The sequence below is a fragment of the Mobula birostris genome, chromosome 5, assembly GCF_030028105.1.
Source record: "Mobula birostris isolate sMobBir1 chromosome 5, sMobBir1.hap1, whole genome shotgun sequence".
NCBI lineage: Eukaryota > Metazoa > Chordata > Chondrichthyes > Myliobatiformes > Myliobatidae > Mobula > Mobula birostris.
In genome coordinates, this window is record NC_092374.1 from 185,562,277 (window position 1) to 185,634,365 (window position 72,089).

At 44.6% G+C, this 72,089-nt stretch overlaps 1 long non-coding RNA gene across 1 annotated transcript; it reads left to right on the forward strand.

Moving 5' to 3' along the window:
- The first annotated feature begins 11,784 nt into the window (after positions 1 to 11,784).
- On the forward strand, positions 11,785 to 38,021 carry LOC140197397 (uncharacterized). The gene is made up of 4 exons (XR_011885947.1): positions 11,785 to 11,962; positions 16,452 to 16,544; positions 31,958 to 32,004; positions 32,507 to 38,021. It is a non-coding gene; the product is annotated as an uncharacterized lncRNA (long non-coding RNA).
- The last annotated feature ends 34,068 nt before the right edge of the window (positions 38,022 to 72,089 follow it).

A 72,089-nucleotide genomic window follows, 5' to 3' on the forward strand; every position in this document is an offset into this window, starting at 1 on the left:
TTGAAGGCCTGCCGCTTACAAAGTTCACCTTTGCCAGGAAACAGCCTGTCCCAATCCACACTTGCTAGATCTTCTCTGATACCATCAAAATTAGCCTTTCTCCAATTTAGAATCTCAACCTGCAGACCAGACCTATCTTTAGTTTTGAACAATAATGAGATTGTGATCATGAGATGTAAAGTGTTCTCCTACACACACCTCTGTCACCTTTCCTATCTTATTCCCTAACAGCAGATCAAGTATCACAGACTCTTTCATTGGGACTTCTAGTACTGATTAAGAAAGTTTGCTGAACACATTAGACAAACTCTAGCCAGTATGATCCTTTGACACTATGGGAGTCCAAGTCAATATATTGAAAGTTAAAATCAGCTACTATAACAACCTTGTATTTCTTGCAACTGTCTGCGATCTCTCTACAAATTTGTTCCTCTAAATCCCGCAGACTTTTGGATGAACTGTGATATAGTCCCATTAACATGTTCATCCATTTCTTATACCTCAGCTCCACCATAACACCTCACTAGTTGAGTTCTCCAGTCTGGCCTACCTGAGGAATGCTGTGATATTTTCCTTGACTAGTAATGCCTCCTATCCTCCTAAAACAACAGAACCCCAGAATATTGAGCTGCCAGTCCTGCAGCTCCTGCAACCAAGTCTCCCTAATAACTACAATACCATATCCCCAGGTGTTGATCCATGCTGTGAGCTCATCTGCCTTTCCTACGATACTTCTTGCATTGAAGTATTCACAGCTCAAGACATTAGTCGCACGATGCTCAACCTTTTGTTTTCCGTCTGTCCCCACAACCTCTCCACTATCTGATCTCACACTCTGGTTCCTATCCAGCTGCAACTCCAGTTTAACACCCCCCCCAACCCCGTGCAGCACTGGCAAACCTTCCCACGAGGATATTAGTCAGCCTTCAGTTCAGGCGCAAACTGTGACTTCTGTACAAATCCTATCTTCAATGTACCAAGAATCTGATGCCCTCCTGTTGTGGTGGAAATGAGACAGATTCTTTGGGTGTCAAGGCAAGGATTCTGGACACGCACAGTTTTAACAATAAGGAGTTTATTCACAAGGGGAGCAGAGCTTGGGGACAACACAAGCGGCTACAATATTCGCACAACCACACTTAGAATAGGCGAGTGTGGGAAAAGTCAGGTCAGCAGTACAATACACTGGAAAACGATGTGGGGCCAGAGTACAGGTACATATACAAGCAAGGGAAATGTAACTACAATACCTGCCCCCTTTGACTATGGGCAGGCATGGCTCTCTGCTACAGGGACAACAATAAACTCTCCCAAAACCCTATCCAATGCACAACTCACCAACAGCAGGGTGGTCTCTCGGAGATAACAAAAGAGAGCGAGCCAAGCACAGGTAGCACCCTTTATAGGTCAGGGGGCTGGAGGGTCCAGCCCAGGTGATTCACCGGGGGGCCAACGGCTTGGTGCTGGACAGGTTAATCCAATTAAGGTGGCCAATGGTTAAGTGTACATTGATTAGTTGGGAGGGGTGAAATGTTGATTGGCATGTCGTGTGCCTTCCAACCAGCTAGAGGGCAGTGCTGAGCCGTGACAGGCACGGCTCTCCGGATACACCTCCCTCCTACGCCAACTCCTTAGCCACATGTTAAACTGTATAATCCTCCTACTTCTGGCCTCACTCGCATGTGGCATGGGTAGCAATCCTGAGATCACAACCCTGGAAGTTCTGCCCTTCAATTTAGCACCTAACTCGCTGAACTCACTTTGCAGAACCCTTTCACTCTACCTACCTACATGGACCACAACTTCTGGTTGTTCACACTGCCACTTAAGAATGCTGAGGACTTAGTCCAAGGTGTCCTGTATCCTGGCAACCAGGAGGCAACATACCATCCGAGAATTTCGTTCTTATCTGTTCCCTAACTAATGAATTCCTTATCACCACAGCTCACCCCTGCTTCTCCCTTCCCTCCTGAGTTACAGAGGCAGACTCAGTGCCAGAGACCTGACCACTGTGACTTTCCTCTGCTAGGTCATCCTCTCCCCCCCAACAGTATCCAAGTGGTGTATCTGTTGTTGATGGGGACGGCCACAGGGGTACTCTGCACTGGCTCCTTAACCCCTTTCCCTGTCCTTAGTGTCACCCAATTTCCTGTGTTCTCCACCTTGGGTGTAACTACTTCTCAATATGTCCTATCTATCGACCCATCAGCCTCCCGAATGATCTAAGTTCTTCCAGTTCCAACTCCAAATCTTTAACAAAGAGTGTTAGAAACTGTAGCTGGAAGCATTTCATCAAAGAGACAGTGGAGGTCTCCCTGCCTTCCCACATCTCGCGAGAGGAGCGTTCCACTATCCAGCCTGGCATCTCTACTGTTTCTAACTGAGAAACCATAAAGAAGGAAAAAAAATAAAATGCGGGGGGGGGGGGAGAAAACTCTACCTACAGCGTTTTTGCTTTCTTTGACTGAAGCCTCTCCTCACTGAAGCCTTGAAGAGCTAAAGCCCTAAAGAGCAAAATCCACTCTAACTCTGACCACTCCAATGATGGCCACTCCAATAACCACTGTCTTACTCTAATTTATTCCTGTCAATCAATCATGAATGCTGGTTGGGTGCTGCCCAAAGCACCAAACTACCAGGAGTCATTGCCTTTTCTGCACAATGGGTGAATGGGAGTGAACTATGTCTTCTCAGGCTTCCAATCTCTCTGATAGGCCACTGCCCAAATGAATATCTAAATGTCATTCTCCCTATTCTGAGAGTGTCTTGGACCTGCAATATTAACTCTGTTTCACCTTCCACATATGCTACCCAAACTGCTGTGTGCCTCCAACATAGTTATTTTTTATTGAACACAGAGCTGATAGGTTCTAAGTAGTAAATATCTAAAAGCACCAGTGATCCATATCCCCGTGGGAGAGCAGAGTTTCTAATTATTGATTAATATAGTGTAATGAACGAATATTGAAATTCGTCAAAACTGGAGGAAAAGCAAGTTCCAATGAGGAAATTTGGACTGTACAGTAGGATATCGATAGATTCAGTGAGTGGGTGACAACTCGGCATATGGAGTTTAATACAGGAAAGTGTGAGGTGAAGCCCTTGAGTAAGAGGAATCAGACTGTAATGTTAATGGAGAGGAATTGTAAATGAGTGAATTGCAGAGGGATCAAGATAAAGGATTCACAAAAGATCTGGTGCAGCAAGTAATTAGGAACTGGAGTGACAAATAAGCCTTAAATTGCAATGGATTTGGAGTTTAGAGATGGGGAAGTATTGTTACAGTTGTGCAGAGTGTTGGAGAGTCCACTTGGTACTGTGCACAGTTCTGGTCCCCTCATTTAAGAACAATTGCACTAACACTGCAGGTAGTCCAAAAGTGATCCATGAGGGTAATTCCTGGGATGAGAGGCTTTTCCCACCACAAGCAGTTCGGAGATATTTACAGAAAAGGTGGATAAATATTTGAATGATTGGGGAATTCTGAATTGTGTGGAACTGGAACAGAAAAGGAGATGGGGCCTGGGACAGATCAGCTCCAATTGTATTGAATGGTGGGGCAGGTTTAAGGAGCTATGTGGCCGACTCCCCTCTTATTTTCTGATTTTTTTATCTTCTTGCAAAAGAACAATGGATTATGGTCCTTAACGCAAGAGATTCTGCAGATACTGGGAATCCAGAGAAGCACACACAAAGTGCTGGAGGAACTCAGCAGGTCTTGCAGTATCTATGCAAAGGAATAAAGAGTCAGTGTTTCAGCTAACCCTTCAGGGCCAGAAAGAAGGAGGAAAGAGCCAGAATAAGAAGACAGGGAGTTAGAAGCTGAAAGGTGAAGCCATGTGAGAGGAAAAGTAGGTGGATTGGGAAGGGAGTGAAATGAGAAGTTGGGAGGTGATAGGTGGAAAAGGCAAATGGCTGACAAATGAATCCAATCGGACAGGAGAGTGGTCCATGAGAGGAATGGATGGAGGAGAGGCAGGGGCTTCTGATAGTGAACTCATCAAGGTTTGGCCATCTCAACACCAGAAGGAGCACCCAGTGCAGAATACAGGCAGCAGGTAACAGGGAAATATTGATTGAGGAAGTGACAGTAAGTCAGTCTATTCTTGGCCGATGTAACGATTCAGTGGCTTGTTAACCCAGCACAGCAGGTAGAGTCAGTTGGTGCAGAGCAGAAGTCACAGGTTGACAAGACTGGGCAGTGATTAGCACATCCCTTCCCTGCAGGAGATAAGGGGAACAAATTGGTTGTGGCAACAATTGGCAGCTCTCCTGCTCATTTTTCTGGGTGTATTGCTGCATGTTTGCTTATCTGAATGTATTTGTAATTTCAGGTTTTTACAGCAAGGACACTGTCACATTTACTGCATCAATCACAATGTTTGTGTTGCTTCTGGTGGTTTTTATTTCATTTGTGATTCTTTGGTGGAAAACAGTTTGGTATGAAGGTAAGTGTAATCATCTACACTTGTGTTTAAACTTCAGGCAGCTCTCCAAGGAAATTGCAGTTAATTTTAAAAGAAAAATCACCCACCACCGCTCTGTGTCCCTGAGACATGAGGGATGAAATTCCCCTGTATTTTTGCCCAGTTGTGGAGTGGTGTTTCACAGTGACACCACTGCTGGGACGATTCCAGACTCACCTCTGACCTGGTATCTGAGATGGTACTTGAGGGTAAAACGTCTCAACTCAATTGTGTTACACACATGATGTTGTCAAAGGTGCTGTGACTGGTGATGTAGAGGTGAGGAGTGAGGGACCACACCTCACTGCACACACGGGGCTCCTCCATTGAGAGAGTTAAGAGCAGCAAGTTTCTGACAGTGCACATAACAGGTGATCTTACCTGGTCCCTCAACACCACATCTTTGATCAAGAAAGCACAGCAGCATCTCCATTCTTTGAGAAGATTGAACCACCCACCCATCCCCCATGATAATCAATTTTTACAGGACCTCAGGTGTATGACCAGGTACATCACCGTCTGGTCCGGGAATTGCAAGGCATCTGACCACAAGTCCCTGCAAAGGATTGTGATGATTATTGAGAGGCTCATTGGGCTCTCTCTTTCACCCATTGGAGGTATTTCTCAGGAGTGTTACGTACGCAAGGCCTTAACATTGTCAGTGATCCCTTCTGTCTGTCTAACAATCTTTTTGATCCCCTACCATCAGGCAGGAAGTACCATAGAATTAGGACAAGAACTGTTAGGATGAGAAACAGTTTCTTCGCCCAGTCCATAAGACTCTTGAACTTCCTGCCACCACCCAGTATAGATACAACACTAGTGGTGCTCCATCATGTCTGGAGCACAAGTAGTGTTATACTGTTTACTGTTTCATTTGAATCATATATGCACCCTGCTGTTTGTTAATTTATTTGTGGTAATATTGCATTATGTGTTATGTACCTGAGTTATATGCACTGTGTTGTGCACCTTAATTTAGTTGAATGACAATAAACTTGGACTTGAACGTTTCCCATTGATCCTGATGAAGGGGAGGTGAGAGAGTGGTGAAGCCCCTCCTCGTGACATAGATTTTAGCAAAGTTTTGTTAAAGTTCCTCATGGCATACTCAAGAAACTAAATGTCCATGGGATCCAGGGAAAGATGGTGTTGGACTAAACATTGGCTCCGCGGGAGGAAGCAAACAGTGAGGATCAATGGGAGTTTCAGTGTCTGGAGGGACACGTGGTGAGTTAAGCAGGGCTCAGTAATAGGCCTCTTGCTTTTTAATGTATGTGTAAATGATTTAAACTTGAATTGAGGAACACGATCAGGAAGTTTCCTGTTGATCACCATATTATCAGTTAGGTTGGCAGTGAAGAAGAAAGGTCTGGGTTTCAGAAAGATATTACTGGTCTCCTTGGATACACAAAAGAGGCAAGTGGAATTAAGTCTGGAAATAATTACAGCAGTGCTTTTGGAGAGGACAAACTAGGCGAAGGAACAAACAGTAAACAGAAAACTAAGGCATGTAGAGGAACTGACAACTCTCAGAGTTCATGTGCACAGATCCCAGAAGGGAGCAAATCAGCTGGAAAAAGTAAAGAAGCCTCACTGTTTACTCTCATTGGCCAGTGTAGAATACAAAAGTATGTTTGTGTAACAGAACTATATGAAGCTTATTAGTTAGGCCACATCTGGAGCAGTGCATTCATTTCTGGTCACCACTCTACAGAATACATCTGATGGTACCAAACAAGGTGCAGAGGAGAGTTATGACAATGTTACCAGGGCTGGAGAACTCCAGGTATGAGGAGAGGCAGTCCAGACTGAGGTTAGCTTTGAAACAAATGAGACTGAAATGTACAAAAGAGTAACAGCTTTTGACAGATTTGGAGTACTGTGTGTAATAATGGTTTCCATGATACTGGAAGGATGTCATTAAAATGGAGAGGGTGCAATAAAGTTTCTGATGATAATATGGGGACTGTGGGGGGGGGGCGCGGGTTGGGATATAAGGAGAGGCTCGATAGGCTAGAATATTTATCCCTGCACTGTAGAGGCTAAAGGATGAGAGCAGTTAGAGATTTATAAATTCACAAGGAGCACAGATAAGTGAATTGCCAAAATATTTTCCTCAGGGTAAGACAGCCCAGAACTAGAGGGCATAGGCTTAAAGTGAGAGGAGAAAGATTTAAGAGTGACCTGAGGGACAACTTGTTTTACACGAACATGGCAATGAACTGCCAGAGGTAAGGGGTTGAGGGAGATACTGAAGTTCCAATATTTAGAAGGCATTTGAACAATTACATGGAGAGCAAATGTTTGGAGAGATGTGGACAGAAATGGTTTCGAGGTAAAGTAATCAGGAATGGACAGCTGAGTGAACTGCCTTAGATGGGCTGAACGGCCTCCTTCCTTGTGGTAAGGGAAGTGGGGTCTTGCCTTTTGTTTTGTGCACAGAGCTGGTGAGGGGAGATGTGAAAGGGTGAGGAACAATACCTGAGGAGAGGGAACTATTCGCAATGGCATTAACATTGGAACCAGGAGAGGAGGTTGGTGATGAACAGGATCTAACAGAAGGAGGGTTGAGCATGAAAAAGAAATGGATAGAATCCAGACTGGATGCAATTTCAACACCAGGACATCGAGGGACATTTGGGAGGGTTGGTCCAGTGGGCAAAGGGAAGTAGGGAAACTACAGGGGCAGATGCACAGTCTAAATCCCAGCCATTCATGGGTTCAGTGCACATTGTTAGAATACTTCAGCATGGTGAATTGTGGAAACAGTGTTGAATTAGGGGTTCTCTTTGCATTTCTGCACAGTCTTTGAATGAACAATTGGTGAAGGAGAGCAGGACCTGATGATGCTGAATAGGGTGCAGCCAGATCTGACGATGGACGGTTAAAGCCATTTTTTATTAAGGACACACCCACACTTGCATCTCTCATTTGAGGAAGAGCAGATGGAGGCTCTACCACAGCAGACACTCAGATGAGGGAGTAACATTGTAATAGGATCAAGAGATTTGCTGATATTGAGGTGTATGTGAGTCAGCATTTTGGTTGCTCTTGAAATATGGATTGTGTGGTTGGAAATTTGAAAATGTAGAGCTAAGACATGTGAGAGAAGATGTTTCATAAGAGGAATTTTCCAGTGCAGCAACATGCCGGTTGACTGCAGTAACTTCACTCAACTTCACTTGCCCCATCATTGGAGTGATCCCACAGCCAATGGACTCTATTTCAAGCACTCTTCATCTTATGTTCTCAATATTTATTGCTTATTTATTTATTATTGTTGTTATTAATTTTTGAATTTGCAGTTTGTTGTCTTCTGTGCACTGGTTGGGTGGGCTTTCATTGATTCTGTTATACTTATTATGCTTTTGATTTATTGAGTATGCTCACAAAAAAATGAATCTCAGGGTTGTATACAGGGACATATATGTACTTTGAGAAAAAAATATGAGCTTTGAACATGGGTGGGAAGCAAAATAAGGGCAGCTTTCTGGAGAGCCAATGAATATAAACAATAATTACTGAACCCATTAGTCTGAATGAACTAAAATATCTGGGTGAAGGAAAAGTGTCCCTTGGATCTTATGGTGGACAATCCCTCAGACATGTATCACTGGTTACCAATGGACTTCCTGGACAACCACTATCCTTATCCATGTTAAATGTCCCAGCATTTGGACAGTTTAGTCTGCGCTCACATTGAGTTCAGTTTTTTTCTTGGACCAGAACACTGTTTGAAGCCTCGAGCATCCGAGTGTGGTGATGGTTCAGTCCTCAACAACAGAACAGGCTTCACAGTGGAACTTCAGTGCTGTAGCTGGGGCTGGGTATTGTCACTATAGGCAGAACCACCTCAGCTGAAACTTCCACCATCTCTAGAATAATACAAAGCTGATTTGCAGTGGATTGTTACCTCATCCACTGGATATGTACACAGGGAGACTGCAGTGTATCTGCCAATTCTGCATGTGCAGACACTCGATAAGGGAATATAGAAGTTATTAAATATGTGTTTGTGTTTTTCTGTTGTTTCCTGGATTCTCTGCTTGCTGTCAGTGTGACAGAGATCCCTGGACTTTCTTCAGTCCGGTGTTCTGATTTCTGCTCCATTTCTGAACCGGTTGGGTTTCCCTGTGTTTAAGAAGCCTGACTGACTCAGGATCCACCTTCATTGTAAATTGATGCCTGTGTTTAATAATTTGTGTAGATCTGTTACTATGACTTTCAAACTGATTAATTTTCATTTACCCAAAGGCTTATCTAGATTTATAGGATGGATGTCTGCCTATAATGTTGGTTTTCTCATTGTCATCATCATTGCTACAACTTTCTGGGTATGTGTTTTAAAGATATGTGCTCAAATATTATTCTGTATTTGCATGTAAATGATGAACTGGGTTCTCTGGAGTTTGGTTGGAATGGAGAGAGTATCTCAGTCAGGATGTTGTGAACTGCTTTACCAGGACCACCAGCACCTGAAGTCCTCAGTCCCACAGCTGAAGTCCCTTCCCACAGGGAGATCTGCTGGAGGTTTAGACTTTAATGGCATTTCACTGATGCTCATGGAACTATTAATTTCTGACCTTCATCCCTCAGGGCTCCCAAACATCCCGACAACAACCATTTATTCTGCCGGTGCTGATTTTCTTTCCCCCTCCCTCCATTCCTTCCCGTGACCCTGCTGATTCTCTCTGTTTTAGTGTTGTCATTTGAGTGAATGTGGTGTAGATTTCTCAGATCTGTATCTGGATCCTGGGGGTTCAGGTCTCAATCCCCGTCCCCACAAAGCCTCCGTAACACTGGCCATGTGGAGCTGGGTCATTTGTCAGCCGTGAACAGTTTGAGGGACTAAATCACCTGCTCCTGGAATTAAAAACCGAATCTGCTGGGAATCCTCAGCAAGTAGCAGGTGAAGCACGGACAAGAAATAGGTTGCAGGGAAATAGCGGGGTGGTTGGGAATGGGGTTGATGAGATTTGCTCTGAGAACTGACAAAGTGTCAGTGACGTCCCTCTGTATCGTGAGGAAATATGAAATCAGCATCACTCATCAGCTTGTCGGTTTCTGTCACACTGCTTTTTGTTCAACCTTGCTCAGTATAAACCACGTTCCACATTCCCTCCAACACTGACTGCACGAGATCATTGGCAGAGATCTGCTCTTGAACAGAGTGTGATGAAAGATTTTTTGCATGGAGGTTGGTGACCAGTGCTATGCCTCAGGGATCTGTTCTGGGACCCTTACTCTTTGTGATTTTTATAAATTACCTGGATGAGGAAGTGGAGGGATGGGTTAGTAAGTTTGCTGATGACACCAAGGTTGGAGGTGTTGTGGATAGTGTGGAGAGCTGCCAGAGATTACAGCAGGGACATTGATAGGATGTAAAACTGGGCTGAGAAGTGACAGATGGAGATCAACACAGGTAAGTGTGAAGTGGTTCATTTTGATAGGTGAAATATGATGGCAGAATATAGTATTAATGGTAAGACTCTTGGCAGTGTGGAGGATTAGAGGGATCTTGGGGTCCGAGTCCATAGGACACTCAAAGCAGCTGCGTAGGTTGACTCTGTGATAAAGAAGGCATACAGCCTTCATCAATCGTAGAATTGAATTTTGGAGCCAAGAGGTAATGTTGCAGCTATATAGGACCTGGTCAGACCCCATTTGGAGTACTGTGCTCAGTTCTGGTCGCCTCACTACAGGAAGGATGTGGAAACCATAGAAAGAGTGCAGAGGAGATTTACAAGGATGTTGCCTGCACTGGGGAGCTTGCCTTATGGAAACAGGTCAAGTGAACTCGGCCTTTTCTCCTTGGAGTGATGGAGGATGAGAGGTGACCTGATAGAGGTGTAAAAGATGATGAGAATCATTGCTCTTGTGGATAGTCAGAGGCTTTTTCCCAGGGCTGAAATGGTTGCCACAAGAGGACAGAGTTTTAAGGTGCTGTGGAGCAGGTACAGAGGAGATGTCAGAGGTAAGCTTTTCACGCAGAGAGTGGTGAGCGCATAGAATGGGTTGCCGGCAATGGTGGTGGAGGCGGATAAAATAGAGCAGCGGTCCCCAACCACAGGGTCGCAGACCGGTACCGGGCTGCAAAGCATGTGCTACCGGGCCGCGTGGAAATGATATGATTTGGCGATATGAGTCAGCTGCACCTTTCCTCATTCCCTGTCACGCCCACTGTTGAGCTTGAACACACGCAGGGTCATTACACATGTGAGGTCATTACCCGCGCATCATCCACGTCAGCGCGGGAAGAAGATCAACTCCTTGAGCTTGCAAATGACAGCAGGCTGAAAAGTATGTTTGACATAACATCTCTGCCAGCATTCCGGATCAAAGTCAAGGCTGAATATCCTGAGATAGCCATGAAAGCACTGAAAACATTTCTTTCATTTCCAACATCATATCTCTGCAAAGTGGGCTTTTCTGCAATGGATGCAATGAAAACTAAATTGCGGAATACACTGGACATAAGGAACCCCCTTCGAGTATCGTTGTCTCCCATCACCCCTCGATGGCACGGTCTTGTTGCAGGGAAACAAGCCCAGGGCTCCCACTGATTCAGCGATATTCTTGTGTTGCAATGATCTTATATGTTCATACGGGGAAAATATGTGCTGTGTGTTTAATATCCAAATGTTACTTAAAATGTTATGATGCTATTGACTTACGTGACTTATCACTATATTCATGCGCTGTATTACATAAAACCTAAAATAACACAAACATATAGTAAAAGCAGGAATGATATGATAAATACACAGCCTATATAAAGTAGAAATAATATATGTATAGTGTAGTTTCACTAAACAGAATCGCCAAAGATGATTTGTAGAAAAAAATCGGCACGTACACACATGCGCATGTCACGCATGCGCACACTGTGCCCGCGCAAGGCTCCATGGTCATGGTAGTCTTTCTCAGGGCAAACACAACGTATTTGACTGCTACTCTTGTCCGTTGGCAACCCTACCCCCGCCCCCACCGGTCGGCAGGTCTGCAAGAATATCGTCAATAATAAACTAGCCCGCGGTGCAAAAAAGGTTGGGGACCCCTGCAATAGGGTCTTTTAAGAGACTTTTGGATAGGTACATGGAGATTAGAAAAATAGAGGGCCATTGGTAAGGCTAGTAATTTCTGAGGGAGGGACATGTTCGGCACAACTTTGTGTGCCGAAGGGCCTGTATTGTGCTGTAGGTTTTTTATGTTTCTATGAAAGGTGCTGTGAAATTGGAGAAGTTCACTGCTGTCCCTCTTCACAGGAAATTAGCTGAGTTTTTCAGTTCATGTGGGCATCAGCCTTCTGTTCAAGAGGCAGCATTCTCTCCTCTTATGACCTTGATCTGGTTACAGATACAGTTATTCAATGTTTTTCATTGCAGGCCTCGGACGAGAGGATGTAGGAGTTGCCGTTACATCGATGGTGGGACTGGTGTTTTCTACAGCATATGCTATTATATTCATGTGCTGGTTAAGGAAAGGATCTCCAGGTACCTGTTATTGTCTAACTTGCATTTCAGCAGAAATACCAAGTGACTCACGTTGACAAAATGAACTCCTCCCACACACCCCACCCCCATCCCCACAGAGTCTCTGGATTCCTGTGGCATCGGGAATGCAATTCTCCTACATGATTGACAGGTTGAGATATGAAGTGGTGACACAGAATGTCTGGAGTCAATTCTGACCCAACTGCAGAGCGGGTTTTCGGAGAAGTGGCCCTGAGGAGGGAGGGTCAATTCCATAATAATTTATATGTCAAATCATAATATAACACCAAATTAGCTTTGAGGTGAGGATGAGGAAAATACACCCCTTCTCCTGAGGACTATGGGATGGAGGATAACAGCCTATTCGAAATCTGCAAAGAGCTGGATATGTGGGGTTCTCTCCCTGACACTTGATTGCAGGTTGGTGAGTGCCTCGCTAACTGATCGGGATTTGAAGGGAATGGCAGCAATATTTAAAATATTTTCTTTTTTTTTTCTTCAGTAACCAACACAAACTGGTGTTGCCAACGCAGACAGTTAACTCATGAGAACACCACCACCTCCCAGTCCTGAACAGGTTATAAAATGACAGTTTCCAGATATTGTTGCTCTTTCCTTGCTAATTAATTCAAGGACTTCCTGGCTTTCTGAGAATAACTTTATCATACAATCTTTCATTGTACAAAAACTGGTAGCAATAGCTACAATTACCAACAATTGTGTAATAAAATGTCCCATGGTACTGACAGACAAAATATCAAATGAAATGTGTCAGCATGTCACAGAAAACAGCAACAGCCCAGGTGACTCCAGTCTTGAACAAGAGCTTGGATTCAGGGAGCGGCATGAATAAGGAGAGGGAGGTGAAGAGTTGGATAAATTTCAAGCTGATGTTTCAAGCCAAGACACTTCATCAGGACTGGAAAAGAAGGGACAAAAGCCAGAATAAGAAGGTGGAGAGAGGGTAAGGAGTAGAAGCCGGCAGATGATAGATGAGATCAGGTCAGGGGGAAGGAGTGGGTATGGGAGGGGGTTGCCCTCCACTTGTGTATTTATATTAAAGAGACCTTGATGGAGTGGATAGTGGTCACCTGTATCACAGTCTGTAGATGAGCTGTGCAGGAGCAGGTTATTTACAGAGATCACACAATAAGTTGTGATCCTGATGTGTTCTGCTTTAGTTCTCTAGTGGGACTCAATATAACAAACCAAAGCCTCAAATTGAGGGGAAGTTGGCCAGGGATTTTGGAGACCTCAAAGTGTTCAGGGATTTGGAGAAGAGTCGTTGTTGATCGGGTCATAATGTCATGGAATTATGGTTTTATTTTTCCAGAGTGGAATACTTTGTGGTGAGAGATTGATAATCAGGAGGAAAATCCCTGAGAGGAACCATGACCAATGTCATTAACATTAGGCACTGGAACTTGGTAATGATCAGGGTCAAGATTCGAGAGTAAGGTGAGATAGGGGAGAGAATGTGTTAAGAGTACAGAGAGAGATGAAGTTTCAATGTCAGGACAGCAAGGAACATTCAGGAAGGATGGTGCAGTGGGCAAAGGGAAGGGAGGGAAGCTACAGAGTCAGATGAACAGGTTCAATGACAACCATCCATGGGTTCTATGCATTTTGTTGGAAAACTTCAAGAGGGTGGATTACGGAAATGTGGTGAATTAAAGATAACTGCAACAGTATAACGTTTGAATGTAACCTATCATCATGAATGGCAATGACGTTTCACTCCCAAACGAGCTCAATGCCTTTTATGCTCGCTTTGAAAGGGAGGAGCTATGAGAATCTTGCAGCACCCAGTGACACTGTGAACTATGTATTGGAGGCCGATGTCAGGCTGTCCTTCCAGAGGGTGAGCCCTCAGAAGGCAATAGGCCCCAAAGGGTACCTGGCAGGGCTCTGAAAATCTGTGCCAACCAATTAGTTGTTCAAAGACATTTTCAATTCCTCATTGGTTACAGACAGAAGATGCCCTGCTTCAAAAAGGCAACAATTATACCAGTGCCCAAGAAGTGCAGTGTGAGTTGCCTTAATGACTATAATCCAGTAGCAGTCACATCTATGATGATGAAATGCTTTAAGAGATTCGTTACGGCTAGAATTAACTTCTGTCTCAGCAAGGACCTGGACCCACTGCAATCTGTCCACAATAGGAGAATGGCTAACATGATCTCATTGGCTTTTCACGAGAGTCTTAGATCACCTGGACAATACAATTGCTGTACCTATGTCAGGATGCTGTTTATTGACTGCAGCTCAGCGTTTAACACAATCATTCCTACAATTCTAATCAAAAAGCTCCAGAACATGGGCTCTGTGCCTCCCTCTGCAAATGGATCCTCAACTTCTTAACTGGAAGAGCACAATCTTTGTCGAATGGAAATAACATCTCGACCTCACTGACAATCAACACTGGCACACCTCAAGGATGTGTGCTTAGTCTACTGACCTACTTTCAATACACCCATGTCTGTGTGACTAGGCATAGCTCAAATGCCATCTATAAATTTGCTGATGATACAACTGTGTTGGCAGAATTTTAAGTAGAGATGAGAGAGTGTGCAGGAGTGGTATATATCAGCTAGCTGAATGGTGTCACAGCAACAACCTTACACTTAGTGTCAGTAAGGCCGAAGAGCTGATTGTGAACTTCAGGAAGGGTAAGACGAGGAAACACATACCAGTGCTCATAGGGGGATCAGAAGTGGAAAGAGTGAGCAGTTTGAAGTGCTGGATGTCAATATTGCTTGAGGATCTAAACTGGGCCCAACATATCGACACAGCTACAAAGAAGACAGTGGTTATATTTCATTAGGAGTTTGAGGAGATTTGGAACGTCACCAGAAACTCTTGTAAATTTCCACAGATGTACCGTGGAGAGCATTCTATCTGCCCACATCACCATCTGGTATGGGTGGGGGCTACTGCATAGTATCGAAATAGGATACTGAGTTATAAACTTAGTCAGCTCCATCATGGGCACCTGCTTCCACAGTATCCCGAACATCTTCAAGGAGCGATGCCTTAAAACATGGTGTCCATCATACTTGGTTCTAATTGCTACCATCAGGAAGGAGGTACAGAAGCGTGAAGGCATGTACTCAGTGATTGAGGAACAGCTAATTCCCCTCTGCCACCTGATTTCTGAATGGACATTGAACCCATGAGCACTACCTCACTACTTTTCTATTTCTATTTTTGCACTACTTATTTAATGTAACGATTTAATATACAGAATATTAATTACAGTAATTCAGTTTTTTTCTATTATTATGTATTGCATTGTATTGTTAATACATTTTATGACATATGCTGGTGATAAACCTGATTCTGCTTCTGATTTTGATTGTACGATGAACAGTCAGACCTCTGGTGGAGCTGGATTTGATAATGTTGGGTTAAATGAGTTTTTCATCAGGGACCTGGGGAATTGGACCTGAAGGAGTTGAGATGGTAGGTGAACCATGCAGAGTGACCGAGGAAGCAGTTAGATTGGGTCAGGAGACTCAGTAATGTTGCAGAAGGTGTGATTCAGGATTTGAGTGACCCCTGAAGTCATTTACATGTTTGGGCATTGAAAATACAGTGGGAAAGAATGTGAGAGGGAATCTGTTCCAAGAGTGGGTTTTAATAGAGTGGCAAGATGTTTAGGAGGCAAAACATTGAGCTACATCACAACTTTGTTGAGAATAATTGAAGATGAACAGTAAAAAGTGTTACCAAGAGCAACAGCCTGGATGAATTGAAATGAAGAAGAAAAGGTATCCCTTTCATCTGGTGATGAACTTCCTGGGCAGCCCCTACATTCATGTACTATTAAATGCCTAATCATTCATGCAGACCTGCCTGTCCCCATGTTGTCATGTTTTCACCTTGAAGCAGAGCATCACCTGTCACCGCCTGACACCTTTGAGCATTGAGGTGCCGTAATGTTCCAATATTCAGCATGGGGCCAGGGTTCACAGACAAACAGTGTAACTCCATTGCTGAAGCTGGGACTGGTTATTATCACCACTGGCAAGACCATGTCAATTGCAGCACTTGACCACTAAGATAATGCGACTGAGCTTAAATACAGTGGGTTGGGTCTTGTCTTATTTGCTCAGTGTGTACACAGAGAGATTGCAGTCTTCCTGCCATTTCCATGTTCATGGTCTGAGGATAATGGCTACCCAGGTTTGAAGATATATTTCCAGAACTAACCACAAGGTCTTTAGTCTCTGCTGGGATCTCCACACACTGACAGTGGAGTGAACTCTCTGAACCTCCCTCACTGCATTGCTCTGACACCTGGTCCTTTTCTACCCTGCTGGAATTGTCTCATTATCACAGCCAACCTGACCAATAATAATCGATTCTGTTATCTGGAACACTTGTCCATTGAAACATATGTAGAACTGTTTGTGTTGATGTTACTTCAGTTTTGAAACAGTTTGAAACAGTTCTAATGTTGTTGTTCATTTCTCCCTGTGGACTCTAGAAGACAAGCAGTGGTGGTGGCGCCTGCATCTTTGTAACATTGTGGCTCTTGTCTTCATCCTCATTACCTTCATTTGCTGGATCGTGTCTAAAGGTATGTGCACAAATGTTCTTAAATTGCATTAAAATAGTCGCTGTGGTACTGTGGCCTACAAACAGAAAAGTCTAGAAAACGTGGTGGATGCAGCCCAGCCCATCACAGACAAAGCCCTCCCCACCATTGAGCACATCTGTGAGCGATTCCACAAGAAAACAGCATCCATCACGGAGAACCCCCACCATTTCACTGCTGCCATCGGGTGGGAGGTACAGGAGCCTTAGATCCCATACCGCCAGCTCAGGAAGAGTTATTACCCCTCAACCATCAGGCTCCTGAACCAGTGTGGATAACTTCACTCACCTCAGTTCCGAACTAATGCCACAAACTACAGACTCACTTTCAAGGCTTCTACAAATCATGCTTAATTTATTTGCACAGTTTGACTTCTTTTGAATTGGCTGTTTGTCTGTCTTTGTTTGTACATACAGTAGAAACATAAAAAACGTAGAAATATTGAAAACCTACAGCACAATACAGCCCCTTTGGCCCATGAAACTGTGCCGAACATATCCTCACCTTAGAAATTACCTAGGGTTTCCCATAGCCCTCTATTTTTCTAAGCTCCATGCGCCTATCCAGAAATCTCTTGAAAGACCTTATTGTACCACCACCTCCACCACCATCGCTGGCAGCCCATTCGTCACACTCACCATCACTGCATAAAAAAACTTACCCTTGACATCTCCTCTGTACCTACTTCAAAGCACCTTAAAACTGTGCCCTCTCGTGCTAGCCATTTCAGCCCTGGGAAAAAGCCACGGTCTATCCAAACGATCAATGCCTCTTACCATCTTGTACACCTCCATCAGGTCACCTCTCATTCTCTGTTGCTCCAAGTAGAAAAGCTGGGTTCTCTCAACCTATTCTCATAAGGCATGCTCCCCAAACCAGTCAACACCCTTGTAAGCCTCCTTGGTACCCTTTCTATGGTTTCCACATTCTTCCTGTAGTGAAGCAACCAGAACTGAGCAGGGTACTCCAAGTAGGGTCTGACCAGGTCTTATATAGCTGCAATATTACCTCTCGGCTCCGAAACTCAATCCCACAATTGATGAAGGCCAATGCACTGTATGGCTTATTAACCACAGAGTCAACATGTGCAGCAGCTTTGAGTGTCCTATGGACTCGGATCCCAAGATCCCTCTGATCCTCCACACTGCCAAGAGTCTTACCATTAATACTATATTCTGCCGTCATTATTTGACCTACCAAAATAAACCACCTCACACTTATCTAGGTTGAACTCCATCTGCCACTTCTCAGCCCGGTTTTGCATCCTATCAGTCTCCTACTGTAACCTTAGACAACCCTTCACACTATCCACAACACTGCAACCTTTGTGTCATCAGCAAACTTACTAAACCATCCCTCCACTTCCTCATCCAGGTCATTTATAAAAATCACAAAGAGTAGGGACCTAGAACAGATCCCTGAGGCACACCACTGGTCACTGACCTGCATGAAGAATATGACCCGTCTACAAACACTCTTTTCCTTATGTGAGCAAGCCAATTCTGGCTGCACAAAGCAATGTCCCCTTGGATCCCATTCCTCCTTACTTTCTCAATAAGCCTTGCGTGAGGTACCTTATCAAATGTCTTGCTGAAATCCCTATACACTACATCTACTGCTCTACCTTCATCAATGTGTTTAGTCACATCCTCAAAAAATTCAATCAGGCTCATAAGGCATGACCTGCCTTTGACAAAGCCATGCTGACTATTTCTAATCACATTATGCCTCTCCAAATGTTCATAAATCCTGCCTCTCAGGATCTTTTCCATCAACTTACCAACCACTGAAGTAAGACTCACTGGTCTATAACTTCCTGGGCTATCTCTATGCAAACCTCCAATCAGGACACAACTGCGCAAGTGCGTGGACATCAGCCAGTGAGAAGAGTTTAAAAGGAGATGGTTATTTCCTCAGTGGTTTGATCAGGACATGACTGCGCAAGCACATGGACGTCAGCCATTGAGAACAGCGAGAAGAGTTTAAAAAGAAGACAGCTTTATAGAATGGGCGAAAGAGTAGAGGGAGACAAAATAGGAAGGCTTTGGCTCAACAAGGCTTCGACGATAATGGGTCGAGGCGAGGTACATTATCTGTGTAGAATATGGGCAGAAGGTGTGTGTGTGTGTGTGTGAGGCCAGTGTTCTGTGCTCGGGGTGAGATGTGGGAAGTCCGGGAGACTCACAGCCTCCCGGAGGGCCACATCTGCGACAGGTGCGTGGAGCTGCAGCTCCTTAGAGGTCGGGTTAGGGAACTGGAGATGCAGCTCGATGACCTTCGTCTGGTCAGGGAGAGTGAGGAGGAGACAGAGAGGAGTTATAGGCAGGTAGTCACACCAGGGCCTCGGGAGACAGATAAGTGTGTAACAGTCAGGAGAGGGAATGGCAAGAGGCAGATACTAGAGAGTAGCCCAGTGGCTGCCCCCATAACAATAAGTACTCCTGTTTGAGTACTGTTGGGGAAGATGGCCTACCTGGGTGGAGCAACAGTGGCTGCACCTCTGGAACAGAGTCTGTCCCTGTGGCTCAGAAGGGCAGGGAAAGGAAGAAGGCAGCAGTAATAGGGGACTCTATAGTTAGGGTGTCAGACAGGCGATTCTGCAAACACAAGAAAAAAACATGGATGGTAGTTTGCCTGCCAGATGCCAGGGTCCGGGATGTTTCAGATCGCGTTCACGATATCCTGAAGTGGGAAGGAGAACAGCCAGAGGTCGTGGTACATATTGGTACCAATGACATAGATAGGAAAAGGGAGGAGGTCCTGAAAACAGACTACAGGGAGATAGGAAGGAAGTTGAGAAGCAGGACCACAAAGGTAGTAATCTCGGGAATACTGCCTGTGCCATGTGGCAGTGAGTATATGAATAGAATGAGGTGGAGGATAAACGCGTGGCTGAGGGATTGGAGCGGGGGCAGGGATTCAGACTTCTGGATCATTGGGACCTCTTTTGGGGCAGGTGTGACTGTACATAAACCATAGAAACCATGGAAACTACAGCACAGAAACAGGCCTTTTGGCCCTTCTTGACTGTGCCGAACCATTTTCTGCCTAGTCCCACTGACCTGCGCACAGACCATATCCCTCCATACACCTCCCATCCATGTATCTGTCCAATTTATTCTTAAATGTTAAAAAAGAACCCGCATTTACCACCTTGTCTGGCAGCTCATTCCATACTCCCACCACTCTCTGTGTGAAGAAGCCCCCCCCCCAATGTTCCCTTTAAACTTTTCCCCCCTCACCCTTAACCCATGTCCTCTGGTTTTTTTCTCCCCTTGCCTCAGTGGAAAAAGCCTGCTTGCATTCACTCTATCTATACCCATCATAATTTTATATACCTCTATCAAATCTCCACTCATTCTTCTACGCTCCAGGGAATAAAGTCCCAACCTATTCAACCTTTGTCTGTAACTGAGTTTCTCAAGTCCCGGCAACATCCTTGTAAACCTTCTCTGCACTCTTTCAACCTTATTTATATCCTTCCTGTAATTTGGTGACCAAAACTGAACACAATACTCCAGATTCGGCCTCACCAATGCCTTATACAACCTCATCATAACATTCCAGCTCTTATACTCAATACTTTGATTAATAAAGGCCAATGTACCAAAAGCTCCCTTTATGACCCTATCTACCTGTGACGCCACTTTTAGGGACTTTTGTATCTGTATTCCCAGATCCCTCTGTTCCACTGCACTCCTCAGTGCCTTACCATTAACCCTGTATGTTCTATGTTGTTTTGTCCTTCCAACATGCAATACCTCACACTTGTCAGTATTAAACTCCATCTGCCATTTTTCAGCCCATTTTTCCAGCTGGTCCAAGTCCCTCTGCAGGCTCTGAAAACCTTCCTCACTGTCTACTACACCTCCAATCTTTGTATCATCAGCAAATTTGCTGATCCAATTTACCACATTATCAACCAGATCATTGATATGGTTGACAAATAACAATGGACCCAGCACTGATCCCTGTGGCACACCACTAGTCACAGGCCTCTACTCGGAGAAGCAATTCTCTACTACCACGCTTTGGCTTCTTCCATTGAGCGAATGTCTAATCCAATTTACCACCTCTCCATGTATACCTAGCGACTGAATTTTCCTAACTAACCTCCCATGCGGGACCTTGTCAAAGGCCTTACTGAAGTCCATGTAGACAATATCCACTGCCTTCCCTTCATCCACTTTCCTGGTAACCTCCTCGAAAAGCTCCAATAGATTGGTCAAACATGATCTACCACGCACAAAGCCATGTTGACTCTCCCTAGTAAGTCCCTGTCTATCCAAATGCTTGTAGATTCTGTCTCTTAGTACTCCCTCCAATAACTTACCTACAACCGACATTAAACTTACTGGCCTATAATTTCCCGGATTACTTTTCGATCCTTTTTCAAACAACGGAACAACATGAGCCACTCTCCAATCCTCCGGCACCTCACCTGTAGACAGCGACATTTTAAATATTTCAGCCAGGGCCCCTGCAATTTCAACACTAGTCTCCTTCAAGGTCCAAGGGAACACCCTGTCAGGTCCCGGGGATTTATCCACTTAATTTTCCTCAAGACAGCAAGGACTTCCTCCTTTTCGATCTGTACAGTTTCCATGATCTCACTACTTGTTTCCCTTAATTCCATAGACTTCATGCCAGTTTCCTTAGTAAATACAGACGCAAAAAACCTATTTAAGATCTCCCCCATTTCCTTTGGTTCTGCACATAGCCGACCACTCTGATCTTCAAGAGGACCAATTTTGTCCCTTACAATCCTTTTGCTCTTAATATACCTGTAAAAGCTCTTTGGATTATCTTTCACTTTGACTGCCAAGGTAACCTCATGTCTTCTTTTAGCCCTCCTGATTTCTTTCTTAAGTATTCTCTTGCACTTCTTATACTCCTCAAGCACCTTACTTACTTCCTGCTTCCTATACACGTCATACAACTCCCTCTTCTTCTTTATCAGAGTTGCAATATCCCTTGAGAACCAAGGTTCCTTATTCCTATTCAACTTGCCTTTAATCCTGACAGGAACAAACAAATTCTGCACTCTCAAAATTTCTGCTTTGAAGGCTTCCCACCTACCGATCACATCCATGCCAGAGAACAACCTGTCCCAATCCACGCTTTTTAGATCCTTTCTCATTTCTTCAAATTTGGCCTTCTTCCAGTTAACAACCTCAACCCTAGGACCAGATCTATCCTTGTCCATGATCAAGTTGAAACTAATGGTGTTATGATCACTGGAACCAAAGTGCTCCCCTACACAGACTTCTGTCACTTGTCCTAACTCGTTTCCTAACAGGAGATCCAATATTGCATCCCCTCTAGTTGGTCCCTCTATATATTGATTTAGAAAACTTTCCTGAACACATTTTACAAACTCTAAACCATCTAGACCCCTAACAGTATGGGAGACCCAATCAATATATGGAAAATTAAAATCCCCTACCACCACAACTTTATGTTTCCTGCAGTTGCCTGCTATCTCTCTGCAGATTTGCTTTTCCAATTCTCTTTGACTGTTGGGTGGTCTGTAATACAATCCCACTAATGTGGCCATACCTTTCCTGTTTCTCAGCTCCTCCCACAAGGACTCAGTAGACAAGCCCTCTAATCTGTCCTGCCTGAGCACTGCTGTAATATTTTCCCTAACAAGCAATGCCACTCCCCCACCTTTCATTCCTCTGCCTCGATCACATCTGAAACATCGGAACCCTGGAATATTAAACTGCCAGTCGTGCCCCTCCTGTCGCCAAATTTCACTAATTGCTACAACATCATAATTCCATGTGTCAATCCACGCCCTCAACTCATCCGCCTTCCCCGCAATACACCTAACATTGAAATATATACACCTCAGAAGATTTTTATCACCACTCACAACCTTTCTATTAGTGGATTTGCTTGAACTTTTAACATCATTTATTTTCACCCCAGCCACACTGTCAGCTCTGGCACTATGGTTCCCATCCCCCTGCAAATCTAGTTTAAAGCCCCCCCAATAGCATCAACAAACCTCCCTGAAAGGATATTGATCCCCCTGTAGTTCAAGTGTAACCCGTCTCTCTTGTACAGGTCCCACCTGCCCCAGAAGAGGTCCCAATTATCCTGAAATCTGAAACCCTGCTCCCTTCACCAGTTCCTCTGTTCCTCCATCTCCAAAGGAGGGGTTACACTTGAATCCCAGGGGGACCAATATCCTGGCAGGGAGGTTTGCAAAGGCCATTGGGGAGAGTTTAAACTAGAACTGCTGGGGGGTGGGAAATGAACTGAAGTGACAAAGGAAGAGGCAGTTGGCTCACAAATAGAGAAAGCTTGGAGACAGTGTGTGAGGGAAGGTAGGCAGGTGATAGAGAAGGGATGCGCTCAGACGGATGGTTTGAGATGTGTCTATTGTAATGCAAGGATTATTATGAACATAGCGGATGAGTTTAGAGTGTGGATCAGTACTTGGATGTTTTGGCCTTTACAGAGATTTGGATGGCTCAGGGGCAGGAATGGTTACTTCGAGTGCCAGGCTTTAGATGTTTCAGAAAGGACAGGGAGTGAGGAAAAAGAGGCGGGTGCATGGCACTGTTGATCAGAGATAATGTCATGGCTGCAGAAAAGGAGGAAGTTCTGGAGGGATTGTCTATGGAGTCTCTGGGTGGAAGTTAGGAACAAGAAGGGGTCAATAACTCTCCTGGGTGTTTTTTATAGACGCCCCGATAGTAACAGGGACATCGAGGAGCAGATAGAGATACAGATTCTGGAAAGGTGTAATAATAACAGGGTTGTTGTGACGGGTGATTTTAATTTCCCAAATATCGATTGGCATCCCCCTAGAGCAAGGAGTTTTGATGGGGTGGAGTTTATTAGGTGTGTTCCAGAAGGTTTCTTGACACAATATGTAGATAAACCTACAAGAGGAGAGGTTGTACTTGATGTGGTCTTGGGAAATGAACCTTTTCAGGCGTCAGATCTCTCAGTGGGAGAGCATCTTGGAGATAGTGCTCACAATACTATCTCCTTTACCATAACATTGGAAATGGATAGGAACAGACAAGTTGGGAAAGCGTTTAATTGGAGTAAGGGGAAATATAAGGATATCAGGCAGGAACTTGGAAGCATAAATTGGGAACAGATGTTCTCAGGGAAGCAAAAGGAAGATTGGTGGCAAATGTTCAGGGAAATGTTTGCGTGGGGTTCTGCATAGGTACGTTCCCATGAGACAGGGAAAGGATGGTAGGGTACAGGAACCGTGGTGTACAAAGGCTGTTGTAAATCTAGTCAAGAAGAAAAGAAGAGCTTAAGAAAGGTTTTAAAAAAACTAGGTAATGATAGAGATTTAGAGGATTATATGGCTAGCAGGAAGGAGTTTAAGAATGAAATTAGGAGAAACAGACAGGATTAAGGCAAACCCCAAGGCATTCTACAAGTAAGTGAAGAGCAAGAAGATAAGACGTGAGAGAATAGGACCTATCAAGTGTGACAGTGGAAAAGTGTGTATGGAACCGGAGGAGATAACAGAGGTCTTAATGAATACTTTGCTTCAGTATTCAGTACAGAAAAGGATCTTCGCGATTGTAGGGATGACTTACAGCAGACTGAAAAGCTTGAGCATGTAGGTATTAAGGAAGAGGATGTGCTGAAGTTTTTGGAAAGCATCAAGTTGGATAAGTCACTGGGACCAGATGAGATGTATGCCAGGCTACTGTGGGAGGTGAGAGAGGAGATTTCTGAGCCTCTGGTGATGATCTTTGCATCACCAATGGGGATGGGAGAGGTTCTGGAGGATTGGAGAGTTGCGGATTGTTTGTATGTAGTTATTCACTGATTCTATTGTATTTCTCTCTTCTACTGTGAATGCCTGCAAGAAAATGAATCTTATACTAGTAAATGGTGACATAACGTACTTTGATAATAAGTTAACTTTGAACAATGATTGACAAGTTTTGTCTCATGAATGCTATTGGACATATGACTGTGTTAAATGTACCTTTAAACTGGGATTGTGTGTGGAAAAACAGTGTATTTACTCAGTGGGCTCACTTCTGTACATTTCAGATCAAAGCTGCAAGACCAACATTCCAGTCTGGGTCATAGTCACTCTATCAGCAGTCACAGTTGTTACAACGTTATCCAGATCCTTTCCAGTTTGCAGTAACTATCAAAATCAAAACATTTTCTAAAGGATTCAATCAGTTTGAAAACATTCCCCTGGTCTCACCATCACTTCAGCTTCTAAAGGGAACAGTTGTGGGGAAATCTCCAGAATGTTATCAACTCTGTCCCAACTGGCTGTTGTCAATTGGGCACAGAGCCGGCCCAGGTTTTCTTGGATTCTGTTGGAAGTTCTACCCAGAGGTGCTGTAATCTCATAGTAGATGAGCTGATGGGGATTGGGACTCCTGCTGGAGTGTGGAAGTCCTGAACTTTTGGTTTGCATTCAGGTGATTTCTGTACCTGCAGGGAAATTAAGCAGCGCCAATGCAGTCGTCGATGTAGCGAAGGAAAAATGGGGGACAGATACCAGAATAGGCATGGAACATAGATTGTTCCACAAAGCCAACAAAAAGACAGGCATAGCTAGGACCCATACGGGTGCCCATAGCTACACCTTTAGTTTGGAGGAAGTGGGAGGAGCCAAAGGAGAAATTATTAAGAGTAAGGACTAATTCCGCTAGACGGAGCAGAGTGGTGGTCGAGGGGAACTGATTAGGTCTGGAATCCAAAAAGAAGCGTAGAGCTTTGAGACCTTCCTGATGGGGTGTCGATGTAGCGAAGGAAAAGTAGGGGACAGATACCAGAATAGGCACGGAACATTGTCGACGTAGCGAAGGAAAAGTGGGGGACTGCATTGGCGCTGCTTCCTGCACGCATGCAGAACTCGTTGACTTTATTAACTTTGCCTCCAACTTTCACTCTGCCCTCAAGTTTACCTGGTCCATTTCCGACACCTCCCTCCTCTTTCTAGATCTTTCTGTCTCTGGAGACAGCTTATCCACTAATGTCTACTATAAGCTTACTGACTCTCACAGCTATCTGGACTATTCCTCTTCTCACCCTGTCTCTTGCAAAAACGCCATCCCCTCCTCACTATTCCTCCGTCTCCACCGGATCTGCTCTCAGGATGAGGCTTTTCATTCTAGGACGAGGGAGATGTCTTCCTTTTTTAAAGAAAGGGGCTTCCCTTCCTCCACTATCAACTCTGCTCTCAAACGCATCTCCCCCATTTCACGTACATCTGCTCTCACTCCATCCTCCCGCCACCCCACTAGGAATAGGGTCCCCCTGGTCCTCACCTACCACCCCACCAGCCTCCGGGTCCAACATATTATTCTCCGTAACTTCTGCCACCTCCAACGGGATCCCACCACTAAGCACATCTTTCCCTCCCCACCTCTCTCTGCATTCCGCAGGGATCGCTCCCTACGCAACTCCCTTGTCCATTCGTCCACACCATCCCTCCCCACTGATCTCCCTCCTGGCACTTATCCGTGTAAGCGGAACAAGTGCTACACATGCCCTTACACTTCCTCCCTTACCACCATTCAGGGCCCCAAACAGTCCTTCCAGGTGTGTGAGTCGACTGGGGTGATATACTGCGTCCGGTGCTCCCGATGTGGCCTTTTATATATTGGCGAGACCCGACGCAGACTGGGAGACTGCTTTGCTGAACATCTACGCTCTGTCCGCCAGAGAAAGCAGGATCTCCCAGTGGCCACACATTCTAATTCCACATTCCATTCCCATTCTGACATGTCTATCCACAGCCTCCTCTACTGTAAAGATGAAGCCACACTCAGGTTGGAGGAACAACACCTTATATTCCGTCTGGGTAGCCTCCAACCTGATGGTATGAACATCGGCTTCTCTGGCTTCCGCTGGTGCCCCACCTCCCCCTCGTACCCCATCTGTTGCTTATTTTTATACACACATTTTTTCTCTCACTCTCCTTTTTCTCCCTCTGTCCCTCTGAATATACCCGTTGGCCATTCTCTGGGTCCCCCCCCCCCTTGTCTTTCTTCCCGGACCTCCTGTCCCATGATCCTCTCATATCCCTTTTGCCTATCACCTGTCCAGCTCTTGGCTCCATCCCTCCCCCTCCTGTCTTCTCCTATCATTTTGGATCTCCCCCTCCCCCTCCAACTTTCAAATCCCTTACTCACTCTTCCTTCAGTTAGTCCTGACGAAGGGTCTCGGCCCGAAACGTCGACTGCACCTCTTCCTACAGATGCTGCCTGGCCTGCTGCGTTCACCAGCAACTTTGATGTGTGTTGCTTGAATTTCCAGCATCTGCAGAATTCCTGTTGTTTGAGAAAATAGAATGGCATTTTTACAGGAGACAGAGTGGGAGGAGGCATAGTCAAGATAGCCATGGGAGTCAGTAGGTTTATAAAAGATATCAGTGGACAGTTTATCCATGGAGATGGAGACAGAGAGATCGAGAAAGGAAAGAGTGGTATCAGAAATGAACCAAGTGAACTTAAGGGGAGGATGGAAGTGGGAGGAAATGTTCCAAGTTCATAGTTCCCTTGAAGAGGGAACATTGGCTGATAGTGTGGAGAAGAATGTACATGGCATGCTTGTCTTTAAAATTTGGGCCGTAGAATATAAGCATTGGGACACCAGGCAAGGTCAGAAATAGAAAGATAGGCTGGATGAATTCGTGGCTGAGGAGCTGGAGCAGGGGGCAGAGATTCAGTTTTTAGATCTCTTTTGGGAATGGAGACATCCTGTAGAAGAGGGACAAGTTACACTTGAACCAGAGAGGGTCCAATATTCTTGCAAGAATGTTTGGAAGTTGGACGGGCTTCAGTGCAGGAGCATGACATGGGATAAAGCAGTAAGGTGAGAACAAGTTTATGAATCAGGATAGTCAGGGAAAGGAAAAGAATGCTGAACTAAACTTTCAATGCATGAGATTAACAGGTAAAGTGAGTGAAATCAGCGAGTAGATTGAGTCTGTGGACTGGGATGTTACAGCCATAACAGAAACATGGCTGAGAGAAGGGCAGGACTGGCTGCTCAATGCTCCAGAATACAGATGCTACAATCATGACAGAGGTACAGGTAAATGAGGAGTGTTTGCCTTTTGATAAGGGAGAATGTAACATCAGTGATTAGTGATGACATCCTTGGAGGATCATCCAGTGTATGTTTGAAATGTAGGAAAAAAGGGATTGTCACTTTAGTGGGGTTGAATTATGAACCCTTCAATATTCAGCTAGAACTCGAGGAGTCGTTATGCATAGAAATTTCTCACCGTCGTCAAAATCACAGGGCTGTATTAGTAGATTTTAATATTCACAGTATTGACTGGGTCACTAAGAGTGTTGAGGGCCTGGGTAGGGTGGAATTTAGGAAATATATTCATGTAAAGAGATGGTTATTGACTTGAAAAGAACTTGTAGCCTGCTTTATATTGGCGGCACAGCAGTGAAAACTGCGAGCAGCTTCAAACTCCTGGGAGTGCATATCACACACAATCTCTCATGTCCCGGAACACATCCTACACAGGCAGGAAATAACCACCAATGCCTCATTTTTCTGAGGAGGCTGAAGAGAGCTGGACTTGGCACATCCATGTTCACGTCATTCTACAGATGCGCAGTAGACAGCATCCTAATAAGCTGCGTACGGAAACTGCACTGTGGTGGACAAGAAGGCTTCACAATGGATAGTTAAAACTGACCAACCCATCACTGGCACCAGACTACCAGCCATTTAGCACATAGAGTATGTAGAGAGTAAAGTGTCAGAAAAGGACCAGTAACATCATGAAGAATCCCGCAAACCTTGCTCATGGACTGTTTGTCTCACTCCCATAAGGGAGGAGGTTGTGAAGTATCCTTTCCAGGACCACCATACGCAAAAACAGTTACTTTCCCCAAGCAGTAAGACCGATCAACACCTCCACCCACTAACTCCACCACTACTTTATTATTTCCCATCAGTCACCTTATGTACAGCCCATTGTCACTTTATGGACATCAATCTATGTATATAAGCTGTATTATATATTTATTGTGTAATTATTATTATTAACATGTTCTTCATATTTTGTATTTTTTGTGCTGCATTGGATCCAGATTAACAATTATTTTGTTCTCCTTACACTTGTGTACAGGAAATAACATTAAACAATCTTGAATCTCTGGAAAGTTTACTGAGTAAAGGGACCTAGACAGAGGGTGCAACACTGGACCTCCTCTTGGAAGATGAGGCAGGGAAAGTATCTGAGGTGGCAGGCAGGGGACTCCTTGGCCTCGGTGACCAGAATACTTTTATTTTTAAAGTAGTGATGGAAAAGGATAGCATAGGAGCACAGGTTAGGATACAAAACTGGAGCAGGGCTAATTTTAAGGAAATTAGCCAGGATCTAACTAACAGGAGCTGATTGGAAGAGGTTGTTTGAGGGGCAAGGGACAAATGGAACGTCTGGGGGGATTTTAAGTGTGTGATATCAAGAACCCAGGCGTAGCACGTTTCTGTTCGGGTGAAGTGTAAACCTAGCAAATTTAAGGAACTCTAATCGATGAGAGATACTGAGGGTCTGGTCAAGAAAATAAAAGAAGGGTACATTGGTTTAGGAGGTTGAGAACAAGTGAGTCCCTTGATCTTTTTCAAAAGATTAAGAGTACTCTTAAGATGGAAACTTATTCATATATTTATTGAGATACAATGCAGAATAGTCATTCCGGTCCTTTGAGCCATGCCACCCCGCAATCCCCTGATTTAATCCTAGCCTAATCACGGGACAATTTACAATGACCAATTAACCTATGTCTTTGAACTGTAGGAGGTAGCCTACATGGTCACAGGGAGAATGTACGCACAAACTCCTTCCAGGCAGCAGTGGAACTTGAACCAGAGTCAGCTGAACTGTAAAATGTCGTGCTAGCCTCTGCGCCACCCCAAATCAGGATGGCAAAGACAGAGTGGGAGATGGATCTGGCATGTAAGGTGAAGGAAAATTCCCAAGTTTAATCGATATAGGAAGAGTAAAAGGATGGGTAGGGAGAAGGTCAGGGCCCTTAGAAATTTGCAGGGCTGCCTGTGTCTCAAGCTGTAGGAGACAGGTGGTATTTGTAACCAATATTTACCCTTGGTATTTACTGAGAATATTGTTTTCACTCAGGAGATAGGGGATAAAACTGAAGATGTGTTGGAGAAGCTACATATTGCCAAGGAAGAGGCATTTGCAGCCTTGCAGTGCATTAATAAAGATAAATCCCCAGGGTCTGCCTGAGTATATCCTCTGACTTTATGGAAGGCGATAGCAGAAATTGTGCAGACCCTTAGAGAGTTATTTGCTTCATTGTTAGCCACCAGTGGATTTCCCAAAGACTGCAAGGATGCTAACATCATTCCATTGTTTAAGAAGTGTAGCAAGGAAAAGCCTGGGAACTACCGGCTGGTCAGCCTGACATCAATGGTAGAGAGGAATTTTGAGGGACAGGATCTCCCAGGATTTGGACGGATAGAGTTCAAGTTAGGAAATTAGGAGGGTCAACATGGCTTTGTGCATAGGAAATTATATTAGAGTTCCTTGAAGAAGCAACCAAAATTGTAGCTGAGAGTAGGGCAGAGGATATTGTCCACTTTGACCATTGCAAAGCCTTCAAAGTCCCACATGCTGGGCACATCTGGAAGTTTAGGTCCCATGGAATCCAGAGAGAACAACCTGGGTGGGTTTGAAATGAGTTCAGAGGTAGGAACCAGAGAGTGTTTAAAGGATGTTTGTCAGAATGGAGACCAGTGATTAGTGGTGTCAGTGTTAGGACCCTTGTTATTTGTTACTTATATAATTATTTGGATGTGAATACACAAGGCTTGGTCAACAAATATGCAGATGACTCAAAATGAGGAGATGTTGATAGTGAAGAAGGTTTTCATGGATTACACAGTGATCCTGATCATTTACAGAACTGGACTGAGAAGTGGCAAATAGATTTCAATAGAGAAAAGTATAAGGTATTGGATGCATTTTGGAAAATCAAACCAGTTTGGGACTGCTACTCTGAATATTTGGGCGCCAAGGAGTGTAATGGATCAGAGAGACCTCGGAGAACAAGTACATCATTTATTGAAAGTGGTGTCACAGGTAGACAGGGTGGTGAAAAGGGCATTTAGCATGCTGACCACCTTCAGTCAGGACATTGAGTAGAGGAGTTGGGACATTATGCTGCAGTTGTATAAATCATTGGTAGGGCTACACTTGGAGTACTGTGTACAGTTTTGTTCAGCCTGTTATAGGAAAGACGTAATTAAACTAAAACAAGAGCAGAAAAGATTTACGAGGATATTGCCAAGACTAGAGTTATAGGGAGAAGTTGGCCAGGCTAAGTCTTTACGGATTGGAACATGGGAGAATGAGGCCTTATAGAAATGTTTAAAATAATGAGAAACATAGATAAGGTGGATGGATGCAGCCTCCCCCAGGGAGGGGAGCCCAAAACTAGGGGTGGGCAGAGATTTCAGGTGAGAGTGGAAAGATTTAACAGGGATCTGAGGAGCAATTTTTTCACACAGAGGTTGGTGAGTAGATGGAACGAAATACCAGAGGAAGCAGTTGTGGGAAGTACAATCTTTTCATGTAAGAAATACTTAGATCGGTACATTCAGGGACAGTGCTTGGAGAGATATGGGACAAATACAGTAAATTGTTACGAGCTGGGAGAACAATGTGGTCAGCATGGACTCGTTGGGCTGAAGGGCCTGTACCCGTGCTGTATACTCTGTGTTCTACGTTGCAACTTTACAAAACACTGGATAGGCCACACTGGGAGTACTGTGTGTAGTTCTGGTCACAACACTATAGGAAGGATGTGGTCGCACTGGAGAGAGTGCAGAGGAGACTCACCAGGATGTTGCTGGATTGGAGGAGTTTGGTTATGGGGAGAGATTGCATCGGCTGGGCTTGGTTTCCCTGGAGTGAAGGCAGCTGAGGAGGGACCTTTATAAGTATACAGGGTTGTGAAAGGCATAGATGGGACAGGGAGTGAAAATCATTTCCCGTGGTGTGGCAGGGGTATCAAAAACAGCTTTTGGGTTTAAGGGAAGAGTAAGGAGTTTTGAGGGAGATGTGTGGGATTAGATTTTTTAAACAGAGAGTGATTGACATCTGGAACACACTGACAGAAGAGGAAATGTTATGTCTAATATTACAAGAAGGATTTAGAAAGGCATTTAAATAGACATGGTTTAGAAGGGTATGGAACTCGTGGACAAATGGGATTGGTGTCGATGGGAAAATACACAGCATGATGAGATGGGCCAAATAGCCTGTTTCTGTGCTGTACAAGTCTGTGACTCAGCTGTGAATATATGGTGGGTTAAAATAGCAACAAATAATCTTCGACAATGTATATCATTCATCTAGAATTTATAACTGATTATTTCATTCATTACAGGCAGAAACGAAGGAACTAACGAGAAAAACCGTGCTGAAATAGAACAGGTATTTTCTTCATATAAATTCCTGCAGTTTTCTTGTGTTTAAATAGTTTGTAAATTCACTGTTATTTCTCCCTCTCTCAATTCACACATGTATAAACTCATTGGAATCTTCCTGCTGTATTTATAACATCACTCTCATTTATTGACACACGGTTTAGCGGGAATCATAACATCCGTTACTGTCGATAATATCTGGTTAAATTTAATTTCATGGACAGTATCCCTTAGTGTTTCATTACATTCTTGTTTGGACATTATTATGGATATTTACTATTTCTCCCAGTCTGTGTCTGGTTCTGCAGGAAATGGTTGTCTCTGTCCGACCCTTTGTAACATCTGTTATGTTCAATTAGTCACCCCTGCCTCTCCCTCGTCCCACTCCCCTCCCCTGCCCTGTCCCACACCCCTCCCCCACTCTGCCCATCACTCTCCACTGTCTTTATCTCAGTGAACAAAGTGAAGATTTGTCATCATGTATAACTAACACATTCTGTCCATTTTAGCATCGTGGAGAAGTGCAGGAATTACAAACTCTCAGCCCAGATCATGAAGCTGAATCTGAAAATCATCCGGTCAGTTAGAAGGGACACGACAGCCTTCAGTTCCAGAGGTGACTGTGAGGGCAGGTTCTGTGTCCCTGCTGTAGATTGGAGCCTGGAAAATCCTTCCCTCCAATAGTGGGAACATGGTGCTCTGTAGCTGTAACTTGTATTACCCTGAGTGAGAACAACACTGCACTCATTTCAGCTCTCAGCTTCCGGTGAGAAATTCAGTCCTTGATAATCTGGCAAAATTCTCATTGACACTGGAATAATTTTAAGGAACCATGCCAGAGGGGCTCAGACCACAAGACCTTATGGGTTTGTCTCTGATTTAGATCACTGGAAGGTGCAATAACTACATAATATGTGCTTCAGAAGACTGTCTTGACTGCAATCTGGGACATCAAATGCAGGCTCCCACACACAGTTCAACTGCTTTGCCTGATGAAGACAACCACAATCAGGTTTATTGTCACTGTGTTATGAGATGAACTTTGTTGTTTTGTGACAAGATCACTGCCTCTCAGATTGCTCGCCTCGGGATCATTCATTGCTGATCTCTACCACATCTCACACTTTACTCCTTGCTGCTGCCTGGCTGTAGACCTGGAGGGTCACCAAGGCCCCCTTGTACAACAAGCACCTCTTGTGGTTAATGTTCCCCACCAGAATGACAAGGTCTCTCTGAGTCCCTCTCCTTTCCCATCATTTCCGATCTGTTTGTGAAGCAGCAACACTTCCTATGGCTTGTATTTGTTTGTGCCGTCGGGGCTGACTTCCCGTCATAGCAGAGAGGTGAAGTGCTGGCAGCTGAGAGAGATCAAACAGAACATCCCGATGTCACCATTTTCACTCTCAGCCATGGCATTGCTCTTCTATCACGTCGGTGTTACAGGAGTTACCCTTTGTACCCTCGCAGTAGTCAGTTGGAACTGGAGTTCCTCTGTTCACCTGTTTACTGGAATCTGCAATGAAATCACCCGACCACAGTTTCAGGACAATAATCCCCATTCATACACGGATCGTTAACCCTGAGTATAATAATGAGGCCGGCATCATCCAACTCGGAGTGACACATCAGTGAAAAGCATTTTCTTCATCAATCTACAAACATCGAACTATTACTCCTGGGCCATCCTAAGAAGGGTCACACCTAAGAAGGGTCACAGAGTCACACAGAACAGAAACAGGCCCTTCGGCCCACCAAGTCCATGTTGACCTTGTTTCCCATCTACACTGATCACATTTGCAATCATTGTGGGATCTACATCAAATTTGTTATTTTCCTGCCCAGACTGTCTGTTGTTCGTCAAACTGAGGACAGTGTGTAGACTCCACCCCACCTTTGTGTTGTTGTATCAGACTAAACCAATGAACCCAAGCCCAGAAATCCTTTCCATTTTGTATATGTATTGAAACTGCTCTGTCTGTTACACTAATGCAGTGGGTGTGTGTGTATTTACATCAACACGGAATGGTGCACAAACTCTGTGCTGGTCTCTAGTTACTGCTCATTGCTAGTGGAGTTTGTGACTGTTGGATGCAGATCATCTTATTTACCACAGGAATTCACAGCTGTCCTTTTAGTCAGTGTGTACATTCCACCAGTGCTAAAGCTAAGGAGGCGCTCTGTGAACTGTATGGGGCTATTAGCGAACTGCAGAACGCACACCCTGACGGGCTGTTTATTGTCGCTGGTGATTTTAACTATGCGAACCTTAAATCAGTGCTCCCCAAATTCCATCAGTATGTGGACTTTGCAGTGAGAGGGGCAAACGCGTTAGATATTGTTTAGACAAACATTCCCGACGCGACCGGGCAGAGCCCCGCTCCCACCTCAGTTACTCAAACCACATCTCTGTTATGCTAATCCCAGCAAACAGACCGCTCGTCAGACGCTCCAGACCAGTTCAGAAGCAGGTGAGAACCTGGCCAGCAGGAGCCATCTCTGCTCTTCAAGACTGCTTTGAGCACACTGACTGGCACAAGTTCAGGGAGGCTGCAACCGATGGAGACTCTACCAACTTAGAGGAGCACACGGCATCAGTGACTAGCTACATTGGCAAGTGCATTGATGACGTCACGGTGTCCGAGACCATCACTACACGCACTAACCGGAAGCCATGGATGACCGCGGAGGTGCGTGCGCTGCTGAGGACCTGTGACTCCACATTCAGAGCAGGTGACAAGGCAGCCCTAACAACAGCGAGGGCCAAACTGTCCCGGGCCATCAGAGAGGCAAAGCATGCACACGCCCAGCAAATCCACAACCACTTACAGGACAGCGGCAATATGCAGCGCATGTGGGAGGGCTTTCAGGACATCACCAACGACAAGACAACACCACCTGCCTGTGCTGGTGATACCTCCCTCCTAGATGCGTTGATCAACTTCTACGCTCGTTTCGAGGTGGTAAATGACGTGGTGGCGAGGAAGACCACTCCTCCTCCCAATGACCAGGTGCTGTGTCTTACCGTGGCCGATGTGAGGAACACTCTATGCAGGGTCAACCCACGGAAGGCTGCTGGACCAGACAATATTCCTGGCAGAGTGCTCAGAGGTTGTGCAGACTAGCTGGCGGATGTTCTCACTGACATCTTCAACATCTCCCTGAGCAGCGCCGTCGTTCCAACGTGCTTCAAGGCCGCCACCATCGTGAACGTGCCAAAGAAGTCTTCAGTGTCCTGCCTCAACGACTACCATCCCATTGCACTTACATCCATCATCATGAAGTGTTTCGAGAGGCTCGTCATGAGGCACATCAAGACCCTGCTGCCCCCCTCACTGGACCCCCCTGCAGTTCGCGTACCGTCCCAACTGTTCAACAGACGTTGCCATCGCCACCACCCTCCACCTGGCCCTCACCCACCCGGACAAAAAAGACACGTACCATCGAATGCTGTTCATAGACTTCAGTTCAGTATTCAACACAATCATTCCTCAGCACCTGATTGGAAAGCTGAGACTGCTGGGCCTGAATACCTCCCTCTGCAACTGGATTCTAGACTTCCTGACTGGGAGACCTCAATCAGTCCAGATAGTGAGCAGCATCTCCAACACCACCACACTGAGCACGGAAGCCCCCCCAGGGCTGTGTGCTCAGTCCACTGCTGTTCACTCTGCTGACCCACGAATGTGCAGCAATACACAGCTCGAACCACATCATCAAGCTCGCTGATGATACGACTGTGATGGGTCTCATCAGCAAGAACGACGAGTCAACATAGAGAGGAGGTGCAGCGACTAACAGACTGGTGCAGAGCCAACAACCTGCCTCTGAATGTGAAGAAAACTAAAGAGATGGTTGTTGACTTCAGGAGAGCACGGAGCGACCACTCTCCACTGAACATTGACGGATCCTTCTTAGAGATCATTAGGAGAACCAAATTTCTTGGTGTTCACTTGGCGGAGAACCTCACCTGGTCTTTCAACACCAGCTCCATAGCCAAGAAAGCACAGCAGCGTCTCTACTTTCTGCAAAGGCTGAGAAAAGTCCATCTCCCACCCCCCATCCTCACCACATTCTACAGAGGATGTATCGAGAGCATCCTGAGCAGCTGCATCACTGCCTGGTTTGGAAATTGCACCGTCTCGGATCGAAAGACCCTGTAGCAGATAGTGAGGTCAGCTGAGAAGATCACCAGGGTCTCTCCTCCCGCTATTACATATATTTACACCACACGCTCTACCCGCAAAGCTAACAGCATTGTGAAGGACCCCACGCAAACTCTTCTCCCTCCTGCCATCTGGCAAAAAGTACCGAAGCATTCGGGCTCTCACGACCAGTCTGTGCAACAGCTTCTTCCCCCGAGCCATCAGACTCCTCAATACTCAGAGTCTAGACTGACATCTACATCATTTATTATTGCACTGTAATTTGTCCTCTACTGTGCCTATTGTCTTGTTTATTAATTATTGTACTGCACTGTTTTTGCGCACTTTATGTAGCCCTGTGCAAGTCTGTAGTCTAGTGTAGCCTTGTGCTGTCTCACATAGCCTAGTGTAGTTTTGTGTTGTTTCATGTAGCAACAGGGTCCTGGAGAAACGTCGTTTCGTTTTTACTGTGTACTGTACCTGCAGGTTATGGTCGAAATGACAATAAAAGTGACTTGACTTGACTTGACTTGACTCTCTTTAGAAATCCCAGAAGGATTGTGATTTTCCCCAGTACCAATACTAGGTACAGCATTTCCTCACAAAATCCCTCCTATTTCTGTACAGTAAGCAATGAAACTGCAATAAAGCTGTGTATGTATCATGGTCCGGTCCATGAAGTCTGTATTCCTGTTCACGGTCCGACCATAGTTCCTTATTCCAGGGTTTCTGGTTTCCCCCAGTTTCTGTGTAGGCACATGATTCTCGTTTTGGGGCTGAGACATAAATTCCTCTGCAAACCAGGGATTCCCTGCTGGACTGTTCTGTCCCCCTCCCTGTCTTTACCCCTCACCTGACTCTCTGCCTGCTCACTTAGCCTGGATACCCTGCCTGTATTGCTGAAGTTTTACCACCAGAGCAAGACTGGAGCCTTGTTTGCTCAAGATAAGGAACTGTCTTTCATTATGTGGAATTGTCTCTCTGTGTCCACACCATTGCTAGGTAGGTCTGGTCGTTTGCCGCTACCTAGTGTTGGGAACTGTCTCTGTGTCCTCACCTTCACTAGGTGGATCCGGCTGTTTGCTGCCATATTGTGTTGGGATCCATCTCTTCATGTTCAGTGTTCTGTATATGAGTCCCAGCCCTATGTCCTGTTCCCAAGGAGGGGTCCCAGTTCTGTGTTCTGTGCTTCTGTCTCTTCTAGTCCAAGGCTCCGTGCTCCTGAAGGCCCTCGTCCAGTCTGTGCCTAGTCCAGTCCTATCCAAGTCCGGTCCATGTGCCTTTACCTGTCCTTGTTTCTCACCCTACCCAGGAGTTCCTCACCCAAGCCATGTCCAGTCCTGTAGCCTCGTCTTGTCCTCGCCTAGTTCTGGAGTCCAAGCCTGAGTCAAGTCCCAGTCTCTGGCTCGGAGTCCATACCCAAGCCTCTAAGTGCCCTTGACCCAAGACCCAAAACCCCAAGCCTGTCTCCAAGCTCAAGTCTGAAGACCCCAGCCACGTCCTGTCCTGTAGTCATATCATGTCTTTGCCTGGTTCTGAGGCCCGAGCCCGAGTCAAGACCCAGGTTCTGGGTCCTTGTCTAGTGTCTGGCTCGAAGCCCAAGCTCAGGCTCCTAGTGCATAGTTCCGCATCCGGGTTCCCTGTCTTGTCCATGTCCAAGCCCAAGTCTGTGTTCTTGTCTCTGCTCCTTGTCTGTATCCTGTCATGCCCCAACTCTAGTCAAGTCCTGTTCCTTGTACTTCAGTGTCTGTCTCTTGCATTTGGGTCCATTCCCAATGCCCCCCATTATGACAGTATGAGTTTGAATGTTGTATTGAAGGGTGATATTGGGATATTTTAATCCTATACTGTATGTATATTTTGTATATTTGTGTTTTAAACATTTTGCCTGATGTCTCTTTATGATCATTGCTGATTAAATAACCACTTCTGTTTTACTGTTGGTGATAATTCTTTCATAGAATCTGTCTAATTATGGGATAATTTACAATGTCCAACTAACCTACCACCTTTAGACTGTGGGAGGACAGTGGATCATCCGAGGAAACCCACACAGTCACAGGGAGTGTGTACAAACTCCTTACAGACAGTGGTGGGATTTGAACCCAGGTTGCTGGTACCATAAAGCCTTGTGCTAACCAATACGCTAGCATAGTACAGAAAATGCTAGAAACAGTCTGCAGTTCAGGCAGCATCTGTGGAAAGAGAAACAGAGTGAAGAGGCAGAGAAACACAGAGCGTTTGAGAGGGTGAAATGGCAACGTGACGTTCAAGAGATAAACCGTGGTTAGGGGGTTAGTGTCAGTCGAGAAATGAAGTTAGTGTCTTCATTTGATGAAGCAGAAATTGATAGGTATTTCCTACATTTCGAGAAAATGGCCCGTAATCGGAATTGGCCGAGGGATCAGTGGGCTGTGCTGCTACGGAGTGTGATTAAGGGGAAGGCTCAGCAAGTATATGCAGTCCTGTCTCTTGAAGACGCAGATGATTATGGTGAAGTGAAAGGTGCTGTGCTTAAGGCTTATGAGTTAGTCCCGGAGCCGTACAGACAAAGGTTTCCAGAGTTGAGGAAGCCTTGGAACCAAACGTATGTGGAGTTTGCCCATGAGCAACCGGCATACTTTCATCAGTGGCGTGCTTCAAAGAGGCGGTTGAGGATATTGACAACTTGAAAGAGTTGATATTGATTGAAGAGTTTAAAAACTGCGTCTCGGCTGAAATAAGGACGCACTTAGATGGGAAAGGGCCAGCGACACTGTCAGAGTTGGCTCAGTTAGCAGACAAGTATGCCTTAACTCGTAAAGCTAAGTTTTTCCCCACTGAGAATAACCAACAAGGGAATAGAGATAATCCGCCGGCTAAAGCAGAGAGTAAACCGGGAACTAGTGACAAAAGTAAGGAGGAAGGGAAACAGTCGGGGGGGGGGGAATTTCCCAGTTTCAAGTGTTATTCTTGTGGAAAACCAGGCCATGTGGCATCTAATTGTTTTGCTATGAAAATGGGAAAAGGAAAAGAGAAAGAGAAAACCCCAAATGCCTGTGTTCAGACAGTTAAAACACCGCTGAAGTAGGGGGGGTGGGGGGGGTCTGACCGAGTTCAAGAGGGACTCGAGAGATTTATTTCAAAAGGATTTGTGTCTGTGAAGGAGGTGTCAACCCCAGTTCCAGTAAGAATCTGGAGAGATACTGGAGCTTTTCAGTCACTGATATTAAAGAGTGTTTTGGAATTTGGTGCTGAGATGGAGACTGGAGAAGTAAATATTATCAAGGGCATTGGACAGGGAACTGAGGCCGTGCCTTTGCATAAGATAATTTTGAAATGCGACTTGGTATCCAGACCAGTCTCAATAGTGGTACGATCTGAACTACCGATAGACCATGTTGATGTCTTACTCGGTAATGACCTTGCAGGTGGAGATGTTTACCCAGCAGTTCAGCTCACAAGTAAGCCTGCTGCTGCTGAGCACCCGCCCATAGATGCTGATGCGCATCTCGCATGAGCAGTGACCCGAAGCACGTCCAGAAAGGCTGCTACTGCTAATATTGATTTATCTGAGACTTTCCTACCGTCCCTATACCAGCAGGACTTAGAGGGCAGTAAGGCTGAGGAGAGCAAGGAGAAAGGAAAGACTTGTCCTTATCGAGGAAGGAATTTATAGAGGAACAGAATAAAGATCCTGAAATTGTGCCTTTAAAAGAGACAGCCTTCTCTGAGGATGAAGTTCAGAGAGAGACAGTGGGGTATTACCTTAAAAATGGGGTGCTGATGAGGAAGTGGAGACCAGCCACTGTGCCTGCAAGTGAGGATTGGGCTATTAGAACATAGAATATAGGACATAGAATAGTACAGCACAGTACAGGCCCTTTGGCCCACAATGTTGTGCCAACTTTCAAACCCTGCCTCCCATATAAGCCCCCACCTTAAATTCCTCCATATACCTGTCTAGTAGTCTCTTAAACCTCACTAGCATATCTGCCTCCACCACTGACTCAGGCAGTGCATTCCACGCACCAACCACTCTCTGAGTAAAAACCTTCCTCTAATATCTCCCTTGAACCTCCCACCCCTTACCTTAAAGCCATGTCCTCTTGTATTGAGCAGTGGTGCCCTGGGGAAGAGGCGTTGGCTATCCACTATCTATTCCTCTTATCTTGTACACCTCTATCATGTCTCCTCTCATCCTCCTTCTCTCCAAGGAGTAAAGCCCTAGCCCCCTTAACCTCTGATCATAATGCATACTCTCTAAACCAGGCAGCATCCTGGTAAATCTCCACTGTCCCCTGTCCAATGCTTCCACATCCTTCCTATAGTGAGGTGACCAGAACTGGACACAGTACTCCAAGTGTGGCCCAACCGGAGTTTTATAGAGCTGCATCATTACATCGCAACTCTTAAACTCTATCCCTCGACTTATGAAAGCTAACACCCCATAAGCTTTCCTAACTACCCTATCCACCTGTGAGGCAACTTTCAGGGATCTGCGGACATGTATCCCCAGATCCCTCTGCTCCTCCACACTACCAAGTATCCTGCCATTTACTTTGTACTCTGCCTTGGAGTTTGTCCTTCCAAAGTGTACCACCTCACACTTCTCCGGGTTGAACTCCATCTGCCACTTCTCAGCCCACTTCTGCATCCTATCAATGTCTCTCTGCAATCTTCGACAATCCTCTACACTATCTACAACACCACCAACCTTTGTGACATCTGCAAATTTGCCAACCCACCCTTCTACCCCCACATCCAGGTCGTTAAAAAAAATCACGAAAAGTAGAGGTCCCAGAACAGATCCTTGTGGGACACCACTAGTCACAATCTTCCAATCTGAATGTACTCCCTCCACCACCACCCTCTGCCTTCTGCAGGCAAGCGAATTCTAAATCCACCTGGGCAAACTTTCCTGGATACCATGTCTTCTGACTTTCTGAATAAGCCTACCGTGAAGAAACATCAGTGCAGTGGCATGCACATCTGACTGGACTGCAGATAGGGAAAACCCCAGGCTATCAAATGTGCTTCCAGAAGCAACAACAAGCTAGTTTTTGTGTCTCCACACCTGCCTGTGTCATTGAACTCACCGCAGATTCTTCATTCCCGTGCCCTGATGTCTGGCCCATCTGGGAGATGGTTGGGTTGCATCGTATTGAGGAGGCTCAATACCAACCTGACCAACTTGGTATGGTGTAGAATGTTGGTCTGGATAAGTACCTCAGTCAGTACATTGTAGGCTGCTTTTTCTGGGACAACTACACTGACATGCTTTCGTTAAGTGTAATAGTTTATGAAAGATCAGTTAGTGTATTGGGGCCATAGAAAGCATTTGATAAATCCATGATAAGTTCAATTTCACAAAATGGAAGACATTGATAATTGGGTCAATGAATGAAAAAAAATAGGTCACTCGCAGGAGGCAGAGGATAAGGATAACTTGCAAAGACACAAGTTGGCAGGATGTATGTAATAGTGTCCTGCAAGAATTTCTGGGTCTGCAACTTTTCACATGCTGACTGAGGTGATTAGATAGAGTCATAGAAGCAAGTTTTCCTAAGATGATAGTCAATAGGGTGGATGGTAATGTTACATCAGAGAGACTGAAAGGTGACATAGGATTAGAAAATGTAGAATCCTCGAGTAGAGTTAAGAAACTTCAAAGGCAAAAAAGACACAGATAGGAGATAAATAAAGGCCTCTGAACAGCAGCCAGGATGTAGGGTACAAATTACTGAGGGAGCTAGAAAAGACATGTAAAAAAGTTCATTATCTTGGGCATGAGGGATTTCAATATGCAGGTAGGTAGGGAAAATCAGATTGGTGCTGGATCCAAGGAGAAGGAGTTTGGAGAATCCCTATGAGATTCAAGATTAAATTTAATTATCATTCAACCATACATGAATACCCACGAATACACCCAAATGAAACAGTGTTATTCAAGGTCAATATGCAAAACACAGTACCAACAGTCATACACAGCACAAGCCACATATAGCACATACATTATAGCAGTAAAATACAGTCACAAAAAATATACAGTACCAGGTCCCTGAGTCCATAAACATTGCAGCAGTCTGCAGCTGAACACAATACGGCTCGTCTTTGCCCAGCGAACACTGGAGCTGCGCCATACCGCCTTCGACACCAACTCCAATACCTCTCTCCTGGATGGCTATAAACAGGCAACACCACGGCTAAAGGCCTAGTCCTCACTACAACTGAGGTCACACTGCTCCACCGCCATTAGTTCCACCACTAAACCAGTGAACCAGACTTGCAGCATTCCACATTACCAATGTCCAACAGGTCCTGCGTTCACAAGAAAAGCGATGAAGACAATCACTCACTACGAGACTGCACAGCTCCTTCACACACCAACTCCGACGTCTCTCTGTAGCAGGCAGCAACACAGTCCACATCAAGTCCAGCTTCTTCAGTTTCTCTGCCAATGAGCAACTCACTGATGGGGCAGACCTGTGGTGTTTTAAAAACACGAGGAAATCTGTAGATGCTGAAACTTTTGAAACTAAACCTCTAGCTGCCTCAATGACTCTCGCCCAGTGGCACTCACATCAACTGTGATAATCTGCTTAGAGAAACTGGTCATTGCTAGAATCAACTCCTGCCCAAGCAAGGACCTGGGCCCACTCCAATTTCCCTATTGCCACAATCAGTTTACAGCAGATACAACCTCACTGGCTCTCCAGTTGGCCCTGGATCACCTGGACAAGTAATAGTTACATCAGGCTGCTGTTTGTTGACCACAACCAGTGTTCAACACAATCATACCCTCAGTTCAAATCAAAAAACTCCAAAACCTGGGCCTCTGTACCGCCTTCTGCAACCGTATGCTTAGTTTCCTCACCGAGGGACCACAGTCTGTGTGGATCAGAAATAACATCTCCCCCTCGCTAGCAACAACACTGGCACACCTCAAGCATGCATGCATAGCCCACTGCTCTACTCAGACTACACCTGCGACCGTGTGGCTAGGCACAGCTCAAACATCATTTATAAATTTGACAAGGACACAACTATTGTAGTCAGAATTTCAGATGATGACAGGAAGCCGTACTGGAGTGAGATAGTTCTGCTGGTTGAGTGGTGTTTCAGTAACAACCTCGCACTCAATGTCAGTAAGATCAAGGAATTGATTGTGGACTTCAGCAAGGGTAAGTCAAGGGAACACACACCAGTCCTCATTGAGGGATTGGAGGTGGAAAAGATGAACAGTTTCAGGTTCATGGGTGTCAACATCTCCGAATAACTATCCTGGGCCCAACATATTGATGCAAGTACAAAGAAGGCACAACAGTGGCTATATTTCATTAGGAGTTTGAGGAGAATTGGTGTGTCACCAGAGACAATTGTAAATTTCTACAGATGCACCCTGGAGAGAATTTTAAGTGGCTGCACCACCTTCTGGTATGGAGTGGCCACTGCACAGGGTCAGAAAAAACTGCAGAAATTTGTAAACTCAGCCACCATGGGCACCAGCCTCCCCAGCATCCAGGGCACTTTCAAATGGTGATGCCTCAAAAAGGCAGCGTCCGTCATTGAGGACCACCATAACCCTCAAAATACCCTCTTCTCATTACTACCATCAAGGAGGAGGTACAGGGGCCTTAAGATACACGCTCAGTATTTTAGGAACAGCTTCTCCTCTGCCATCAGATTTCTGAATGGACATTGAACCTAGGAACACACTCAGAGTATTTTTCCCTCTCATTTTGCACTACTTATTTACGTATTTTACACATATTTTTTTCTAATTTTATGACTGTATTGCAATGTACTGCTGCTGCAAACACAAAGTTCATAGCATATGCCAGTGACATTAAACCTGAGTCTGGTTCTTATTTATGGACACTGAACCAGGGAGTGGTTCAGCTCCTTGTGAAAATGAAATCCAGATAGATTCATTTTGTTGTAGTGAACCTTGTATTGAGAAAGAAGGGTAGGTTACGCCACTCAAACCTGCTATGTCATTCCATGAGATTTATCACAACCAAGGACTCTGTCCCAGGATCTGCACTCCCTCACAGGTGGTCTGGGGAAGGGGTTCGGCAATCACACTTGGTGCAGACAATTAGTGTTTCATGACAGCAGTAGTTAACTCCCTTCCTCTTGTTTCAGTCTTGTTGAGACTTGATCAAAACCAGAGCAACATCAATGTTCCCAACTGGTTCTGGAAATGAAAACAACCATTTAGACTGACACTGTTAGAGGTGATACTTAGTATCAAACTACTACTGCCAAGCCACTGTATCCATATCGACTTTAGTTTGGAAGTTCTAGCCAATGACCCAGTTAGCCAAGCGTTTCTTCTATTTCCCTTATTTCTACACATTTCCTGTTAAAAGTCAGTGAGCTGTTTCATAAGATTCAAGTCCTAGGCCTCAATACCCCCTTGTGCAATTGGATCTTCGATTTCCTCATTTGCAGACCGCAGTCAGTCCAAATTGGCAACAAAATCTCCTCCACAATCTCTACCAGTCCAGGTGTACCAGCAGGCTGTGTGATTAGCCCCCCGGTCTACTCGCTTTACACTTGTATCCCTTGTGCAGAAAAGCTGAGAAAAAGTGGTGGATACAGCCAAGTCTATCACCAGTAAAGCGCTCCCCACCGCTGAGCACATCGACATGGAGCACCGTCACAGGAAAGCAGCATCCATTATCAAGGACCCCATCGTCTAGGCCTTGCTCTTTTCTCACTGCTGACATCCGGAAGAAGATTCAGGAGCCTCAAGACCCCCCAAACATCAGGCTATTGAACCAGAGGGGATAACCTCACTTGCCCCAGCACTGAACTGTTCCCACTCAACTGGACTCTCTTTCAAGGACCCTTCCATCTGATGTTCCTGATATTTGTCACTTATTTATTTGGTAGTATTATTATTGTTTCTTTTTTCTTTCTTTTTGTATTTGCGCAGTTCTGACTTTGTTTTTTTGCAATTGGTCGATGTCCATCGTGTTAGGTGTGGTCTTTCATTGATTCAAATCTGTTTCCTGTATTTACTGTGAACACCTGCGAGAGCGAACCTTGGGGATGTATATGGCAGCAAATATTTACTTTGATAATAAACTTACTTTGAACTTTGATCAGCTTCAGTTTGTCTCTCGCAGTACTTGGGTCATAATTGCACATCACTGACAAGACCATAGCTGATGTTCACAGCATCTCATGCAACAAATAACCAGGACGGAGCATTCCAATGTTCTTTTAGCAACAAAAAATTCCACTTTTGTACTAAATGGCCTTTTCCTTTTTAGTGGATTGGGAGGTATTTGACAAATTGTGAAACCCTTTTTACCGGATGTCTCTGGAAATGCAGCTTGTTAACCCCTCGATAACAGCCATGGGACTCCACGTTGAGAAACCCACCTTTCAGGTTTTGTATGTCTAGGGTGTTTATGACTTTTGTTCCACCAAATCCGTGAGGTTGGGATGTCCTGCCCACCCAAACCCTGGTTTGTGTGAATTAATGTCCTCCGTAAGAAATAATAAATCATACACTGCGTACAATTATAAAGAAGTACATTTAAGAATCTAACATAAGCAAGCATTTATTGAGGGAAAGAACGAAAAAACCAGAAAGGGCCCATTATACTTAAACAATCAAATATGCACGCAAGTGGAGCTCATCTGTAATTCGCGTACTGGAACTTTGATCTGCATGAAAGCACACACCACCTTCTGAATGTCATTCAACATCCATCTCGAACAAACGGAAATGGTGAAGAGAAAGGGAGACAAGACAGTTCCCTGTGGAGCCCCAGTGCTGCAGATCACTCTGTCGGATACACAATGTTGCAAGCACATGTACTGTGGTCTGCCTGTCAGGTAATCAAGAATCCATGACACCAGGAAAGCATCTACCTGCATCGCTGTCAGCTTCTCCCCCAGCAGAGCAGGGCGGATGGTGTTGACCGCACTGGAGAAGTCAAAAAACATGACCCTCACAGTGCTCAGGACGTTAGACCCCAGGAGTAATGGGAAGGGGAAGGAGGTGGGGAACCAAAGGGAGGAAGGTGAAGTGATAGACTGGTTGGGAGGGTGGGGAGAGGAAAGAGAGAGAGTAACGGGGCCACTGTTAACCATGTTTTTGGGTTTGCTTCTCCTTCTTCCGAATGTTAATATTTTATCACTTTTGTGTTTATTTGCATCCACTGCATCATCTTAAACAGTCTTTTCCGCAAACTCGTGTCGTACCCATCTAATATCATTGCTGCAGCAAGAGTCTAAAGTGATGTGCTGATGGCTTTGACTATGTTGTCTTCAGAAAACTGTTTTTCAGTTCTTTGTTAGCCTGAAGTTTTGTGCTAACTCTTTGGAACCATTAACTCAATCCACCCCACCCCCACTGTGATTTGGAGTTATTTCTTTCCCTCACCTACTGCTGTCTCAATTGTCACCCATTCCCAATAGGCTCTGCTATCGAGGTGTGGGGCTCTCTAGAATAATCCCCATAGGGTGATTGCTCCATTCCTATTTCTGACACCGGAGACGATCCCACCAGGACGTCCACCAGCTGAGATACTCTCCCTGATTAGCAATGCTACTCCCCCATCTCTTTACCTCCTCCCTGTCTCCTTTTAAACATCTGACTCCTGGAATATCCAGTAGCCTTTCCTGTCCTTGTGACAGCCAAGTTGCAAAATCATGGTACCATGTATGAACCTATGATTTAAGTTCACCTCCTTGTCCCTGATACTTCTTGCATTAAAAAAGGCACAATTCAGTTTTGCTCTGTCAACCGCTTGTCCTTCTTCACCATTTCCCTATATCTTGTATCGAACTGTATACTAATTGCCCATCCTCTGACCCAGCCTCTCTCAACCTTTCTGCCTTGGGGGAACCCTTGAAATAATTTTCAGGTCTCAGGGAACCCTAGTATAAAAATCATTATATCTACAGCTCATGGTAGTTAGCATGAACAGTAATTGGTAGATACTTAATTACTTACTTATTGATTTACTTATTTATTATTATTATTATTATTTATTTTATTCATTTTTTCTTCTGTATTGTGTATTGCATTGAACTGCTGCTGCTAAGTTAACAAATATCGCATCACATGCCGGTGATAATAAGGTGATAATAATTGGGAAGTTTTTAAAACCTTACTAAAGGAAATTAAGAAGGTCATTAAGAGGGAAAAGATTAACTATGAAAGGAAGCTAGCAAATAATATCAAAGAGGATACTAAGAGCTTTTTCAAGTACATAAAGAGTACAAGACAGGTGAGAGTAGATATAGGACCGATAGAAAATGATGCTGGAGAATTTGTAATGGGAGATAAGGAGATGGCGGAGGAACTGAACGAGTATTTTGCATCGGTCTTCACTGAGGAAGACATCAGCAGTATACCGGACACTCAAGGGTGGCAGGGAAGAGAAGTGTGCGCAGTCACAATTACGACAGAGAAAGTACTCAGGAAGCTGAATAGTCTAAAGGTAGATAAATCTCCCGGACCAGATGGAATGCACCCGTTTGTTCTGCAGGAAGTAGCTGTGGAGATTGCAGAGGCATTAGCGATGATCTTTCAAAAGTCGAAAGATTCTGGCATGGTTCCAGAGGACTGGAAGATTGAAAATGTCACTCCGCTAATTAAGAAGGGGGGCAAAGAAGCAAAAGGGAAATTATAGACCTGTTAGCTTGACATCAGTGGTTGGGAAGTTGTTGGAGTCGATTGACAAGGATGAGGTTACAGAGTACCTGGAGGCATATGACAAGATAGGCAGAACTCAGCCTGGATTCCTTAAAGGAAAATCCTGCCTGACAAACCTATTACAATTTTTTGAGGAAATTACAAATCGGCTAGACAAGAGAGATGCAGTGGATGTTGTATATTTGGATTTTCAGAAGGCCTTTGACAAGGTGCCACACATGAGGCTAATTAACAAGATAAGAGCCCATGAAATTATGGGAAAGTTACATACGTGGATAGAGTGTTGGCTGATTGGCAGGAAACAGAGAGTGGGAGTAAAGGGATCCTATTCTAGTTGGCTGCCGGTTACCAGTGGTGTTCCACAGGGGTCCGTGTTGAGGCCGCTTCTTTTTACATTGTACATCAATGATTTGGATTGTGGAATAGATGGCTTTGTGGCTAAGTTTGCTGATGATACGAAGATAGGTGGAGGGGCCGGTAGTGCTGAGGAAACGGGGAGTCTGCAGAGAGACTTGGATAGATTGGAAGAATGGACAAAGAAGTGGCAAATGAAGTACTATGTTGGAAAGTGTATGGTTATGCACTTTGGCAGAAGTAATAAACAGGCAGACTATTACTTAAATGGGGAAAGAATTCAGGTTCTGAGATGTAACAGGACTTGGGAGTCCTCGTACAGGATACCCTTAAGGTTAACCTCCAGGTTGAGTCGGTAGTGAAGAAAGTGAATGCAATGTGGCATTCATTTCTAGAGGAATAGAGTATAGGAACAGGGATGTGATGTTGAGGCTCTATAAGGCACTGGTGAGACCTCACTTGGAGTACTGTGGGCAGTTTTGGTCTCCTTATTTAAGAAAGGATGTGCTGACGTTGGAGAGGGTACAGAGAAGATTCACTAGAATGATTCCGGGAATGAGAGGGTTAACATATGAGGAACGTTTGTCCGCTCTTGGACAGTATTCCTTGGAGTTTCGAAGAATGAGGGGAGACCTTATAGAAACATTTCGAATGTTGAAAGGCATGGACAGAGTGGATGTGGCAAAGTTGTTTCCCATGATGGGGGAGTCTAGTACGAGAGGGCATGACTTAAGGATTGAAGAACGCCCATTCAGAACAAAAATGTGAAGAAATTTTTTTAGTCAGAGGGTGTTGAATCTATGGAATATGTTGCCACGGGCAGCAGTGGAGGCCAAGTCATTGGGTGTATTTAATGCAGAGATTGATAGATATCTGAGTAGCCAGGGCATCAAAGGTTATGGTGAGAAGGCGGGAGAGTGGGACTAAATGGGAGAATGGATCAGCTCATGATAAAATGGCGGAGCAGACTCGATGGGCCGAATGGCTGACTTCTGCTGCTTTTTCTTGTCTTATGGTCTAATAAACCTGATTCAGATATAATAATCCAAAAATAATTATCAATGCTCTTTTGAGTAGGGAATAGATTTTTAGCTTACATTTCTTGAAATTAGACAAGAAAAAGATTGCTCACACATGAATGGCAGGACACTCTTCTTACATAGAAATCCAGAACTTGTCCAGGGGCAGGTCAGTAAATCCCATCTTCAGTGCATGATCAGACCACATCTCACAAAGTTCTTCCTCTTCTCTCAAAGTCAAGTTCTAAGCTGAGCAGAAGATTCAGAGAAAGGGTCCCTCACCCAGTCATACACTTGTGTTGAAAGGAAAGAAAAATACTCTTCAATTTTGTTCTGCAGTTATTCCAGGTGATTTTCAATAAGACTCGAAACTCTCTGATATCCATTCTTACTCTCAAGCCCAAGCAGCATTGGAAACATTTCAAGATTTCCTTTTGCAACATGATTTTTTCAAAGATTCAGTTTCCTTTTAAATCCAAGAATGTTGTTACCTGAAGTCAAAACATCTTCTCCAGAGCCTTGCCAGAGACCTGGTCAACGAGTTCATATGATGAAAAATGTTTGCTAATTTGGCCAGTTTCTGCAGCCATTCTTCATCTTCAAAGCACTTAGCAAGATCTGGCTGACTATTTTCACAGTTTTCATTTTAATAAAGGGAACTATAGGAAGACATGAGGGGTAGGTTGGCTGTGACAGGTTGGCAAAGTACTTCAAATGAATGTCAATGTAGACAGAAAATGGCTCAAACTCAAAGAAATAATACCTGATTTGACACAAATATATCTGCTGTCAGGGCACAAAAACAACAGCAATATTGGTTCAATTCGAATTACAAGCGACATTAAAGATGGTCTGGAACAAAAGAAAGGCAGTAAACCTGATGATTGGGGACATTAGAATTCATGGAGTCATAGAGCACGGCAGCATAAAAACAGGCCCTTCAACCCATCTAGTATATGCTAACCTATTAATCTACTGAGTCCATTGACCTGCACCAGATCATAGCCCTCCATACCCCTCTCATCCATGTACCTATCCAAATGATCCTTAGATGTCGAAATTGACCCTGCATCCATCACTGGCAGCTTATTCCACACTCTCATCACCCTCTGAGTGAAGAAGCTTCCCACTATGAGCCTTTAAACATTTCACCTTTCACTCTGAACCCATGACCTCTAGTTGTTATCTCACCCAACCTCAGTGGAATAAGCAGCTTGCATTCACCCTATCTATGTACATTCCTCATAATTTTGTAAATATTTATCATATCTCCCCTCAATCTTCTACATTCTCGGAAATAAAGTACTAACCTAGTCAACCTTTCCCTATAACTCAGGTCCTCAAGATCCAGAAACATCCTTGTAAATCTCATCGGCACTCTTTCAATCTTCTTTACATCTTTCCTGAAGATAGGTGACAAAAACTGCACACAATCCTCCAAATTAGACCTCACCAATGTCTTATACAATTTCAACATAACGTCCCAACTCCTCTATTAATTTATGAATGCCAATATGCCAAAGCATTCTTTACAAACCTAATACCTCATCTACCTGTGACATCATTTCCAAGGAACTATGGATGTGTAGACTGAAATCCCTCTGTTCTACCACACTGCCCTACTACTCACCGTGTAAGACCTACCCTGGTTGGTCCTTCCAAACTGCAACACCTTGTACTTGTCTGCATTAAATTCCATTTGCCATTTTCCAGATCCCACTGCAAACTTTGATAGTCTTCCTCGCAGTCCACTATACCCTCAAACTCAGCGTAAACCCTAAATTTGCTGATCCAGTTTACCACATTATCATCCAGATAATTGACATAGATGACAAACAACAACTGACAAAGCACCGATCCCTGTGACATTCCTCTATTCACAGGCTTCCAGTCAGAGAGGCAACCATCTACTACCACACTCTTGCTTCTCCCCCAAAGACGTCTAATCAAATTTACTACCTCATCTTGAATGTCGAGCAACTGAAACTTCTTGACCAACCTCCCATGTGGCACCTTGCCAAAGGCCTTGCTAACATCCATGAAAACAACATCCACTGCCTTGCTGTCCTGGTAACTTACTCAAAAACTCTGTAGTTCGGTTTGGCACGAATTACCACATATAAAGTCATGTTGACTAGACCTAATCAGTCCCTGTCTACCCAAATATATCTGGTCCCTTAGAATATCTTCTAATAATTTTCCCACTACTGATATCAGGCTCACCAGCCTATAGTTTCCTGGCTTATTCGTAGAGCTTTTCTTAAAGAGCAGAACAACATTAGTTATCATCCAATCCTCCAGCACCTAAGGATGTTTTAAATATCTCAGCTGAGGCCTTTGCACTTTCTGTACTAGTCTCTCACAGGGTCCAAGTAGGCACATTATTGGCCGTGTGAATTTATCCACCTTAGTTTGCCTCAAGGCAGCAAGCACTTCCTCCTCTGTAACGTGTGTAGAGTCCATTTACTCATTGCTGCATTGCCTCACAAGTATAGACTCTGTGTTCATCTCCCAATACAGATGGAAAAAAAATCCATTTCAGATCCTCCTCAAATAGATGTCCCAGAGGACCAATTTTGTGTCTTTCTATCCATTTGCTCTCAACATATCTGCAGAATCTCTTAGGATTCTCATTCATCATGTCTACTAGAGCAACCTCATGTCTTCTTTTAGCCCTGCTGATTATCTTCTTCAGTGTTCTCTTGCAGTGTTCTCTGCTCAAGTACCTCATTTGCTCCTGGTCCTATACCTGCTATGCACCTCCTCTTTTTTCTTAACCAGGGCCTCAATATCTCTCAAAAACCAAGGTTCCTAAACCTGTTATCCTTGCCTTTTATTCTTTTAGGAACATACAAATATTGTACTCTCAAAATTTCACTTTTGAAGGCCTCCCTCTTACCAAGTACACCTTTGCCAGAAAGCAACCTGTCCCAATTCACATTGGCCAGATCCTTTCTAACACCATCAAAACTGGCCTTTCTCTAATTAAGTATCTCAACCCAAGGACCAGAGCTATCTTTTGCTATAGTTACCTTGAAACTGATGTCATTATGGTCACTAGATGTAAAGTACTCCCCACACAAACTTCTGTCACCAGCCTTGTCTCATTCCATGATAGTAGATCCAGTACCACATTCTCTCTGGTTGGGACTTCTATGTATTCATTAAGGTAACTTCCCCGAACATATTTGATAAACTCTTTCCCATCTTGTCCTTTCACAGTATGGGAGTCTCAATTAAAATGTGGCACATTAAAATCACCTACCATCACAACCTTATGTTTCTCGCAAAAGTCTGCGAATTCTCTACAAATTTGCTCCTGTAAAGTGCTGGGTAGTCTGTAATATAATCCCATTATTGTGGTCATACATCTTTATTCCTCAGTTCTACTCGCAGAGCCTCACTGGACGAGCCCTCCTGTCTATCCTGAGTGAGCACTGTTGTGACATTTTCCTTCATGAGTAAAACCACCCCTCCCACTTTAATCCCTCCTGTTCTATCACATCTAAAACAGTGGAACCCCAGAACATTGAGCTTGTTCCTTCTGCAAACAAGTCTCACTAAAAGTTACAATGTCATAATCCCACATGTTGATCCATGCCCTAAACTCATCTGCCTTTCTTACAATACTCCTGGTGTTGTAATATACACAGCTCAGAACATTAGTCACTCCATCATCAACCTTTTGATTCCTGTAGGCTTAACAACATCTTTCTCCACAACCACTCCACTATCTGTTCTGGCGCTGCGGTTCCCATTCCCCCTGCACCTCCACTTTAACCCCTCCTGTGCAGCACTATCAACCTTCCTGTGAGAATATTAATCCCCCTCCAGTGCAGGGGCAAACCGTTCCTCTTGTACAGATCCAACCTTCCCCAGAAGAGAGCTCAATTTTCCAAAGGGGTCAACTCCTTAAAGGATCAGCAAACAATTGTTAAAGAGAAAATAAAGTGTGTGTAAATCAGCATGAGACAGAACGGCTGACTCAATATGTGAAAAGGAAACGAGTCGAAGGTAAAAATACATCCACCCCACACACACGCACACACCATCCCTTCACTCAATGGCCACTTTATTAAGTACAGCAGGGGAACCCGGTGGGGTATTCTGCTGCTGTCACCATCCACTTCAAGTTACAACGTGTTCTGCATTCAGAGAAGCTCTTCAGCACAGTGCTGTTGTAATGTGTGGTTATTCGAGTTACTGTCACCTTCCTGTCAGCTTGAACCAGTCTGGACATTCTCCTTTGACCTGTCTCATTACCAAGGCATTTCACCCAGAACCTCTGCTCACTGGATGTTTTATTTTTCCAGCCACCATTCTCAGTAAACTCTAGAAACTTTGTGAGTGAAAATCTGAGGAGATCAGCAGTTGCTGAGATACTCAAACCAGCCTATCTGGCACCATCAATCATTCCATGATGGAAGTCACTTTGATCATATTTTCTTCCCCTTTCTGATGTTTGAACTTTACGTGTTGACCATGTCTGCAAGCTTTTATGAATTGAGTTGCTGCCACAAGATTGGCTGATGATATATTCACATTAGTGAGCAGGTGTGCAGGTGTATCTAATGTTGCGGCCGCTGAGTATATCATGAAGAAGCAGAAAAGGACACATGGATTCAAACAAAGGCTTCATGTCCATCTACATGAAAGAGAAAAGTCCCTGAAATAGCAAACTGAGGATTGTCTGATGGAGAAATAGGTATCAATACTTCAAGAAGTTAATGAGACTGAAACTTGTCAAAGCCCATTGGGTACATGAACTACAATCAAAGGTTTGAAAGAGCTGGATAACTGAAATAGTGGATCCTCTGGGTATCATCTTAAAAAAACATATTCTAATATGTCTTCTGTAGATGGATGCAGGCAAACGTGACCCATTTCAAAAAGGAGCAAGATAGAAAATATGGAAGTTCGAAATCTGTTAACCTGAAGTCAGTATTTGGGGAAAACCCTGGAATATTATACAATATTAGATTGCTTCGAAAACAGTCAGCATCGACATGGGATTCCTGAAAGGGAAACCATGCTGTGGTGTAAAATGTCCCACAATAGGTGAGGGAACAAGATTTAGCCACTTGTAATTGTGGGGTGGTCTATACCAGTGAAGATTCAGAGATGAATGTTGTTACTTTTGTTTCTCAGAACCCTGTCAGTCCAGTAAAAATGAACAAACTATTTAATGGGTGAATGGAAATCTTCTTCACTCAGAGGACTGTAAACGTTTGGAATTCTCTGTCCTGGTAATTTATTGCATTAGAAATTGTGAATACTGAAACATAAGATGTTTTATGAAAAGGTGGAATCTTGAACTCATAATCTACCTTGCTGTGACCTTTCACCTTACTCTCTATCTGCATTGCACTTTCTCTGTAACACTTTATTCTGACACTGTTATTGTAACACCTCAGTGCAGTGTAATTAATTGATCTGTATGAACAGTACATGAGACAAATCCTTTACTTTATTTGTGACAATAATAAACTAATTTACCAGTTTCATGTGAGGATGATCGGAACATCAGCTATGATCTTGTGGACTGACACAACAGACTCCAATGGCATAAGCTGCCCTTATTTCTCAATACATTGTTCAGTTCTGTAATCAGACTGAGTCTACCTTCCTTTCATTTTCACAGGTAGCTGAACCACTCCCTGGTACAATGTTCAATTTTTGTGATTGGAAGCTGTTGTTAATTTTTCTCTCCATACATCCCCCAGTCTCAGTGCTCAGAGTGTAAAATCCAGGAATCTGAGACGCTGGAAACTTCCCTGAATTGTCTGGAAACTTCGGCTCCCACTTGGTGTTCGGACATGTTGTTCCCCGCTCTTCTCTTCACTCTGGGAGTGTTTCTCACGGAGATGGTTTTACACTCAGTCAGGACACAGGAATGGTTTAGACAGACATTCAGATGGGACATCCGTACTCCGGCACTCAATACCACAGCCCCACTCAGGTACAAAACGGCACCTGCCCGTCATCTCCTCAACAGGCTATCCAGGCAGCCTCCTCCTGTACTGTCTTGTGGAGGCTGGATACAGATCAGAGGTACAGCGCCTCTCATTATTAGAACATTTGGAAGTTTTGACAAGAACACGGCAAGAATCGGCCCACTTACCAGATTCCTTGTCACATGATGTGTTGTACTAACTATTGAGTTTAGATTTGAACGTCTCCAAGTCACTACTATCAATGACATAACTAGGTAGTTTGTTCAATGTGTCTGCAACTCGCTGTAAAAAGAAATGCTTCCTAATGTTAGTCTGAAATCTCCATTTAACCAGTCTCCACCGAGCCCTCACTAATGGATTAATTTTGAAGTACCAGCTAGCAGCTACCATACTTATACCCTTAATGATCTTGAACACTTCTATCATGTCTCCTCTCATTCTACATCTACTTAGGCTAAAAAGATTTAGTTCTTTCATTCCTTCTTCATAGCTTATACCCTGCAGATCTGGAAGGAGTTTCATCGCCCTGCTCTGAACTCTCTCCAGTGCTTTCACATCCCTCACAAAATATGGAGACCAAAATTGTGCACCTTACCCAAGGTGTAGCCTCATAAGCACATTACACAGCCAAAGGAGAACGTCTCTGGACTTGAACTCCACTGAGCGCATTATATAGGCCAACGTTCCAGAAACCTTCCTAATCGCTTCTGTGCTTTGTCTAGATGTTGATAGTGATGAGTCTACCAGGATGCCCAAATCCTCTCATACAGTGCACGTTCTAACTCAAGACCACCATTGCACATTTCCACTCCCTATATGTATTTATTTACACTACATTTCATCTGCCATTTATCTGCCCACATCTGGATCTTGTTTAGATCTAATTGTATTGATTCTGCTGCCTGAATGTTATCATGTTGTTATGTTCTGAATGTATTATGCCTTGGTAGTCTCCAGCCTGATGGCATGAATACTGATTTTTCTAACTTCTGGCCACTGCCCCATGGACCCTCTCCCTCACCCACCAGCCACCATCTGTCTATCACCCCCATTTTCTTCCCTCTGGTTTCCCTCTCCCCTCCTTCCATTGATTCTGTCCTGTCCAGTCAGATTTTTCATCCCTTTGTCAGTTCCACTTATCACTTCCCTGCTTCTTACACCAGTCCCACTTTTCATAATTCCTCACCTGCCGATCACTCCCCTGGATCACATACCTGGATCTACCTCTCACCTACCAGATTTTGCTCCACCCCTCCCGCCCCACATTTTCTAGCTCACTCTCCCCACTTTCTTTCCACTCCTGAAGAAGGGTCTCAACCTGAAATGTCAACTGTCTGTTTCCCTCCAGAGATGTTGTCTTACTCCAGGTTATGGGTACCTCACATCAAACCATGGAGACTTAGCAACCGTAATGTTCTTCAAGAGACCCAGTACCATTTTTATCTTTATCCAAAAATGCCCTGGTATATTATCCCACTTCACACTGATCTTGCTGTCCTCCTCGTCCTTCTCCTTGGTACATGCTCCATCCTTCATCCTTATGGCGATGTTTTGCTGGCAGCTTACAAAACTAATAGATATTGCTTTTTATGAACTACCATTGCTGGTACTTACTACCTGTGATCTCTCTTTAAGAAATGTGCTTTTGAACTGTCTAAACAAACTAGCAATTTTATGATCTCCTGAAGGATTCTTAGTTGCTTAACTTAAGTCCATCACCCCTCCTGGGGCGTAGCTCACCAAAGTCCTCTGTCCTGGGCCAGTCATTCAAGTATTCCCCAAGTGTAGCCCATCATACGTCTCTGTGGCAAAGATTTTTCTCTCTCCCAGGGATAAGGTCTTTAGAACTTTTGTTGCAGCTTCTGTCGCTCTGGGTTTTTTATGGGATTGGGCTGCTGGCCCCATGCTAAACTCCTCCTTTCTCAGCCCAAGCTTGGGACCATCCATGGCAGCTTCCTGAAGGATTCAGCTCAGATTGATTGATTGGTTGATTTATCTTTTAATCAATTCATCAATTGATTGATTAATTGAATTTGCACCTTTTGTCTTCTTTTGCACATTGGTTGTTTATGTGTTGGTATGTGTGTGGTTTTTCATTGATTCCATTGGTATTTCTTTGTTCTACTGTGAATGCCTGCAAGAGAATGAATCTTAGGGTACAAACCAGTTTCTGGGTTGACTTTGTTTTCTTATAATTTTCATGTTTGTTCTTGTAAAAATGATGTTTATGTTTAATATATTTTCTCCTTGTGAACACTGCTTATATTATGTATCAGTGCTGATGTGGCAAGTAAGTATTTCATTGCAGCCGTGCACAGAGGTACATGCACAGTTGACAGTCAAATGGATGGAAGCTCAGAGTGTGGGTGAAGATACGAAACAGCAAATGGCAGAAAGCATTGATAAGGACATGAGAAAACAGGAGATGTTAAGGACAGGAAAAAAAAATAATAGGAACTGTAGTTGGCCATCCACCCTGTGAAACGTACTGTCATTTATCTGACCATGGCTGATAGGCACCAGGCTTCATTTGATATTTTGCATATTATTCAATTCCCTAATCACTCAGAAAATCATCTATTTCCTCTTTAAAAGGCAGAGTATCCATTCCCTTTGGGGTTGAGTATTCCAGAGAGTCTCTGCCTTCTGTGAGAAGAAATTTCTGTGTACCTCAGTTTTAAATCAGTGGCCCCTAAACCGCCTGGTCTTCTGAGTTCCTCCAGCATTTTGTGTGTGTTGCTCGGATTTCCAGCACCTACAGATTTTAAAAACGCAAACACAAGAAAATCTTCAGATGCTGAGAATTCAAGCAACACACACAAACTGCTGGTGGATCGCAGCAGGCCAGGCAGCATCTATAGGAAGAAGTATAATCGACTTATTGGGTCGAGACCCTTCATCAGCACTAACGGAAAAAAGAGATAGTAAGAGATTTGAACGTGGGAGGGGGAGGGGGAGACCTAAAGTGATAGGAGAAGACAGGAGGGGGAGTGATGAAGCTAAGAGCTGGGAAGTTGATTGGCAAAAGGTATACAAGGCTGGAGAAGGGGGAGTATCATGGGATGGAAGGCTTTGGAAGAAAGAAAGGTGGAGGGGAGCACCAGAGGAAGTTGGAGAACAGGCGAGGAGTTATTGTGAGAGGGAAAGAGGGAGAGAAAAAAATTATATTTTTAAATTAGGGATGGTGTAAGAAGGGGAGAAGGGGCATTAACGGAAGTTAGAGAACTCAATGTTCATACCGTCTGGTTGGAGGCTAACCAGACGGAATATAAGGTGTTGTTCCTCCAGCCTTAGTGTGGCTTCATCTCGACAGTAGAGGACGCCATGGATTGACATATCGCAATGGGAATGGGACATGGAATTAAAATGTGTGGCCACGGGGAGATCCTGCTTCCTCTGGTGGATAGAGCGTAGGTGTTCAGTGAAACGGTCTCCCAATCTGCAGATTTTCTCTTGTTTGTGATTTTAACAGTGTCACTCTTTGAGATTCTGTCACTAGAGGAAATAACTGAACATTTTCATTGACAAGCCCAATTCTTCTACCTCCAAAGAATACAAATGCTCTGTCCACAACTGGTACGATTTGGTGATAAGATAAGCATCTCCTATCAGGAATTAGCCTAGTGAATTCCTTTTGGAACTCCTGCTATTCTGAAAATAGAGCCACAGTATGTGTGAAGGTGTTATTACAGCTAAGTTGTATCTTTTGATATTGAATGGGCAAATCAAATTAGTGATAATAATACGGATCAATTCTACCAAAGGCCATATACCTTGGGGCAGCACGGTAGTCTAGTGGTTAGCACAACACTTTACAGTACAGGCGACCCAGGTTCAATTCCTGCCACTGCCTGTAAGGAGTTTGTACATTCTACCCGTGACTACATGGGTTTCTCTGGGTCCTCTGGTTTCCTCCCACAGTCCACAGATGTGCTGGTTGGTAGGTTAATTGGTCATTGTAAATTGTCCTGTGATTAGGTGAGGATTAAATCAGGGGATTGCTGGGATTGTTGGGCAGCGTATCTCGAAGGGCCAATTCCACACTGTATCTCAAGAAATAAATAAACCCTTTGGGTGTTGCAAGGATGTGGCTGCGGGGGGAATCAGGCACGGAGGCAGGCACGGAGGCAGGATCGAGAGGCGTTAGCACAGTCGCGAGGGGGGACACAGGCACGGAGGCAGGATCGAGAGGCGTTAGCACAGTCGCGAGCGTGGAATGGGTATTCCATAGAGTCTTAACACGGAGACAATGTTCACGTAGAGAATCCAGGAAAATGATGCAGAACTTAGAAATGACAGTCCTAAAGAACCATGAAACAAGGTTACTCATACAAGAATCAACCAATGAACTGGCAGCTCCTTCTTCTTCTTCTTCTTCTTCTTCTTCTTCTATTTCCGGCAGTTTAGACGCATCTAGGTGTATTACTGCCCTCCGCAGGATGTATAATTAATTATAATTCTGCTTGCAAATGCTGTATATGCTCATTAAATAGCAATGCCACAGATTGTTTTCCTTCTCAAATTTTGTCATGTGGTTTCCAAATAATTGCATTGCCTCAAATTACATTAGTTTCATTTGAATCATTTGTAAAAGTAAAAGCTTCTTGCTTGAGAATATTCATTATCGCATGCTTAACATTTAAAATTGTTGTTTTCCAAATCTATCTGCTATTTCTAAGTTTTCCTTTCCTTGAATCAAAACCTGAATACTGAGATCTTGAAATTCTTCCCCAGTTGATTCCATGTTTTCATTTTATAATGTGAATGCAGATAATTCACTTTGCAACAAATTCCTTTTTCCTTTTGTAACTTTGGAATAAGTTCCTCCATTTTTAATCTGTTTTCCATGTCACTGAATTTTGGCAACAAGCATCTTTTTCTGTAACCGTCTCCTTTAAATGCAGTACTGTTTGGTCCAATCTCTTTCCAATTCACGGTTGTTCCCATTGAGTACTTCTATTTATTGATGGAGGTCTGCACATTTACCCTGGGTTTCAACCATGTTTCTTGTAACATAAAATCTGAGGTTTTTCCTTAAATTCTGGTACATATTTTGTAAATTCTTGACCATTTGCGATGATTCCTTTCATTCCCTTGTAATATATATATATATATACAGCCATTAATTTCCCGCCTCTCCTGCCTGTGAACTGTTTGATCCTCCACTCAGTGTATCTTTGACTGTTTCCCACCTAAGCCCTGTAATACCAAGATATTTTTCTGCAGACTTGACTATAATTTTAATTTTTTTGGTTCTTCTGTCTGTTTGCACTGAACAGTTAATTGCATCTACCATAAATCAAGAATCAAGTTACCAAACGTTGGGGAATTCAATATTGAGTCCGGAAGGTTGCACTGTGTAACACTGTGCACTCATTGTAACAGGGCGGGAGGCTGTAGACATTGAGGTCAAAGTGGATGGGGTACTGAAGTGGTAGGCAATAGGGGGTCAGAATGGCTGCTCTCTGTGGATTGAAGACGGGTGATCCTAAAGGGATCACACAATGAGCTTTTGATTTTCCCAGTGTCCAGCACTGAATGCAGTCACTCAATTGGGGGAGTACAAGTGAATCACTGATTCACCTGAAAGACTGCTTGTGCCTCTGAATGATGGGGATGGAAGTGGGGGAAATGTACACTGCATACCCTGAGGGTGCAGAAGAAAATGTCATAAGATAGCAAGTGGTTGGTGAGATAAAAAAGCAGAAAATGCTTGAAATACTTAGCAAGTCAGGCAGCATCTCCCAGAAGAGAACGTTTCAGTTTGAAGACTGAATATTTCAAGCATTTTTTTTAAAGATTTCCAGCTTCTGCGGTACTATAGTATTTAAATGGTTAGCGTGAACAGAAGTAAGACAAGGAGTCAGAAAGGGACCAATATTTCTGAACTGCTGAAAGGAGGAAGAGAGGATGTGCCTGATGGAATTTTGCTGGAGCTGGAGGGAACTGTGAAGGATGTGGAGACCATTGGGGTGGAAGATGAGGAGCCAGATAGTTTCTGTAGTTGCTGTCTTCATGAGTCAAGCAACATTACACAGAGACCCAATTGTTTTCAGGCTGGAGGTGATTATAAGCAATTATTTACTCCATTTGTGATGGCAGAAGGATTTTGAATAGGGAAATGCTTGCAGATTTTTCAAGGGTAGTGTAAGATTGTCCTTTACTGCTAGCAGTCCTGATAAAGGGGAGTAGTAATAGAAACATAGAAAACCTACAGGATAATACAGGCCCTTCGACCCACAAAGTTGTGCCGAACATGTCCCTACCTTAGAAATTACTAGGCTTACCCATTGCCCTCTATTTTTCTAAGCTCCATTTACTTATCCAAAAGTCTCTTAATAGATCCTATCCTATCCACCTCCACTACCGTTGCTGGCAGCCCATTCCACACACTCACCACTCTCTGCATAAAAAACTTACCCCTGACATCTCCTCTGTATCTACTCCCCAGCACCTTAAACCTGTGTCCTCTTGTGGCAACTACTTGAGCCCTGGGAAAAAGCCTCTGGCTATCCGCACGATCAATGCCTCTCATCATCTTATACACCTCTATCAGGTCACCGTTCATCTCCGTCACTCCAAGGAGAAAAAGCCGAGTTCACTCAACCTGTTTTCATAAGGCACGTTCCCCAATCCAGGCAACATCCTTGTAAATCTCCTCTGTATCCTTTCTATGGCTTCCACATCCTTCCTGTAGTGAGGCGACCAGAGCTGAGCACAGTACTCCAAGTGGGATCTGACCAGGGTCCTATATAGCTGCAACATTACCTCTCTGTTCCTAAATTCAATTCCACAATTAATGAAGGCCAATATACCGTATGCCTTCTTAACCACAGAGTCAACCTGTGCAGCTGCTTTGAGCGTCCTATGGACTCGGACCCCAAGATCCCGCTGATCCTCCACACTGCCAAGAGTCTTACCATTAATACTATATTCTGCCCCACTCCTCCCTGTCTAATAGTGATCGGAAGTGTGGGGTGGAGACAATGGTGCTGTTGGTAGCACAGGCTCTCCTTGGTGTTATGTCAGCGGGAAATCTTCGGAGGGAAGCTCCGCATCATAACCATATCCAGTCGACTTATCTGCTAAATCATTCCAATCACTATCTCCACATTCATCCACCTCCCCTCCTTCAGATCCAAAAGCACATATTACTCCTCTCTGTGCAGCAAGTTGGTCCCGCAGATTTTGTATTTGCTTTAAACACTTTGCATGATCCCCACTGTTGCTTTTCTTTTCATCTACTGATTTCTCTATCACATTTTTAGCTGCTTTTAAATCACTCCACTGTTTCTTTAATTCCTCCAGCTGGCTCTTAGCTCCCTGGATGGCTTCCTCCTGTTTATACTTTTCTTTAACCAGTTTCTCACACTTCACCTGAAACTGGTTCATACTCACCATCCATCCTTCTCTGCATCTCTACCTCAGCTTTTCTTTAACGTTTTCTACCTCCTCACAAAGCCTTTAGATTTCCTGTTCCAATATATCTCACTTGGCGTCAGATTTGTGTCGACTTTCTATCAAATCCTCAGTCACACAGGCAACTGCTGTTGGCTTTTGTGATCGGTTAAATTCCTTGTCCGAAACTTTACCCTGAGCGACTCTGAAAAGTGCTTTGCCAGTGGTTTTCCCTTCAGCACTGGTGTGACGAGCATTCTCCCTGGGTCTCTGGAGAGAGTTAGCACTGCCAGTGCACTTGAAGTGTCTGCTTTTCTATTCATTCCTTAACAATTCAAATGTTGCATTACAGTGTTATTGGCTACGGGTCACCTGACTGACCTTCACCACCTTCTTATTGGCTCTGGTCCAAGCTGGCATCCATTTATTGCCCTTCTCTGTTCAGACCAAAGGGTCCTGCCGAAGGGTTTTGGCCCAACACGTCGACTGTACTCTTTTGCTAGATGCTGCCTGGCCTGCTGAGTTGCTCCAGCATTTTGTGTGTGTTGCTGGGGTTTCCAGCATCTGTTGATTTTCTCTTGTTAGTGAACTATGTTGGCTACGAGCACAACCAACACAACCTCAGGATGTTCTGGGGCTGCCCACAAGGGTCACCACACATTCTGGAGCCAACATGGCATGTCCATGATGTCCAGCAGAACAACACAAACAACAACAACAGTAACAGCATCAAAACAAAACTGCATCAACAAAACAAGCCCCTTTCCCCCCACCCACCCACTCACACACACCGGACAGGCTGCGTCTGGGTCTCCAATCTCCAGTCCCTGTTCTGTACTCGCAGACACACAGACTATGAGTGTGTGAAAGAGAATAAACTGTGCAAATACAAAACAAAAGAAATAATAATGATAAATAAATAAACAGTGTTGGCACGTGGCGAAGTAGTTAAGGCGTTCATCTAGTGATCTGAGGTCGCTAGTTCGAGCCTTGGCTCAGGCAGCGTGTGTGTCCTTGAGCAAGGCACTTAACCACACATTGATCTGTGACGACACCGGTGCCAAGCTGTATGGGTCCTAATGCTCTTCCCTTGGACAACATCCATGGTGTGGAGAGGAGAGACTTGGAGCATGGGCAACTGCTGGTCTTCCATACAACCTTGCCCAGGCCTGCGCTCTGGAAACCTTCCAAGGCGCAAATCCATGGCCTCATGAGACTAACGAATCCCTATTAAGCAATAACCATCGAGAACATGAGATGAAGAGTCCTTGAAAGTGTGTCTATTGGTTATGAGAAAATCTGAAAAGACGGGGCAAGTAAAGTTGAGTAAAGTTATCCCCTTGGTTCAAGATCCTGATGGCTGAGGGGTAGTAACTGTTTCTGAAACTGGAAGTGTGAGTCCTGAGGCTCCTGTGCCTTCTCTCTGATGGCATCAGCGAGAAGAGCCTGACTTGGGGGGTGGAGGACCCTGATGATGGAAGCTGCTTCTTTGGTAAATTGAACAGAAAGCACTTGACCATTAGGAGTTCCAGGTTGGGGGAACATGATTTTGACAAAACCACCACATTGGAGCACCACCAACAGTTTATCATGAATCACTCACCTTCACCTTTTGCTTTTTCCAAATCAACAGTTCAGTCCTTATGGAAAATCAAGAAGCCTTTCAGTTTGATTGTTGTATCTGGCATGATGGGAGAAAGCCAAGTTTCACTCAGACATAGAACACAACAGTCCCTCATGTCCCTCCAATACAGCAATCTTGTCGTCAGGTTCTCAATTTTGTTCTCCAGTGACTGCACATTGGCTAACAAGATGCTGGTAGAAGAAACCTCATCCCTTTGATTTTCAGCCTTGCTTGGAGTCCCCCCCAACAAACCCACCTCATTTCTGGCTGTACTGACGATCCCTCATCCGCTTAAAGGTGTCTGACCTGCCTGGTCTGCCGAGACCTTCAGACTATCATGCAATTGCACCCACGACTTTACACTCATGTCTATGTTGCCACACACAGCTCCAATCTGTTGATCAAATGACAAGACATTGATTGGCCTTATTTCTAGTGGTGACAAGACAGCCTACGGAGGAGCGGTTAACACCCTGACACAGTGGTGCCAAGAATGCAACCCCTCCCTCAATGTCCAAAACTCAAAAGACCTGATCGTGGATTACAGGAGAAATGGAGATAGGCTCACCCTGATCAACATCAATGGGACTACAGTTGTCAGGGTGAGTAGTTTCAAGTTCCTCAGTATACACATCAATGGAGATCTCACCTGGCCTGTACACGCTGACTGTGTGGCAAACAAAGCATCCGGTCAGGATGCTCTCAATGGTGCCCCTGTAGAAGATCATGAGGATTTCGGGGCTCACGCTGAACGTCTTCAGTCACCTGAGGCTCTTCCACCTCAGATGACTGAAGACGTTCAGCGTGAGCCCCGAAATCCTCATGATCTTCTACAGGGGCACCATTGAGAGCATCCTGACTGGCTGTATCACCATTTGGTACAGGAACTGCACCAACCTCAATTGCTGGGCACTGCAGAGAGTGGTACAGACAGCCCAGCGCATCTGTGGATGTGAACTTCCCTCCATTGAGAACATTTACAACAGCAGGTGCAGAAAGAAGGCCTGGAAGATCATCTGGGACACCAGTCACCCCAACCATAAACTGTTTCAGCTGCTTCCATCTGGCAAACGGTACCACAGTGTTAAAGGCAGGATCAACAGGCTATGGGACAGCTTCCTTCTACAAGCTATTAGACTTTTAAATTCACGTCTGTACGTCATAACGCAAAGATCTTTAGTCACTCACATTGTGGAATGGATATAAGATTTTAAATAAATTCAAGTTCAAATCTGTGGATCATTAAGTTGATTTAAATGTACATTGCTCAGAGGGAAATTACATGCTGCAGACTGCAGTTCTGTTATAAATGTATCAATCCATGTTGTTAACTGTTTGTTTCTATGTACAGACGTTGACTGATCTCCTGGGCATTTCCAATATTTTCCACTACATCCCTCTCTCTTCATCTCCCCACTCTGTCTCTGTGTCTTCCCATCTCCCACCCCCTTGCTCTTTCAGCCTTCCTCTTTCCCATTTCTTTCTGCCCCGTAATCTCTCTGTGCTGTTCCCTCTATTCCTCTCCCTCTCACTCTCTCACAATCTATCTGCAGTTCTGCTGTTCCTCTCTGTGCATCTCTCTCTCTCTCTCTCTCTCTCTCTCTCTCTCTCTCTCTCTATCAATCTATCTGCTTCCCCTCCATCTCTCTCTGTCTCCCACCACCTCCCTCCCCACATTCCCCACACTCTGCCATCAGCTGGAGCAGCTGAAGCTCTGAGTACTGGAGCTGATGTAACTGCAATCTGTAAGAACATCGGGAGGACATTGGGAGCAGGAGCGGGCCACTCGGACTCACAAGTCTACCCCTCCATTCAATATGATCTGTCCCAGGCCTCATCTTCTCATCTGTGTCTCTTGCACACCAGTTGAACACCCAAGTCTTTCACTGATATTGTTATGGTTATTATTCTCTGGATTTATTGGATATGCCCACTAGAAAATAAATCGCAGGGCTGTACATGGTGACACATATGTAATTTCATAATAAATTTACTTTGAACTTTAACTTTATAACAGAACTGTCAGATATGAACATTTCATTGGAACTGATTTTTCTTTTTGCCAAAATAAATGTAATGCTTCACACAGATCCAATCAAAACATTGCACAGTTGTAGCAAGACCACCCTACTTTTGTTCTCCTTCTTTCTTACATTAAAGGTCATAATCATTTTGCTATTTTTATTGTTGTATTTGAAACTTCACTTTATGTTTTGTTTCTGAGGGTGTCTGATCTCCGTCATCCTGAATATTCATTAGCCTCGCTCCATTTTAAATTCCAATGTGGCTGTTCTTCTATCATATTCCAATTACTACATTGTTCTCACTCTGTAACTATTCTTTATCCCGCGTTAGGATTCTTTTGTCTTGCAATTTATTTTCCAACCTAAGTCTTTTCATTGTGGTCATTCATACAACTCTAACCAAGACTAAATGGAAACACAAGAGATTCTGCAGTTGCTGGAAATCCAGAGCAACTCATAGAAAATACTGGAGGAACTCAGCAGGTCAGGCAACACCTACAGACATGAACCGTCAATGTTGGGGCGAGATCGTTCTTCAGGACTAATTGTGCCCCTTTTCTCGTTCTTCATCCAGCAAAACTAGAAAATGATGTATTATATGGTTTCCCTGTTTTTGCACAGTAACAAACCCTCTGTCCATGCTAATAAGTTTTTCTCAATTGGATGAGTTTATGTTGTGTGACTTTTCTTTAATGGGGTCTCCATCCCTCTGAAGATAATGAGAAGAGGACATGTTCCGGGTGGTGAGGATCCAGTGATGGGTGTCACCTACTTGAGACACTGCCTTTGGAAGTTGTCCTCGACGGTGGGGAGGGCTGTGTCCGTGATGAATCTGATTGAGTCGACAACTCTCTGCAGTCTCTTTCCGCTCATTCTCACTCATTCTTCCCATGCCTTCCCCGACATTCATAAGTTCATGGCTGGCATTTTACCTTCGTACCACTCTCCTGCACTAACCCCATGATTCTCTTCATATTTAAAATCTTTCTCTTTCTTTTTTGAATCAATTATACTCGACGAAGCCCGTGTGTGAAGAAACGTTTCTGTACAGTGTAGACAATGTCTTATTTTGAGGTTGTGGACACCCTTGAAAACGTAATCCTATTTTTAGCAGATTTAGTAAATCTTATTTGGATTATATTTTGTTGTCTTAAACTCTGGCAAGTACAGACCCATTCTGGTTAACCTCTCCCAATTCAACAAGCTTGAACAAACTTTCAAAAGTATGCACTCCAAAACTCAAGCCAACTTTCATAGTTTCACAACTGATCTTTAAAACTTAAAAATAAATATTCATTTATACATATACAAAAAGATTTGTTGGACAACGAGTATTGTAATTTATTTTTAAATACTTAGTATCATCTATTCAATGTATTCAGTAGTTTTAACTTCTCTTAAACAATAGCACCATCACAACTGATGTGGCCCTCGGTGATGTTCAATGTTCGAGGGGCTTCCCCACCCAACTCTGCCCCTCCACATGTGGTGGCAGAAGGAGTTTAGACTGTGATCTTTCCCCACAGACCCTTTGCATTGTCTGCACTGAGCCTCAGCACATACTCCCCCAGTCTGGAATGTGTCAGTCAGAAGCATTCCCTTACAGAAGCATTGGTGAGGATCCCTACCACCCATCCCACAATCTCTGTCAGGAAGGAGGTACAGAAGCCTCACGACTAGGACTGCCCGACTGGGTAACAGTTTTGTGGAGGAAGATTATGCTTGAGAACTAAGGGTTAACAGAATCATGGGGATATTTTCTTTTGGTGACATCCGTTAGTCTCGCGAGACCATGGATCTGTGCCTGGAAAGTCTTGCTTCAGTCTGTGTTAGAGCAGCGTCTGTTGTGGCTGTAGAGGCCCACACGGGAGTGACAATCTCGGCTGCAGCGACTGCACTTGAAGGCACTGTCCTCCAGTGTTGTCTTCGTGCTGTTTTTCCGACGAGTGCGCTTTTCTTCAGCAGCAAGCCTCAGCTTCTCTTCTCCTCTTTTTAGACCTCTGTGTAGTTCCAGCCTTCAGTGACAGCAATCGCTTGCGATGTCCTCCCACCTCTCGACGTTCATTTCCAGTGACTTCATGTCTCTCTTGCAAACCTCTTTGCAGTGAAGATGGGGCCGCACTTGTGCTCTCTTGCCGGAGGACAGTTCCTTGTACAGCAGGTCTTTCGAGATCCTCCAGTCTGACATGCGGTGTACGTGGCCCAGCCAGCAGAGACGGCATTGTTAGAGCAGGGTGAAGAGGCTGGGTATCTGGGCGTGGGCCAAGACCTCACTGTTGGTGACTCGGTCAGTCACACGTGATGTCCAGGATGTGTCTCAGGCTGTGAAGGTGGAAGGCGTTGAGACGCCACTCTGGTCTGTAGTAGAGGCTCCAGGTCCTCAGTGTGCTGAGGACGTAGGCCCTGTAGACTGCAACTTTGGTGTGCATCGTCAGCTTTCTGTTCTCCCAGACTCTCTTTATCAGCCTGGCGAATGTTGAGGCTGCTCGTCCGATCCATCTATTGCTCTCGGGGTCAAGGAAGAGATGGTGGAGCCAAAGTATGTAAACTCATGAACTACCTCCAGCTCGTAGTTGTTGATGGTAATGGCAGGGGGGTTCTCAACGCCTTGGCCCAACACGTTGGTTTTCTTCAGGCTGATGGTCAAGCTGAAGTCCTGGCAGACTCTTGAGAAGCTGTCCATCAGGCGTTGCAGTTGCTCTTCAGAGTGTGTTGCCAGTGTAATTTGTAATTTTGTGTAATTTTGCTGTGCTGGACACCAACATATTCCATGCAGACCAAAGACAAGGATCCTTGCATCCGTCTCTATATCACAGCCGTTAAAGAGGTGGAAGACCATCTCTTCCCCACCACAGCTGTCCTGAGGGCAGTGTACCATGGGGATTAGATACCATGTACCAGCCAAGCGGTGTCTCAGTATGTGGTGAGTACTGGTGATGAGGCATTCTGTGAGATGGTGCATATAGTTTGCTTGGGAAGCTGACCCACAAATCCATGCCCAGTAGTGTCTGTAGGACATTCCATACTGACCACCGCCTGATGGACTTGTGCTCAGAAGCGTTTCCTTGGAAGAACTCTTTCACAAAGGACAGGTCGTGTGGCAACGTCCAGCTGACTGTGATATTGTACGTCAACAGGACCAGACCAGTTCTCTGCAACATTATGGACAAATAAAACCTCAGCACAGGGTGACACTTGGTGTCCATATACTTTGCTTCTACACACACCCTGATGCAGCCACAGAAGGGAACAGGTTACACCTGTGCCAAGTACCACAGCACTGACAGAACATCAGACCCTGATGGCTAATTTCTTTCAAGTTACAGACAGAGAATGCCATTTCCACAAAGCCAGTTTTTGTTTTACCATCCCAATCTGCTCCAGCTATTTTTGTTACATGCTTCAGCAACTCCAAACAAGATGCCTGGCTCCTTCAGACCTGATGGTGATTGTGACATTAGATCGGTCCAGTGACCTCGCTCTGATCAATGATTGCGATTCAAATGGTCATAGATGCTGGTGAGTTTGTGAACTGACCATGGATCTGAGCACAATACAGTGACATCATGCATGTTGAATGAGGTTTAGAACTGGGTACGTCCATCGCCTGACAACAGCACCTCTCGACTACCTCGATTACCTCGACTATACCTCTTCCCACCCTGCCACATGCAAACTTGCCATTCCCTATTCCCAGTTCCTCCGTCTCCACCGCATCTGCTCCCAGGATGAGGCTTTCCGTTCCAGGGCATCTCAAATGTCCTCTTTCTTTAAGGATTGTGGTTTCCCTTCTGCTGTCATCAATGATGCCCTCACCCGCATCTCCTCCATTTCCTGCACTTTGGCCCTCACCCCATCCTCCCGTCACCACAACAGAGACAGAGTTCCCCTTGTCCTCACCTACCACCCCACCAGCCTCCGGATCCAGCACATTATCCTCCACAACTTCCGCCACCTTCAACAGGACCCCACCACTAAGCACATCTTTCCCTCTCCACCCCTCTCCACTTTCCGCAGGGATCTATCCTCCACAACTCCCTGGTCCACACGTCCCTCCCTACGGATCTCCCACCCGGCGCTTATCCCTGCAAGCGTAAGTGCTACACCTGTCCCTACACCTCCTCTCTTGCCACCATTCAGGGCCCCAAACAGTCCTTCCAGGTGAGGCAACACTTCACTTTTGAGTCTGTTGGGGTCATCTATTGCATCCGGTGCACCCGGTGTGGCCTTCTCTACATCGGTGAAACCTGACGCAGATTGGGGGTCCACTTCGTCAAGCACCTCCACTCCGTCCGCCACGACAGACAGGTTCTCCCGGTTGCCACCCACTTCAACTCTGCTTCACAATCCCATTCGGATATGTCCATACATGGCCTCCTCTACTGCCATGATGAGGCTAAACTCAAGTTGGAGGAGCAACACCTCATATACCGTCTGGGATGTCTCCAGCCCCTTGGTATGAACATCGAATTCTCCAACTTCCGGTAATTCCCTCCCCCTCTGTTCCCCTATCCCAGTTTCACTCTGCTCCCTCCCCCAGCTGCCTATCACCTCCCTCGTGGTTCCGCCTCCTTCTACTACCTATTGTGCTTTTCCCTATTTCTTCTTCACCTTTCCTGCCTATTCCCTCCCTGCTTCCCCTCCCCCACACCTTTGTCTTTCAAATTACTGTTTTTTCAACTGGACCTACCAGCCTTCTCCTTCCCACCCTCCCCCACCTTCTTTATAGGGCCTCTGCCCCTTCCCTCTTCAGTCCTGACGAAGGGTTCTGGCCCGAGACGTTGACTGATCACTTCCACGGATGCTGCCCGACCTGCTGAGTTCCTCCAGCGTGTTGTGAGTGTTGCAATGGCAACTCTCTTTTCCCTTCGTTCTTCCTGATGGTTTGCCAAAGGTTTCTATACAACACACAAACAGGGGAGAGTGAGCACCTGTGCCTGACACCTGAATTGATGGGGACGCTCTCTGTTTCCCACCAGTGGATTTGAACTACACTACATATGTTTGTGCGGAGCAGTTTGATGCAAATCCTGACTTTGGGGAGCATTTCTATTATGATCCACCCTCCACCAGCAGATGAAGTCCTGAGTGATCGGCAACAGAGATCTCTGAGTTTTTCATCACAGTTTCTCCCCTTCCATTGTAAACACCTGGCCTATCTTCCAGTTCATCTGGATATGCAGGATGGTGCGAGTCTAACAGGTCACGGTGCACAATTCCACAGAGAAAATTGCACCAAATGTTGTCTTCATCCTGGGACGTGTCCCCAGCACATCCTCACACAGCCTGAGAGTGCCGGCAGCGTTCCTTACAGGCGCCTCACTGTGCTGGAAGAGCAACAGGTCTCAGACACATCTAAGGGAGTCCTTCACCGAATTGATCTCCTAGCAGCACCGGCGATCTATCTCGCATGTGTATGTGTCCGGAGAACAGGGCAGACCCACCTGCCACAACACCAGTGATGGGGAGAACCTCAGCACATTGACACTCGGTGTCCACGTGCTTTAGATCCATACACAACTTGATGCAGCCACACACCAAATATTGACACGTATTAGGAATTTGCTGTAAACTCAAAAGCGCCCTAATGAAGAGTGTCAGTCCGAAATGTTGACTGTTTATTCATTTCCACAGAGACTGCCTGACCTGCTGAGTTCCTCCATTGTTTTGTGTGTGTCGCTTGGAATTTGCTGTCGGTGTGTTGGCGTGATATGCAATGAAATATTTAATAACTATAAAGAATTATATAAAATAAATTTAGAAGTTAAGGTACGGATAAGGAAGAAAATATGTATAAACATACAAATACCAGCATCTGTTCACAATGTAAACAACATTCAAAAATGTGGTTCAAAGTCTTTACAGTGCAGTATTGAGGTGGGGCTAATTTAAATGATTCATCAGATTAACTACCG